The 70,005-nt window shown below is 38.4% G+C and overlaps 6 protein-coding genes and 1 long non-coding RNA gene across 13 annotated transcripts in view; 3 read left to right on the top strand and 4 right to left on the bottom strand.

Moving 5' to 3' along the window:
* The window catches only part of LOC148741391 (uncharacterized), an 8,307-nt gene extending 3,312 nt beyond the window's left edge, over nt 1–4,995 (top strand). The window contains exons 2-3 of one of the 2 annotated variants that reach the window (XM_088740116.1): nt 4,035–4,322; nt 4,438–4,995. In XM_088740116.1, the coding sequence (XP_088596242.1) occupies nt 4,035–4,322; nt 4,438–4,508 (359 nt within the window). In that variant the 3' untranslated portion in view covers nt 4,509–4,995. The remainder of the gene's footprint in view (nt 1–4,034; nt 4,323–4,437) is intronic. The other variant, XM_088740119.1, reaches the window with a different exon arrangement.
* A 148-nt stretch (nt 4,996–5,143) lies between these two features.
* On the top strand, nt 5,144–16,641 carry LOC111324274 (uncharacterized). Of its 2 annotated transcripts, none has more exons than XM_022927792.2 (5): nt 5,144–8,951; nt 11,215–11,501; nt 13,797–14,049; nt 15,124–15,373; nt 15,920–16,641. In XM_022927792.2, exons 1-4 carry the CDS (start codon nt 8,880–8,882, stop codon nt 15,349–15,351), a joined length of 840 nt encoding a protein of 279 aa, XP_022783527.2. In that variant the 5' UTR covers nt 5,144–8,879; the 3' UTR covers nt 15,352–15,373; nt 15,920–16,641. The 2 variants fall into 2 exon arrangements, with proteins under 2 accessions (XP_022783527.2, XP_088596237.1); XM_088740111.1 differs by lacking the exon at nt 5,144–8,951 and adding an exon at nt 10,587–10,704.
* Nucleotides 16,642–20,606: 3,965 nt separating this feature from the next.
* Nucleotides 20,607–24,482, bottom strand: LOC111324340 (uncharacterized). 2 transcript variants are annotated; one of them, XM_022927884.2, is made up of 4 exons: nt 24,317–24,479; nt 22,593–22,876; nt 21,868–22,120; nt 20,607–21,126 (listed from the first exon to the last, which is right to left on the bottom strand). In XM_022927884.2, the coding sequence occupies exons 2-4, from the start codon at nt 22,874–22,876 to the stop codon at nt 20,917–20,919; spliced, it is 747 nt and encodes a 248-aa protein (XP_022783619.2). In that variant the 5' UTR covers nt 24,317–24,479; the 3' UTR covers nt 20,607–20,916. The 2 variants fall into 2 exon arrangements, with proteins under 2 accessions (XP_022783619.2, XP_088596210.1); XM_088740084.1 differs by lacking the exon at nt 20,607–21,126 and adding an exon at nt 21,133–21,496 and having other exon boundaries at nt 24,317–24,482.
* A 2,540-nt stretch (nt 24,483–27,022) lies between these two features.
* LOC111324324 (sushi domain-containing protein 2) lies at nt 27,023–38,996 on the bottom strand. 2 transcript variants are annotated; one of them, XM_022927860.2, is made up of 16 exons: nt 38,580–38,960; nt 37,011–37,304; nt 36,414–36,548; nt 35,561–35,723; nt 35,056–35,307; nt 34,641–34,887; nt 34,058–34,239; nt 33,398–33,554; nt 32,997–33,232; nt 31,524–31,735; nt 30,889–31,105; nt 30,472–30,597; nt 29,762–30,031; nt 29,317–29,490; nt 28,846–29,022; nt 27,023–28,245 (listed from the first exon to the last, which is right to left on the bottom strand). In XM_022927860.2, exons 1-16 carry the CDS (start codon nt 38,781–38,783, stop codon nt 28,076–28,078), a joined length of 3,216 nt encoding a protein of 1,071 aa, XP_022783595.2. In that variant the 5' UTR covers nt 38,784–38,960; the 3' UTR covers nt 27,023–28,075. The 2 variants fall into 2 exon arrangements, with proteins under 2 accessions (XP_022783595.2, XP_088596004.1); XM_088739878.1 differs by lacking the exon at nt 28,846–29,022 and having other exon boundaries at nt 38,580–38,996.
* A 12,056-nt stretch (nt 38,997–51,052) lies between these two features.
* LOC148741390 (uncharacterized) lies at nt 51,053–55,610 on the top strand. The gene is made up of 3 exons (XR_015993627.1): nt 51,053–51,292; nt 54,395–54,505; nt 54,736–55,610. It is a non-coding gene; the product is annotated as an uncharacterized LOC148741390 (long non-coding RNA).
* Nucleotides 52,663–61,107, bottom strand: LOC148741389 (uncharacterized). Its single transcript, XM_088739912.1, has 7 exons — nt 60,948–61,107; nt 59,014–59,312; nt 58,006–58,255; nt 56,844–57,183; nt 56,455–56,567; nt 54,903–55,089; nt 52,663–54,069 (listed from the first exon to the last, which is right to left on the bottom strand). Exons 2-7 carry the CDS (start codon nt 59,310–59,312, stop codon nt 54,008–54,010), a joined length of 1,251 nt encoding a protein of 416 aa, XP_088596038.1. The 5' UTR covers nt 60,948–61,107; the 3' UTR covers nt 52,663–54,007.
* Nucleotides 61,108–62,762: 1,655 nt separating this feature from the next.
* LOC148741388 (uncharacterized) lies at nt 62,763–69,687 on the bottom strand. Of its 3 annotated transcripts, none has more exons than XM_088739994.1 (8): nt 69,539–69,681; nt 67,958–68,198; nt 67,537–67,814; nt 66,888–67,137; nt 66,434–66,755; nt 65,543–65,658; nt 64,772–64,958; nt 62,763–64,514 (listed from the first exon to the last, which is right to left on the bottom strand). In XM_088739994.1, exons 3-8 carry the CDS (start codon nt 67,812–67,814, stop codon nt 64,456–64,458), a joined length of 1,212 nt encoding a protein of 403 aa, XP_088596120.1. In that variant the 5' UTR covers nt 67,958–68,198; nt 69,539–69,681; the 3' UTR covers nt 62,763–64,455. The 3 variants fall into 3 exon arrangements, with proteins under 3 accessions (XP_088596120.1, XP_088596126.1, XP_088596123.1); XM_088740000.1 differs by having other exon boundaries at nt 68,130–68,198; XM_088739997.1 differs by lacking the exon at nt 67,958–68,198 and having other exon boundaries at nt 69,539–69,687.
* Nucleotides 69,688–70,005: the final 318 nt, after the last annotated feature.

Genomic DNA, 70,005 nt, shown 5'->3' with positions numbered 1-70,005 from the left:
CTCTGTTTGGCTGGCAATATAATGAGGGTTCTGTTTTGGTTGTCAACACTTTGCCAAGATCAATATCTGAGCATGCATAAGCTCTTGAATCTGTCATTTTGCAACCTTTTTCCTCAGTGTTTCCTTTTCTGTCAATTTCTTTTCAAGGCGTAATAGGCCTATGGGTAGTATGGGTATGGTTGCTGGAAATGCTAGAGTCCATTTCATAAAAACTACACTGTTCCATACTGTTCTAACACACCTTTTTTGATAAGAATCATGAGACTGTGTGAAGCTGCCATGTTTGTTTTGCATATTGACACTTTTAAAGCTCATGCTATGATTGCATTTAGATCTCCACTGTCAAAAAACCCTGTCAAGCCTCCTTCAAAATTGATGTAGGTTAAAATTTATTCAAATCAGTTTCACTCTACAATACATGTCTTAATCATGAAATTCCTAATTCTTGAGATTGATGATAGGAATTAACTCTTATGTTCTCTGTTGGTAAGGGAGATGTGAGGTTACCCAATAGTTAGTACTAGAGACAGATTGGATGGCATTGGCATTATGGTGGCAAACTGTTAAATTTAAGATATTGTCATTATTTCTCACTACACAAATTGCCTCAAGTAGCTTATGCATTGTGCGAGTTCTGTCAGCACTTTATTAGCAACAGTAAATTAGCAATGGTGATTTTGTAAGTTTTGTCTAGATTTCATTGGAAAAGAATAGGAGGGATCAGCTCAAATATTTTCATGTTCCTTTAGAGTGTTTAAGCCTCTAGGATGAGAACTAACTAATTTCTTTTAAGTGATTGATAGAGATTTATCTGTTGTAAAAAGGCAAAATGGCGCTTGCAACAATCTCCCCAAATAGGCAGCCAAGCTGGTGCCAGCATTAATGCATAATATGGAGGGTCAAAGTTCCCTTTTGATTTAAGCCTCAGTTCTCTTAAATCTTATAAGTGTAAATCATTGATTTTCATGGGGAATCAACAAACATTTTCACGCTATTTTAATCTGACCTTATTCAGTCTTGTTTCCTGGGAATACAGGCTTTGGGGAGATGTTTGATTTGCATCCTTACTGATATTAGTTGTACATTTCAAGTTCTTTGTTGTTTGGCCTGTAATAAGAGTCTTCTCAGATCATCAGATTGTCAGACAATTTATTCAGAAGTTGAGTATGTATAATTATGTTGTAGTTCAATTTTATACTTGGTTCAAATTTTATTTTCCTTTGTTCTCGGTCATGTTAATGTATACTAATGAGTTTGAGTCAAAGGAAATAAAAATTTGAACCAAGGATAAAATAGAACTACAACATATACTTCTGGTCAGATGGTATGCAATTACAGAGAATGTGATTTTATTATAATTGCTGCATGGTCACACTTTTGGGCTCTGTGCTGTCAATGGCTAGTGTAAAATGTTCAGAATTGCATACAGCCCAAAGCTCAGTCAAGAGGCAAGGAACCCAACCTGTGAAGTGTAAGGGGAATGGGATGTGAGCAAACATTCAGCTCAGTGTTTTGTTCTTTGCCTTGACTTCAGGCAGGGATGCCATTAGGCAACAGGGTGGGTGTTTTGTTTTTGACCATAATAGAGTATTGAAATTTTTCATGAAAATTTCCACATCGTAAACTATATCTGATAATAATCCAAGACTAGTGAATGAAAAGAAGTTTTCACTCTGATAACGTCTGTAGTAACGTTATATTACTTTTCTTTACTTGACATTGACCCTTTGTGTGTCAGTAATCATCACTGATAGTTGTGAATCACGTCAAAAAACTTTTAAACGAAAACAAAGTACTGTTTTATTTTCTGCTAAAATTACAAGTACACTGCACTAACAGTTGAGGCTGAAAGTGTTCTTTAACTCTTCAATAATAACCTGAGATAGCAATGACATTCTAAATGACTTTCATTATGCCTGTACTTTTCGAATTGCCTGCAGCATCCTTCACAAAACATAGGCGTTCTATGTATACAAGAGTTATTTTTTGGATGGGTGCGTTGAGATCGGACACTGATGAGTAACTGACTATTTTCAAATTTGTCAAAGAATCAAAGAGACTGTGAGCCACTCAACTCAGATTATTATGAGTGAGAGGCTGGAAATGAACTTTTTGTATCAGTTCATAGCTCAGGGGGTCTGTTGGAAAAGTAAATTAGGCTCACTCAAGGTTCAGTAGGAACATTTAATTTCACAACGCGGACTGTACTTACACCATAATACCAAGGGAGGATTTCCTTCAAGCAAAGCACAAGGTCATCTAGCCCATGACGCTAAGCGCGCTTCCATCAGTGCGTCACGCGTGAGTCACACTCAAACGATTAGTAACGCTACGTCACGCTCACAAAATTATAACTGGGTTCACTTGTAGGAAAATGTTTACAATGCTTACTTGTATACTTTTCTTTAACAACCACTCGAACAGTTTGATAAAAGGTTTACTCAAGTTGCATTTTGACATGTTATTCAATGATTAAGAGTGTTTATCTGACAAAGATTATTAAGGGCTTCTTCCTGGTACTGTAATTAATTTTTTCTTTCTCATCTACGAGGTCTCATAAAAAAATGACATGACCAAAGCGTCACAAATATAATGGTACGCAATGCGTGTACATAAGGAAAGATTTACAAATAAAAACTAAACAAAATGGCAACGTTCAGTCGCGACATTCTCCCGCCAGTGTCCAATTAATAATGACTTGCCTCTATCTCCGCTGTTTCTTACTGGAAATTTTTTTGTCTGCAAAAAGTACACAAGGTAAAACAGGATTTGCACGAGAAATGAGAAAATTATGCTTTGCCACCTCCAGTTGGAGGGATGCATCAGTCATTTCACCTCCTCTATAACCCGGCAAACAATAACAAGTAGGGGAAGTGCGAGGTGGAAATCTCAGTGGTGTACTTTGCGAAATCTCTACCATGTTGTGAAGAAATCAACATGTCGGCTTTTTGAAAAGAGAATTGGGCCTTAAACCAAGCAAATCCATAATTTGAAAACTTTCTGGTGCTATAGCTGTGTTGTATATAGGGTGTCAAGGTCCATCAGCAGGGAAACACAACAAAGTCTCGTGCCACTTCCCTTTTTTTAAAGCAAAACGCTTTAATGATGGGGTGACTTAAAAAAAAACAACTTTTGATTAAGTTCTGAGCATTAATATAATAATAGTTGACAATTATTCAACGAGGTGGGGGTGAATAGTGGTGGAAGCCAGTATTCACCACATTTACCGACTCTGATGTGAATAATTGTTTTGGTATAATTTATACCACACAAAAAGCACAAAAACTAGTTTATTTCTGTCAATATACTAAAAAAAACTGTCGGAAATTAAATTGTTGACGCGCAATTTTGTCTCTTCGGCTGCTCGCGAAGTGAATAGATATATCTTATTAACCAAGCGCAAGGGCCGTACTGGGAGAATATCGGCCCGAGGTCTTGACAGTACGGACCGAGCGCAGCGAGTTCCGTACGAAAAAGACCAAAGGCCGATATTCTTCCAGTACGGTCTCGAGCAAGCTTGGTTAATAAGAGATTTATTATACGACTGAAGTTCGAAGGGACACAAGTGCGGTATCACTCGGGACCATTCGGGACAATGCCCGGTCCAATACTGAGAGAATATTGACCGGCAATAGAGCATTTTGATTGGTTGCTTTTAGTTATTGGCTCTCTGACTGCCCGAGTCGTGTAATAATACTTGTTAATCACTTCCAACCAGCCAATATTATATAGATTATAATGATAAATATCAAACCCTCGTTCGTGTAGTGTTCTTAGCCTTTTGCAAACTCAGAGAAAAGTGTTTTCCACCGTTCCTGTGATTGTTCTTATTAATATTATCATTATAATTGAGATTTTATGTTTCTTTTTAACCCCTAAAAGGATGAAGTGATAAAGTAACTTCTCCTCTAAATAATTTGAATGCGTTATCCAGCGAATAAATGGGTTTATGAGTTGAAAGACGAACAATCTTTAAATTTTATCAACAGACATAGAAACTGACTTGTATTTGCAAATAACTGCTTTGTTAACAGTGGGAACAGAAGGTGTGTTAAAAGAAGGTGTACCCACAGACAGAGAAATTGCTGAGCTTGCCTTGGAAATTGTGGAGATCTGGAAACGTGTCGGCCGAGCTCTGGGCATCCAAGATGCCATCATAAGACAGATACAGAAAAATGAAGATGATGTGTATGAAAGAGCACTCTCATGTTTGAATAAGTGGCGTCAAATGAGGGTAGATCAGGCAAGTTATGAAGCTCTTGCTCAAGCTTTGGGGCGCGTGGAGATAGCAAGAAACGATTTGATTCAAAGATTCTGCTATGGTAAAGTGTTATTTGTTCATAACAGTTTTTCTTTTGAGAATAACAGCCAACATTACTTCTGGACTAAAAGTAATTTCAATTTTGGTGATATGCAAATTATATTTGTCCTGTTTAGTTTCAGGGACCGATGACAACCCACAGAATGGCGCAGCTGCACAAGTCATGTTGTGCAACTCTCACTGCTGAATGGGAATAATTCAGCTCATGAATTTAATTTTGTTTTTCTCTGTTTAGTTAAGACTTCTTACATATAACTCGTGTGAGTCACGGTAGCTGCAGTGAATTTTGTTAATTTGTGCTTAAGAAAAGCCCGCATATCGATAGAAATTAGCTAATTTAGAACGTTTTTTTTTTTTATAAACAAATTTCCTAATAGGTACTAGCCGATCCACGGCTTGGAAGCCCAAACAGGAATCTAAATTTTTCCGTAGCTAAAAGGCCTCAATGGAAACCATTATATCACTTCAAAATGCTATTGTAGGACTCATGAAACGGACACTTTTCAGTGGGTTATAAGGGGTTAGCTGTTGTAGTAATTTTAATAATTTTTTAGCTTTCTCGCTAACACTGCTTTTTAATTGAACTTGATGTAAGTTTTAATTTTATCAGCTGTTTTATCTTGACATATCAGTGGACTTAACATCAACAGAGTGAAACTGCTTTTCTTTTAGTATTCAGATAATGTTCTTGGGTAAGACGCATAACTTCTTTGCTATCTTTTCCAAGCAGTGAAGTTAACTAAAACATCGTGCCCCAAATGTTTTAGCAATACCTGCAAATGTTTTTTCTGAAAAGCTGGCGTCACACCTGTCGATTTCATACGCTGATCGCGGTGATCGGCTTATAAAATTGCCGACATCTGACATGCTAGCTATCTGCAATTAAATACGCCGATCGCGGCGATGAAATTCGCCAATAAAATCGCCAGATGTATCACCGGCTTATAAAATGAGGTGTACACACATTCAATCCCCCACTTACGATTAACTCGTACTTCTTCCTGCGCAGTCGTCGCGCGCTCTCCTCCGTTCGCCTGAAAAGCGCGAAAAAGTTATGAGCATTCCTAAGCCAGTTGGAAATGTTGATATATCAGCTTTAAGTAAACGCATTGAAGTGAATTATAGATAATTCTCCAGACATCAGAGTCTGCTTAAGGGGCAAGTCCTACTTTTCTGTGATGGCTATCTCATTCAGTTTTCTCCTGGTTGGTCTTTCGGCTGGTAGAAAACTTGAATATTGAGCATCGAAAAGCAACAAACCCAGCGCACTAAGAGCAGTGAATCAAAGCAAAGTGCTAATTGAGTTGCAGTTTTTGGTCAAATGAACATTCAATCGTTCAATATTTGCTCCAGTCCTAGTGCTCAATCAACAGCCACAATGTCGTAGAACTGGCTTCTTTTACCAGGACCTAAACGCGCAGCACAGAAAAAATTTAACGTGGAGAAGTGTAAAGACCTGGTACATTTTGGCTCGTTGGTCGAATGAGTTACCATTTGAGACCATTTTACGCAAGGAAGAAAGACAAATTTTCTGAGACCTCTGCGAGACTTGGAACCTAAAGGGGTCCTCTTTCGTTCATTTCAAAGAGCCATTGCCGCGATTTCTTAGAAATCGCCGAATGTAGATATAAGTAATAACTGAGAGAATTAGGGTGCTGGGAATACATACACAAGTTGGTTTGTTATTAGGTTACCAGGCGTTGGTTTTAAGCCGCTAACCACAATCTCACCGCCAATGTTTTGTTACTATTGTGGCCCGCTTAGTTTCCATCCACTTGACTAACGTTAAAAAGCTGGGTAAGATGTCTCCCTTCATTTCTATACCCCCGTCAGGTATGGGTGCTTTTATTTTCCTCCAACACCACCAAGATTAGCTAGTCTCTACCTTCTTACGAACCTCTACGTTTGTTGGAAGTACGTAGATAGGGTGGTGAGCTGGTCGTGATTTACAGACACACTATTTCCCACCTCCCTTTTTGAAGAGTGTTTCTTGGACCTACAAGCTTATTCTCAATTACTTGTAGACTTTTCTGAACGATAATCTGTCTAATTTGTAAACATGTTTACATCCATCTCCGCCTCGTAAAAGCTTCCTGGGGTAACTTTTCACGTCATACTCTGAAAGCACCAGCAAAAATACTTTTTTCCGTCAAAGAGCTTTGTTGACGATGTAAAAAAAAAGTTTTTATCTATACCAAGAAACGCTGGTATAGTATCTTGTGGAACTCATCAAGATCTTATTGGTTAATGTAACCTCAAAAAGTTACCAATATATAGCGGAGAAGACAATTCGAACACACTTTCATAGTAGAAATCACGGTTGAATTAAATGCGGTACGTAATCAAAATTACAAACGAAAATAAAGAGATCGGTGTGAAATCATAGATGAAAAGGGCGAAGTAGAGATTGAAGATTGCGAAGTTATCATTGACGGTTGTAGCTGAATTTGTGTTGCTGAATGTATGTGGCTGAATTTGTGTGGTTCGAATTATGAGAAAACACAGCAGAAACTAAACTAAGAAAATATCCCTGAGAAATGTGACTTTAGCCTAATTAACAATGAAGCGATTATAAAGTGAACTGAAAGCGAGAAATAACCAATAATACAGAGCAAAAAGGGAAATATCTTAAATGTAAAATAAAGAAAGACTTACTTTGGTCGAGCTCCGAACGATTGTAGGTAACTCGTTGATAGTAGATGATTCGTAAATAGCACACAAAAATTTGGTGGTATGAACAGCAACCTATAGCGATGAAGTGTGGAATGCAATATCTAATACACGCGCACAAATGAAACTGATTGAAATAAGGAACTTATTCAGAAGTAATAATAATCATTAACAGACGTACATAAGAGGAAATGTAGACGAGATACGCTTTTCGAAACTAACAGTTACTCGCTCTCACCAGAACTAATGTTTTGTCTCTATTTTTTGAGGAATGCAGTATACAAAAACAAGTACAAATTAGTTGGAAAAGTTAACAGGGGCATCAAATATTCTTGTTTAAAATTAAAAGATCTGACAAGGCAAACTACTCTTACTTTCAAAGCTCTTTCAGTAAATGATCCTCTCTAATAACGTTCAGCATGTTGAACAGCATATAGTGGGGACACAGACGCTGAAAATATGGAATTGGCCCCGAGCGTTTGTTCCTACTGTTACTGCCATTTGTTTTATGTTTTAATAACTTTTACAGAATCTGATTATGGTTGTCATATGAAAAATACAACCGAAGAAGAGTTTTTCTGTAGGTACAATTGAATATCGCAGCTAATATGATTGACTTTTCAAAAAAGGGTTTTTCAAGAAGTCAGAAAAAAGTGCTAGAGTGCGAAGAACTCTTGTTGAAGTTAAGTTTTTGCGGTCCAGATCTCCGGGCCGAGGTTTTAGTGATAGAACAATACACCATGTCACTCTCACTGACCTGGCTTCCTTCACCAATCAGTATGAATAGGTGCTGGAGAACTGTTAGGAAAACCGAAGGCAGAATGATGGACTAACATCCAGTGAAAGGATGCGTTGCGCCTTAATAGAATTGAACATGCGTTGCGCCTTAGAAATTAAGAAACTGACCAACTTGACGGTTGAATAAGCTGATTTCATGCGTTTGGCTTTATACCTCAGAACAGGTCGTCATTTAATTCTTTGACTGACATCATGATGTTGTGTTTTTCTTTTAACTCTCTAAGAAGGGGACTAGGTACTCTTTAAAAGATGTGACATTATCTTTGTTCAGTTTTATTCCAATTTGGGAAAAGAATAGCTTTCTCCTCCTGAAGTGATCAGTTTTGATAGATCAGTGTGATTATCAGATTGAAATAGCTGCACTGTAAACTACGCTTGGATGCACTACCTCCTGACTTAGTTATTTTCCTTTCAACATAATCAAGTTATTCTCATAAAAAAGGTTCATGATTCTGTCTCTAAGGTCAGACATCTATGATTTCATTTCATTACTATGGTGATCTTGACGTTGTTACTCTTTCGGATGTAGTTCTAATACTTCCTGCAGTTGTAATCCTTTCGGAAGTTGTAAAATGTTTTGGAAGGTTTCACCGCGAACCGTCGTAAACGTATGTCTGCGAATATATCTGTCACACAACCCCCGCGCATTGAGAATAACACCCACCATCATTGGATAATGATTTTTTTCTGTTTCAGTTCTATTCTTGGTTCAGTTGTATTAGCGTTTGTTTTTGCCGGCGTTATAATATCAGATACTTAGCTTGAAACAGTTTAAACAAAGCGTAACAATACCGGTTATTGGTGAAATGAAAGCGCGGTTACGAGCTAAAATGCTGATATGCGAATAATAAAAGTCGATCTGCAATAACGCAATCGCCACGAAAATGATACCAAAGGAGCGATGAAAACTTTATTTTGGTATTTCAAAATCATCTTCATTATCTTGTCAGAATCTTAAATCAGTAGTCGACTTGATTCGAAGGAAACCGAAATAAAGATTGTCAGATGATCATGTGTATATATCCCGTTTATAGCTGTTTTTCTTTTTTTGTTTGTTTCGCATGTTCTGAGCTGATATCATCATTGAGTAATGAGTTTACCCACGATAACCAGAGCTGGAGCCATCCAGAAAAGAACGATTAAATCTTCCTACTTTGAAAAGGTAGGTGTTAAATTTGAACATAATGATCATTGATTTCTGTAAAATGTAACAAAGTTTTTTAAGGAGAGTTAAGCCGTTTCCCTACCTAATTCCTCCTTCAGCTATGGCTGTAACGAGGCGGTACAGAACATTCCACGCCATAAAAAAAAATTTCCTCTTTTGTGACATTTTTTCGGCATTTTCATACGACACACTATAACAAAAGCAGCGATTTACCAGACTCATCTATTCATACACAAAATTCCGCCAATAATCAGTTAAGTTCATATCACTCAGGGGGGAGAATTTTTCTAAATTTTTCTTAATTTACCATTTTTGTTTGGAACGTTTACGGAAAGAGTGGCGAAACAAATTCTAGACATTATCAACTAGACCAGTTTGGCATTCCAATTCCAACTAATGAAATTAACCTTAGGTTTGGCGATATTACTAAAGGCCAGTTAGAGGTCTACCAAATGAACAGAGAACTAATTGTTGAGATAGCTCATATCACACAGGGTAGATTTTTATGCGATTGCTGTTCCATATTCCGTTCTGATCAGCAAAATGGAAGTGGTTGTACGTTACGAAAGACTAAGAATTTCTTTTCCGAGAACTGTCTTAATTTGACCTCACACATCACACATCACACATCACACATCACATACACACATAACTTCGGCTCTACTTCGGCTATTCGGCTACTCAATATTCGGTTCTCTACTTTGGCTCCACTTCGACTACTCAATCTTCGGTTCTCTACTTCGGCTCAGTCTTCGGCTGTTCGGCTACTCGGTACCCATGGACACGACCGTTTTAACAACCATTTAATTCTAATCTATTCTATTGTTAAGTATATTCTATTGTCATGCCAGGCCAGACTACCTACACTACTCGAACCCTTTTTTTGGGTGTGAGGGTTTGAACTTCATCTGCTTCCAGATCAATCGCTCACTGTTGGCCCTATCTTCTGTTTTTTTTTTGTTTTTTTTTTGTTTTATTTTTAATATTTTGTTTCCTTTATCAAAGAAAATGAAAAAGGTGACGTTCCATTTCGATCTATTCCAATTAGATATTCTCGTTGTCCATTACTAAAACTGATATAAAAAAAAACCTTGGAAACTTATTGATACTATAGTTTTCTTTTTGGCCGTGAAAAGCTTACTTTTTATAGAAGAATTGAAACCATGGTTGATTAATCAATCAGAGGGTCTGCTCGAACTAACCGACTACTGTTAAACGTCCCAAACTCTAAATGAATAATGTTGTAAAATTTTGATTGACCATCGACATTTGCAGATTTACTTCCCTATTATCTCCTCGATCCAATCAGGCCCTGGAATCCGATTCATAAGCCGTAGATCCGATCATTTGCCAAGTCATTATGTTCTTGCCTTCTGTAAGACTCCCCCCCCCCCCGCGCCCTTAATGCTTACAAAATGTCTGTCGTTACCCCGAAGTATGACTGGTTCCAAGCAACTGACAAATAAATCCGACAGAATGGTGAAGAAGTAACCTTGTATGAATTCACATCTCATTCAGGAAGAGTAAAAAAGCTCCTTACCGCCTCTTCATGCAGAAATCACGGAACAGTGGCATTCATGCATGGACTATTTGGCTTCTAAAGCTTTTTCACTCCCCTCCCCAGCCCCCTCTCGACAACTAGGCCCTCTATCGACATACATCCCATAATTTCTTTTATCCCGAGATCATGAGCATCGAGGAAGGGCTGCGGTCTAACAAACAACATTTACGGGGCCTGGTCTCGTCTCAGGTGCATATCACATACTAGAGTTTCTTTTAGAGTTTTCATTGGCAATATCAGTGGCAATATTTTATTGTAAATTAGGTATGTTTATGGCTGGGAAAAATTATGAAATTAGAGTCACTTTGGCTCAGTGAACTAGCTCTGACGGTAGATGTTTCGAAATAACGTCCTTTGGTTGTCAGGTGGAGCTCGGGGTAACACCTAATAGGCCATTTTTGATATATTCAAATTCAGTCACACTTGGCTTCGAGGCTTGGGGGAGTAAAACAGAAGAAATCACATCCAGGTTGAGGAATGAATAGCTAATTTCTTTTGTTTTATTCCCCTGAGCTGGAAGCCATCTTAGAATATTATTAATACATCGAAAATGGCCAACTAGTCTCCCTTAAAGATTTTACTGAAAGAGTTCCACAGATCCCGATGATTTTGATATGAAAGTACCCACTATGGGTCTGATCAGGATAATGGTTAATACAGAGTGAGCTGACTATGGATTTACTTTCGATTTGTTTTTAGATCAGGGAGGAGTCACTAAGAAAGTTTGCCGAAGAACATTTCAGCCATAGATGGTTCCCCGCCCTTCACGGTGATATCAAACAAGTAAAACCCCTGGCATTGGTGGTTAAAAAGAATCGGCCACTATGGAAGCGACCTTTCGCAAAATTGGAAGTCATAGTTCTTGCAGAACTGGCGAAATACGTTAAAAGCGAAGAGTCTGAGGAGTTTCGCAAATGCTTGGCATCTAAGATCAAAGAGGAAATTGTTACTTTAAAGCAGCACGAAACCATTGCATTGGAAGCCAGGTATGATAACGCTTTGACCCAATTTTTGTTGCCTGGTGATCAGTATGTTGCATCTTTAACAGCGTTTGTTTAATGATAAGACAAGCTAATGTATTGGTGAGATTATCGTGCAAGTAAACAGCCAAAATTGCAATTTAGCCCTGGCATAGTTATTGCCTTCAAATTATTTTTCACCGGAAGAAGAGTTGAAGTAAATAAGGGAAAGCCTCAGATACTGTTCTGTCATTTAACATTCTAACGAGGTTCCTGAAGGTGCATTCTTTAAACGCCTTTCAGTCACTCTTTCAATGAAGATAACGATAATACAGTCGGCTCCCTACAACTCGAACATTCAAGAGAAACTGAAAAAGGTTGGGGTTATCTAGCGTTAGAGTTATTGGAAGACAGGAACGAAGGAAAAAACGGTGTTCACTGTTTGTTCTATTCATACAGTATATATATTTTAATCAAATTTGACCATAGAGAAGTCGAGTCAAAATGGGACACTAAATTACTTTAGATATCAGAAGGTAACGAAAATTATATTTTTAATGTACCCGAAACCAACGAAACCTGAACTGGACTAGCACGTTGAAATAAAAATTCAAAGACTACAAAGCTGCTTAAAAATAATTTAGTTTTTTGAACTGCATTGCACTTTTTGTCCTGACTTAATGCGTACTGTCAGAAGTGGTTCGACGTGGCTTGAGTTGTAAAGGGTAAAAATATATATTGACAATGAACTGAAGGGAAACGAGGTAAGCAGTAGGTTCGAGTTTTTGAGGGTTCGAGTTACTGCGGATGAAATTGTACTAAATCGTCATCATCATTGTCATTGTCAGTGTTGTCGTCACTGTCATTATCACTGTTTCATTGTTATTGTCGTGGTCATTATCCTTGTCAACGCGTCGTCATTGTCATGGCCATTGTTTTGGTCAATGCCATTATGTTTGTCATTACCATCCTCATTGTCGCTATTATTTTCGTCGTCATTATCATTGTCAAGGTCTTTGTCATCGTCATCGACATCATCGTCCTCATTGTCGTTCTCATTATTTCCGTTGTCGTTGTCATTGCCATTGATTAGGTCAATGCCATTGTATTTGTCATCATCACTCTCATTATCATCCTCATTGTCGTTCTCAGTGTTACTGTCGTTGTCGTTTTCATTACCAGTGATTAGGTCAATGTCATTATATTTGTCACCATCATTGTCATTGTCCTCATCAATGTCGTTGTCATTGTTGTTGTCGTTGCCATTTATTTGGTCAATGTCAGTGTATTTGTCATCATCATTGTCATCGTCTCTGTTATTGTCGTTGTCGTTGTCATTGCCATTGTTTTGTTCATTGTCATTGTATTTCTCATCATCTTTATTATCATTATCGTCATTATCATGTCGTTGTCACTGTTACTGTCGTTGTCGTTGTCATTGTCACTGATTTGGTCAATGTCATTGTATTTGTCATCATCATTGTCATTATCATCCTCGGTGTCGTTCTCATTATTATCGTCATTATCATGTCGTTGTCACTGTTACTGTCGTTGTCGTTGTTATTGCCACTGATTTGGTCAATGTCATTGTATTTGTCGTCATCATTGTCACTATCATCCTCAGTGTCGTTCTCATTATTATCGTCGTTATCGTTGTCATTGTCGTTCTCATTACCATTTATTTGGTCAATGTGATTGTATTTGTCGTCATCATTGTCATTGTCATCATCATTGTCTTTGTCATTGTTATAGTCGTTGTCGGTGTCATTGCCATTGTTTTGTTTAATATCATTGCATTTGTCATCGTCAGTTTCGTTGTCATCCTCGATGTCGCTTTCACTGTCATTGTTGTTTTTGTTTTCATTGTAACTGTTGTGTCTTAGTCACTCTCACAGTCTTTTTCACTAAAGGTGCGGTTGTACCATTTGCTGAACGAAATATTTTATGGCAAAACTATTACGCCGTTCCCAAAACCATCACGCAATTCCCGAAACTTGTGATTATCACTTTCCTGACTTTCTTAAAATGTTTTGGTGACTCTTCTGTTGCTCAATTAAACTTTATAGAACTTCCGCCTTGAAAAAAACTGGTACCCAGTGGTAACTAGGCATTTAAGTTGCTCACTAGACTGTTTCCTCGTGGAATTAAGACGGGCAATCCTGAGCAAGTGGAATCGGCTTATAGAGCCGCCACTCAAACATGCTGTTCTGTATTGCCAGTCGACATAGCTAGCCATATAGCTAAAGTTTTTGTGAAACAACATCCATATATCATATGATTTTGAGTTACATAAAATGTTTTTTTTTATTTTTTTATTTTTAGTGAACGAAACCTTGACGTGGGTGTTGGAGGAATTTTGGAGGGAACCATCCGATTAAGCAATGATCAAGGCGTTATAAAACTGGGAAAACTAAGCCAGAAATACATTGATGATCCAGATCTCCGAGACCTTTTAGCAAGGAGTGAAATGGATCGTAAAATGATGAAGAGTTTCGCTGAAGGATATAAACTGCTTCTCATCACATCTGTGGTTTACAGCGAGAAGTTCGAACTAACTGGGGTGAGAAAACAAGAGGTAATGTCTATATTGTTAAAAATGCGTGCTACTTTTCTTTAGCTCAAAATAAACAACACAAAACAAAACAAAATTAATAACAGGTTTATTTGTAATTTAGTTTACCCTTACCATCCTTACCGCTTGATATACATTGCTTTCTAGTAAGTTCAAGCTTGTTTGTGTGGGTTCCTTACCAAGATTATGAAACCTTTTATAAGCTGGTCTATAAGACATTAGCGAACAAAGCTTTTCCAAAATTCTTCTTTACTTCAAGTGTACCATAGGATTAGTAACGGAACGTTAAATGAATGGATAAATTGCGGACTTTGACTATTCAGAACTGATTAGACAATCAAGCGAATGTAACAGTATTTGAAATCCGAGATATGACCTACCTAGAACCTTTTTGCGTTTCTGCGATTTTGTAATTGGTGTATTCTTTGACTTTAGAAATTAGTACGTAATACTAACCTACAAATTACCCTACATCAAAATTAAAGTGTTACAAAGATTATTTTTTAGTTTATTATCTCCACTCAACAATGTAGAAACGAGGTTCCGGATATGACACTGTTACAACACTGAAGACCAATTTGAATTACGAACAAAAAAATTAAGTTAGACAGGGTTTCTCCCATTTCTGGAAATGCTTTGACGATTTCCTCTCCCTCACTTCTATCTAATTTTAGAACATAACCAAGGTAAAGCGCGCGCTCTGATTGGTCCCTTCAGTGTCCACCATTTGCCCATGAGTGTGCGCTGCTGAAGTAAGCAAATGCAAAGACTATAGTTTCCGCGCGCTTGTTTTTTCTGGTCACGTAAGATTTCAGTGTTAAATAAAAGGAAACTCTTTTGTTACAACATGTCAATGTTATCACTTTGGAGGTTTATTAAGCACTCAAGAAGCCAGAGTCGCTCTCAGCTACCGGCTCGTGCGACTCTTACGCTTCTTTCGCGCATAGCAATTTCCCGCGTGCATCCATAACTGAATAGTGTACGCTGTGGTGTTTACCATTTGTTAATCTGTAAGTAACTAAGTAACACAGGTTTGCCACTTTATTATAAAACTCACTTTTATTTACTTTGCTCCAGACCGCAGCTGAAGTCACGGTAGATGGGCCTTCTGTGTTGAGTCCGTTTTCCCAATTTTTTAAGTCAACCCATCCTTCAGAGCTAGCATCAAGGACTGCAAATGCACCACTCCTCTACAAGTGTTGCAATGTTGATTACATTAAAGGAGAAAATCGACTGGAAATCAGAAAAGGTGAATTTGTTGGTGAGGTCGTTACCTGTGACACAACAACCAAGAATCCCGTTTAGGGAGACGAGACCGATGCACCAGGTGAGATCATCGAATACTTTTGAAGCTCATCCGCACTATGCTACATAATTTGAAAACGGCGTTTACGCTCTGGAAACGCAACAATCATTTTCGATATACAGTGCAAAATGTATCAAATGTTTTCTACCCCCGATCCACTACCTTAGCAAATTGAAAAACGCAGTAATCACAGGCAAAAGGAGCGCTTAGCATTCTTGGGCATGCGCAGTGTATCTATTTATCACAACAAAAACAAGAAAGAGCAATGGTAATGAAGTTTCCGAAAATTTCCAAATCTCTGCATTAAACTAATAAGCCCTTTCAAATTTAAATCATGAGACTGTGTGGAGCGGCTGCCATGTTTGTTTTGCATATTGACACTTATAGCTCATGATATGATCGCATTCAGATCTCCATTGTCAAAAAACACCATCAAGCCTCCTTCAAAGTTGATTTCAGCTTAATGTATTCAAATCAGTTTCACGCTACGATAGATGTCTTAATCATGAAATTCTTAATTCTTGAGATTGATGATAGGAATTAACTCTTATGTTCTCTGTTGGTAAGGGAGATGCAAGGAGGTTACCCAATAGTTAGTACTAGAGACAATCATTGGATGGCGGTGACATTTATGGTGCATGGCAAGCTGTTATTCAAGATATTGTCATTATTTCTCCCTACACAAATTGCCTCAAGTAGCTTATAAATGCATTGTGTGAGTTAAGTCAGTACTTTATTAGCAACAGTAAATTAGCAATGATGATTTTGTAAGTTTTGTCTAGATTTCATTGGAAAAGAATATGAGTGATCTATTTCAGAAAACGTCTAATATTTATTCATACAATACACGATCGCTTACGTCTGGAAAGTCTTATGTCAAAAGTTCGAGACTAGAAATACAAAACAATTCCTTCTCTCGGATCGGGGTAAAGCTGTGGAATAAGATACCAAGCTGTATAATGGATCTCCCAAAGAAAGCTTTCCAAAAAAGTTTTTCACAAATTGCCATCATTTTGATATCTTAGAAAAAGAACATAACTACATTCAAATCCCCATGATCATTAAAAAAGTAGGTACATAGACACACCTTCTAGGTTGAAATGTCTTGATTCTTATCTTTTTCTGTGTGACTGTGTAAATAACGACTCCTTGTCCTAAGATATTAGACGATTTATGTTATTCAGGTACTTGTCTTGCCCCACCATGATTAGCTTTCTAGCTTTTTGAGGGGCAAACAATCCCACTGTTATTTTTATATAAAAATCAAAGAATAAATTGTTGTTGTTGTTGTTGTTGTTGTTGTCGTTGCTGTTCAAATATTTTCATGTTCCTAAAGAGTGTTTGAGCCTCTAGGATAAGAGCTAAGTTATTTCTTTTAAGTGATTGATATAGATTTATCTGCTGCAAAAAGGCAAAATGGCCCTTGTAACAATCTCCTCAAATAGGCAGCGTATAATATGGAGGGTCAAAGTTCCCTTTTGACTTAACCCTTACACACCCAAGATCTCAATAGTAACTCTCCTTACTGTCTGCCATACAATTCTTATAATATTAGATGAGAGAATTTGGTATTGGATCAGCTAATAATCCCCCAATTGACATAGACCACTTTCATAAATGGCGGCCGGATTAATATTCTTTTGTTTAAATTTAAATTAGCCTTTATGGCCCCGTTCTCCAGTACAAAATTCAAAAGAAGACATTATCTCAAGCGAGGCCAGAAGGGCTAATCTAAATTTAAACAAAAGAATATTAATCCGGCAGCCATTTATGAAAGTGGTCTATTACAACTTCACGACGGTTTAAGTGTGTCTTTCTGAAATGGAGGTAGCCGCTGCCATTTTTACCACAAGGGCTCACAAACATTTTCGAGAGCCGTTCGCACGCGTTCGGCCTTTGTCCGATGAGAGTATAAAGGCTGTTGATGGAAGAACTTGCGACTTTTGGGCGGAGAAGCTATTATTCTTTTTCGAAAGGCTTTAACAAGGCGGGCTAATTGCGTGGCATTAAATTAGTATCCTTTTGTTTATATTTAATTCGCGTTTACCAAAAATATCACCTTGTGTTTTTCTGCAACTGAACGCCTTGCGCTAAATTAACGATTTCACTTTCGGTTTAGTCTTGAGAAGCGTTTTAAAAGCTTTAAAAAGAGCCCTTAAACGAAAGTTTTGGTTGAGATAAAGAAGAGAAACGAATTTCTGATGAAAATTATAACTCTTTGCCGCCATTTGATTAGCCTTTGAAAACCTGAAAGCGAAATTTAAATTAAAGGCTGTGTTAAAGTATTGGATAATAGTGGATTTTGGATGGAATTTGTTTACAAGAGGCGGCTGGTCAAGTTCCTACGCTTTATTCAATTCATAAGTGCGTCGCCGATGTTAGCTCAGTGTTTGATTTCTTTCACAAGCCTTAACCCTTTGTGTGTCAGTAATCGTCACTGACAGTTATTATGAAGCTATATGGAATACCGAGTAAACTCATCAGAATAATCCAACTCCTTTACCAAGATTCCAAATCTGCAGTCCTTGATGGAGGTCAAACATCCGAATGATTCCAAGTAAAAACTGGCGTCAAGCAAGGTTGTGTAATGTCAGGCTTATTATTCCTCCTCGCCATCGACTGGATAATGCAAGAGACAACCAATCTAGCAAAGACAGGCATCAGATGGAAATTCACCGGTCAGCTAGAAGACCTAGACTACGCGAATGATATCGCTCTGATCTCAACCAATCACGGACAGATGCAAAAGAAGACAGATAAGCTAACAGAGGCAGCTCAGAGAGTGAGACTCAACATTAGCAAATCGAAAACACGCATACTGAAAATTAATAGCAAGAACAACAACTCGATCAAATTCCAAAGTGGTCAAGACATCCAGGAAACAAACGACTTCACTTATCTTGGAGCATGTATAAGTGCGGATGGAGGAGCAGATAAGGACATAGAAAGCAGACTTTGTAAGGCCAAGACAGCATTCAGAAAGTTGAGAAAAGTGTGGAGCTCCAAGCAATATAGTAAGAAGACCAAGATTAAGCTATTCAACACCCTCGTGAAACCGGTCCTTTTGTATGGAAGTGAAACATGGAAGACAAATGCTAAAGATTACGAGAGACTTGATTCCTTTCAATACCAGTGCCTGAAAAGAATTTAAGGTATATTTTGGCCGTCCATCATTTCAAAGGAGAAATTACAAAAAGAAACCGGATCCGCGCCGATGAGCATAGAAGTCAGGAGAAGGAGGTGGAAGTTTCTTGGACATGTCTTGAGGATACCGCAAGACCACCACTGCGTAATAGCCCTCACATGGTCACCAGACGGTAAGAGAAAGGTGGCCACGCCCAAAACAACTTGGAGGCGATCGATTGAAAAGGAAAGAAGTGAGGCAAGTTGGAAGTCGTGGGAAGAAGCGAGGATTATTGCAAGAGACTGGGACCGATGGAAGAGAAGTATCAAGGCCTTATGCGCAACAGAGCACGAAGAAGACTGATGATGATGAATCGTCACTGACAGTTGTGAATCGTGTAAAAAAAACTTTTGAACAAAAACAAAGTACTGTTAACTTTTATTTCTGCCAAAATTGCAAGTACACTGCACTAACAGTTGAAGCTGAAAGTGTTCTTTAACTGTCCAGTGATAACCTGAGATAGCAAGGACATTTTAAATGACTTTCCATTATATCTGTACTTTTCGAATTGCCTCCAGTATCCTTCACAAAACATAGGCGCTCTATGTATACAAGAGTTATTTTTTGGATGGGTGCCGTTGAGATCGGGCACTGTTAAGTAATTGACTATTTTCAATTATGTCAAAGAATCAAAGTAGCTGTGAGCCACTGTACTCAGATTATGGTGAATGAAAGGCTGGAAATGAACTTTTTGTATCAGTTCATAGCTCTGGGGGTCTGTTGGAAAAGTAAATTAGGTTCAATATGAACATTTAATTTCACAACGCGGACTGTACTTACAGCATAATACCAAGCGAGGATTTCCTTCAAGCAAAAAACAAGGTCATTTAGCCCCGACGCTAAGCGCGCGTGCGTCAGTGCGTCACGCGTGAGTCACACTCACACGCTTAGTAGCGCCAGATCACGTTCACAAAATTCTAACAGGGTCCACTTCCAGGAAAATCTTTTACATTGCTTTCTTGTATATTTTTCTTTAACAAGCACTCGAACAGTTTTATAAAAAGTTTATAAAGTTGTATTTTGACATCTTATTCAGTGATGAAGAATTTTTATGTGACAAAGATTATTAAGGGCTTCATCCTGGTTCTGTAATCAATTTTTTTTTTCAGCTACGAGGTCTCGTAAAAAAGTGACATGACCAAAGCGTCACAAATGTAGTGGCACGCAATGCGTGCAAATAAGGAAAGATATACAAATAGAAACTAAACAAAATGGGCACGTGCAGTCGCGACATTCTCCCGCCAGTGTCCGATTAATAATGACTTGATTAATAATTGCCGGTGTACTTGGGTGAAGGCTAAAATGCTATGAAATGGACGACAGAAATTAGCTGGATGGATAATAGTTTGATGCAGTCAGCACAAATTTCTTATCATGGGTATCTATAGCGGAGTTTATTCAAAAGCTTTGCAAGCTCAGTGAGGCTTTTAGACCAAACGTTGGTATTCCTCTTTGTATATCGCCTAAATGTCCTGCTTGATGACGTATATCCATGCGAATTCCTCTTCTTTAAGATGTTTCAGTATAAGTTACACCCGGTCTTAGGTAAGGTCGAGAAACGTTTTATCCCTTTCTAACCTTGCGAATTTCATTCCTGATGTAATATTCTATCTTTGTCAATATGTAGAAAGTCGAAGTTAAAATTTAAGTCAGGAACTTACACAGCTATACTGGTGGACCGGAAGACTTTTTCCCTTCGCGTTTGGTAATTTTTTTTTTTAAGTGTAAGGCAGCAGCCGTGCACCGGCTGTTGCTCTCGTAATGCAGCCTGAGTCCTTTTTTTTTTGCATTATGAATTTGCTCGGACCAATCGATGTCATTTTTATGTGCTGAACATTTTACTCCCACAAACTGAAGGTTTCGGGTTTAAGCCCTCCCGCACGGCTACTTTCTGGATTTCTTCTCTGTTCCCCCAAGTTCAACTCCTTAACTGCCCCTTGTTTAGAGCCAATTAGTGTGCCTCCTGCAATTGAAATTCTTAAACGTTATGTTTGTTTACATTTTTTTAACAGTCTTCTTTGTATTGTCCCTAAAAAGCCCCTCTGAGGTAGGGGTAAAGTAATGTTATCATTTTCTTCTTTTATCTATTTTGTTTATTAGGCCATAATTGTACATCCTTCCATTGGTTTAGCATTCATCTTTAAAACTGACCACAGAAACTGTAAAACTCAGGCACTGAAAACGGAGGTTCGTGCTTGACTTAATGATAATTTACCCTTTGAAGACTGCAGTTTAGGCACTTGTCAGGTACCTCCGTCTTTCAAAGACATCGCGTGAAAAATACATGTTAAAAGCACGCAGACTGATAATTTTGCTTCCTTTACATCAAAAGCCAGGGCATATCTCAGTCTCCCTTGTGAAACCCGTCGCCTGACCTTTCTTAACGCACTGATTTACCGACAAATTCTCCTTTCGATATTTCCAGTCGGTTTTCTTCTTTGATGTAATTGACATAGCAGCACCTAAATAAAATCGGTGCCTTTGAGTCCCTGCGCGGTATTTCTTCAAAATACTTTGTGACCCTGTTGCGTCGTGTTGCCCAATGGTTTCGAGTCACTGACGATTCCGGCGGTTTAAGTGCAGCCTGGAACTGGTAAATAAAATAGAAATTCGCAAATTAGGTGACCTAGACTGACCAAGACTTTCTCACTGAAATACTGATTTTTCTTCGGGGTTCCGGTTACGGATCTAGTGACCCATCTTATCAGAGAGCATCCCCCAGCGGTTTACGGATTATGAAGAGCACCAGGAGTATTGCCTGGCTTCTCTTAGTCGTAGTTTATCCTCCTGCATTTCCTGATGTGGGTTCGCCGGTTTCCATTAAAGCTGGGAGGAGAGAGGCCTGTAAGAGTCTAATGCCATCCTAGCCAAGCTTAGGTCCAGGACTTTTAACCCAACCAAGCCTCACTTATAGGCCACCTTCCTAATTAAGAGATTGCTTCTCTCTTGCATACAAGTTACTAAGTGAAAACGAAAAACAAGTTAAGGAACAGAGACAACGAATAAACTGATCGTTAAATTAGCGCAGTTACTTGTGAAACTTTTTTCCAGGTTTAAAAGAAGCTAAGATACAATTAAAGCTTTGGATGTGAGAGCGATCTTGAGTTCGCAACGATCATCACTACATAAACACAAGAAAATACAGTTCATATTTTCTCGCTAAAAGTAGTGAAATACGCCTGAATATTTTTTTGAGGCCTTATTTTCACTACTACTTGGGTAGTGTTCTTTGCTGGGAAGATCACTCTCGTATTTATTTCTTCATACGCAGTTGACCTATATGACTTACAAATATTTGAAGGCATTTTATTGAAACTTTGTTAATTCATACCTCACTTTTTTTGCCTCCTGTCAGTTCGAATTTCCCGCTATAAATCACCTCTGTTATGAGAAGAAGCTTATCGCCTTCTTCAAATCTACTCATTTTGTCGGCATCTAAGGATATTTTCGTCAGAATTTCACGAAGATCTGGATCGTCAATATATTTCTGACTCAGTTTACCCAGCTGTAGAACTCCTTGGTCATAACTTAACCGTATAGTTCCCTCGAGATGTCCTACGAAGCTGGCGTCCAGTTCCTTAGTTCTACAATTTACAGAACAAAAATGAAAATAGCTATGATAATAATAATAATAAAAATAATAATAATAATAATAATAATAATTATTATTATTATTATTATAAAAATGATAATAGATGGTAGAAAGAAGGATAAAAGAATGTTAACAGTAATATTATTAATTATTATGGTGACAATAAGAAGAATAGTCATTATAACCGTAATGGTAACCATAACTATGAAATGATGTATGCAAAACCGGAATTTTAACTATAACGTGATTGGTATCATTTGAGACTTAGTCATGACTACTACAGTGGAAATGCTGAGGAGGCAGTCCTATCTCAATCCTTTTGCCATAAAAAGGCCAAATGTGGATGAAACACAAAGTCGTATTTCTGTTTAGATGCTCTTTTCAGGGAGTTTTCTTTTCTTTTTTACCTTGATTTTTCACGTACACTGACGGTATAAAAAGAACAATTAACTGCATTCTCATACCTGGCTCCTGCGTCAATTTTTTGTTTCGATTGAAACATTTCTTCCTTGACCTTAGATTTGAAGTATTCACGCGACTCAAAAGCCTCCTCTTCACTGTCAGAAAACTTTTCTAGTCCTTCCTGGACTATGATTTTCGATTTTTTAAAACGTCGCTTCCACAGTGGAGGATCCTTTTTTATCACCAGTGCCAGGGGTTGTACTTTCTCAATTTCGCCAGGAACGGCAGTGTAATATCCATGGCCAAAATTCTCATGCGCAAACCTTCGTAATAGCTCGTCAACCATCTGAAAAGAAATCGGGATGAATGACAATCTTGTGTATCTATAGGACAGTTAACGAAAACATCATATTACCAACGCTACCGGGTCCTCTCTTTTTCTAAAAGCGGAAATTTAATTACTGCTATACCAACCGCCCTTCATGGTGGGGGAAGAGGTTCGAGAAAACTGACGTTGAAGAAACCATACTTCTAGCACAATAAAATCCCTTGTCATAGAAAGCGAGGACAAGATCGGCATCAAAACTGTACTAGATATTCAAAAATAAGTATAACCTAATCGTACATAGGGCCGTACAGGACAGTTAAAGACTGTCAGGTAAGTTGGAGTTCCATACGTACGATTGGTAGCATTCTAAAACGATCCACTCCATCAGGAGCTTGAAAAAGGTCCCTTATGCGTAATCAACAGCATCTTGCGATGCTTAACACAAACGAAACAGCAAGGATGGCGTTACAACCGCTCTTGTAGTGAATGATAGGTAAACCAGCGGCAAATGAATGGGAACGCCAGCAATTAACTCATTTGCTGGTACAAATTCATACTCAAGATAAGATCAGGGCCAGCCGGGTTGTTCAAAGGTGGATCAAGACAACCCAGGTTTAGTGTGGAAATTGATTTCACATCTGAAAACGTTTAAAGAAAATTCAGTTTAATTCCGTATGTCTAGAATTTGATGATTGAATGCTCTAGAAAGAATTGGGAAAATTATTCCAAAGCGGCTTATGAACAGAGAACTATAGGAACCTGGATTAAAATTTATCCCTGCTGGTTAGCGCTAGTCGGCCTTCGAACAACTGGGTCCCAAGCGACAACTGACGTAACACACAGTTCATACAAATCTCGGCTTGGGTCGAAACTTTCGCATTTATCCATTCTTTAAACATTACATGTCCTGAACTAGCATTCCCATCATTGGAAGATCGCCGAGGTTTTTTTAATATTTTTTTCTTGTTCGCAGCGCGCACTTGGGGGAGGGTGACGATACTACTTTGACAAAATATGATATAATAGAAACGCATGTCAAGAATCGTGAAACATGCACTCATTGTATTTAAACAATAAAAAATTCACAGTGTGAAACATTTAGTGGTGACTGAATTTCCAGAAATATTTCCTAGGACCCAAAATTTAGCAGATTTTTTAGTACAAAAAATGAAATAGCGCTGATTAGTTCATTTGTTTCGAACCTTAAGACGATATGAACCACAGATCGTATGATCTCCGACAATGAACTGAGTCGTGGTGAGATCGGCATTCATCATTTATATTGTCTTTTTGGGGGAGTGGTGATATGCGAATGAATGATATTATGATACAGAATGAGGAAAAGAATGTCCACAGGCTGTCTGCAATGAAAATTCTGTCATGGGTTTGAACTCGGTTATTTGATAGCCATGGTTTGGTGAAAATATAAATAAACAAAAAATATATGCAAATACCTACCGTTGAATTGGGCCGCCCGTCTCTACTCTTAACTTATAGTTTCCTAATCACTTGGCCAAATTCAAGTAAATCACCGTCGAGTCAACTCAGTCTTCCGTCTGCAGTTTGCATTTACCCAAATAAATCTTAGTAAGGTCACAAACGAAGTAAAATTACCATACATGAGACAATGTGAGTTTTTTCGGTTTCTTCCAGTGACGTGCAGCTAGCTTGCAATGATGCTAATATCAAGTTGATTATGGTGTACAAAAATAAGGCTTTCGTCAACACTATGCTTTCAATTTCGGATCAAATTCGATCATCTAGCTCATAGATAAAGGGGAAATCTTTTGCTAATTCAAATTGCTGAGAAGTATTGACTAATAATTTTAATCAACATCTATCGGAATAGGGTACTCAGGGACATCATCATCAAAAAAAGTAGTTCCTGCCCTTGGGTGTCTCTGTGTTTAGACCATCTTGATGGGAAGCAAATGTGTTTTTAACGGGGTGATGATGTGATGAAGTGTAAAGAGGTTGTTCAGCGATACCAAGGTAAAAGGTTCGCAAGGTTTCAATGTGATATGTCACTATTACGTCACTAGAAATCGTTTATTGATTCTATAAGACTCACATCTCTCACTCAGAATAAAAACCTTATCTGTAAATGGTTCGATCATTTTTTAAGCCATCAGTTCAGTTTGAAAAGGCTAAAAAAAAATTATTTAGAGCAGACTCGTACGTTTCGGCCAAGTTCCCATTAAACGTGTGTGAAGGACCTAAAGATATTCCACCAGTGATGAAAATGACAACACGAGGATTGTTTTCATGAGAATACAAAACACTTACGAATTTTCTTACGTTTTAGATCAGCGATCAAGCTCGATCAGATCGATTAGGCAAAAATGACGAAATGCTGTGTGAAGATATCTTCGTACCATGAGACATTAAATTTTTGCGGATTTTTGTGGTTTGTTTTTCATCCAAAATAAGTTACCGAAAATTACAATTATCCATTTTCTGTGTAGTAGAACTTCAGAAGACAAGGCTTGGCTACGTGTTGCCTAATCATTTGATTTTGGGATCTAAATTACGTAATTAATGAAAACTCCAACAACCAACGTGTATTGTTCTCTTGCTTTGGAAAAATGCTAAATACCAGCTGACAGCTAAAAAATTACCAACTCATGACTGTCCCAGAAATCTTGCGAACATGTTTGCGGATTATTTCGACAGTAAGGTCTAGCGTATTCGTGCTAGTTTTCCAACTACTACCGCTGACCCATGAATGCTGATCAAAGATTTCATGGACCTGAACTTTGTAAATTTTCTCCAATATCATCCACTGAACTAAGCTCACTTATAAAGTTTATGGCGAAAAAGTCGTGCTCCTTGGACCCCATCCCTAGATCTCTGATGACGGATTGTTTTTCTGTCCTCTTGCCTGTCTTTGTTAGTAGGATCAATCTCTCTTTTAAGGACGGCTTAGTACCTGCCCTTTTTAAGATGGCGGTTTTAGATCCTTTTATCAAAAAAGACTCTTTGGATCATGAAATTTATCAGAACTACAGACCTATTTCAAATCTGCGCTTTGTGTCCAAGGCAACTGAGAAAGTAGTAGCTTTGCACCTCACTGACCTTCTGGACGATAATAACTTGCTTGAATCTTTTCAATCAGCATACAAGAAGGGACACAGTACTGAAACAGCTATTACACGAATTAATGATGATCTGCTTAGGGCGATTGATGAGAATGCTTGTGTCATTCTTGTTCTTGTTCCCGGTTGGCTCAATGGATAGAGCGCTGGACTGTTGTGTGGAAGGTCGAGGGTTCGAGCCCCGGCCGGACCAACACTCAGGGTCTTAAAATAATTGAGAAGAATTTGCTGCCTTTCTATAACATCATGAAATGGTTAGATATTCTAGTCGTCTCGGATATGGACGAATAAATGGAGGTCCGTCTCCTGCAGGGTTGGGGTAGGAGACGTCAATTTCCCACACACGAGATTACTGTGTGATGGATGTCCTCCCCTGGGGTGGGATGGGTGGGTTTATTGGGCCCGCAGTATTTGGCGCAAGCTGTTGCGGTGTCCCTGCCGGTTGGCGAAGCTAAATAAATCTAAAATCTAAATCTTTCAGCGGCTTTTGACACCGTCGACCATCAAATATTACTCACACGACTTAAGTGTCGCTACGGGTGCGCTCTTATCTCTCAAATCGGTTCCAATATGTCAGAGTGGAGAATGATTGTTCATCTAAGCACAAGCTTTCCTGTGGTGTTCCACAGGGCTCTGTGTTAGGACCGATTTTGTACTTTATGTAGACGGCCCCGATTGCAGATGTCATCAAACGTCACGGTATGAGGTATCATTTCTATGCTGATGACACGCAGATATACACGACATTCAACCCTTCAGATACTTTACAGTCCAAATCACTAATTGAAGAATGGATTCAAGATGTCCAACTATTGATGGTTGCGAACAAACTTAAGCTCAACGGAGATAAGAAAGAGCTCCTTGTCCTGACTGCTCGCCATCGTCCTCAACCTCTACTAGATTCGATCAAGATCGGAGCTGACATTATTAAAGCTAGTAAATCTGCCAAGAATATTGGTGTTTGGCTTGACAGTACGCTTTCTATGGATGAACAAATAAATAAAATCTGTAAAACTGCCTTTTTCCACCTTCGTAACATAGCTAAAATTAAAAAGTTCCTTTCGCACCGTCAGTGTGAAATACTTATTCATACCTTTATTTCGTCGAAATTGGACTATTGTGACGTTCTCCTATCTGGCCTACAGCAGTCACAAATTAATAGACTACAAAATGTACAAAATTCAGCTGCCCGCCTGCTTACAGCCAACATCAGATATGATCACGTTACGCTTGTACTTAGAAGCCTACATTGGCTGCCTGTGTCCGTCCGTATTGACTTTAAGATACTTCTACTCGTTTTTAAAGTATTAAATGATCTGAGTCCTCTGTATCTTAGTGAACCGTTAAGACCGTACATTCCTAATAGAAACCTATGATCTTCTAAGAAAAAACTCAGTTAATGGTACCTAAATGCAATCTTAAAACATTCGGATACAGAACGTTCTCTCATAGAGCTCCTACTTTGTGGAACGCCCTGCCGGATGATATTAGGCAAGTGGACCTTTTATTAACATTTAAGTCTAAACTTAAAACCCATTTATTTAGGAAGTTATAGCTTTTGTTTTTACCGATTTTTCACTAGTTTTTTAATTCACTTTAATTCTTAATTGATTATATTTTTCTATCACTATCATGTAAAGCGCCGCTGGATCTTTGAGAAGCTTTGCGCTATGTAAGCTATGTATTATTATTATTATTATTAAGTTACCTGGGGCAGTAGTATTGATAAGAATACAGAGGAATGTAATAAATTACATGAGCAGAATGTGTTGAACTCTACCAATAACCATATTACGTTAATGGTTTTCTGCTGCAGCAGAAAATCTTACAGTCAAAGCGTAGTTCACTGTTGAAATGTCGCTCATATCGTACCGCAAGACTTTGAAACTGCGAGGCACAAACAAGTCGAAATCTACAGTATAGAACCCGTTGCCAAAATTCTCTTGCTTTTAAACCAAGAGAGAGTCATTTTTCTAGTTGTAAACCAGGTACGTTTACCGCGATATCTTGTCTCATTCACGAACGGAATACTCAACAGAGATGTTAATAAAACTGAATTAAAACATTTTGCCAAATCACAAAGCCAAGAAAACAGATGGTTTTTCTGAGGTTTCTTAGTGCTTCACGCATATGCTGGATTACTGAAGGTGACACCTTTCATACAATTCTCTCCTGGATCAGCATTCCTTTGGTTATGCTTCGCTTTGGTGAAGTAAATGATCGCAATGATCGCTGTGAAAATAACCGCTCCAACGATAGGAACAACGATGACATACCATGGTGTACCATTATCTGCAGAGGAAAACAGCAGTTTCATTACAGGAAAGCTTAAGAGTAAGCTAACTTGAACTTATATGTCAAACGATGCTAACCACAAAATGACAAAATTCCCGCGTTATCATATGTCTCTCAACTGAAAAAAAGGATTACTTGCTTTAAAAAAAAAAAAAAAAACACAAGTCTAAATCATTAGTCGCAAATATGCACAATAGTTAAATTTCAGGGATGATATTGAGAAACAGAACAATTGAGATACAGAACGATGGAGATGCAAAACTATTTCAAGGCCATCGCAGCCAAATCCCATTTCACTGGCCGTTGATAACACCACGAATACTACTTGAGCCAATCAATGTGAGCTTGAGTGCGCTGAAGGTACTGAATGCCGTTTTTTACAAAGACCAAGCAATTTTTTATATTCCAGGGTCGAGTAAGTTACCAAAATGTAAGAGAATATCTTTCGAAAATAGATAGAAAGGAAATTTTAGAAATAGGGAGAACAAACATATATTATAAAAGGTAACCTATGTTCGTAACGAACTACTGTCGTAGATGGATAGGACGGAAATTTAAAATAAGAGAGGAAAAACGTGAAAAATGAGAAATCCTGACCTGTCTCGTAGCATCTCGGCTTAGAGCCATTCAACTCCCCGTGTAAACAAGATAGAACAGACGAGCCTTTTAATGAGAAGCCTGGGTTACAATCAAATTGGTAGACTACTTCCCCGTCTTGCATGTAATTTTTCCGCACGGTACCGTCTCCAAATGAGTCTGTTATCGAGGTACAATCTGCAGCCACATTTTCAAACATTTGTAAACTATCGTAGCTCATACAAGATGTAAGACCGTGAATTGAAGCATAACTGCATATGCAATATTCTATGCTCAAGCATACAATTGCATGAAAAGGAGGCAATAAATTTTTGAAAGAGCAAAGGCAGATATCGATAAAAATGATATTAAGTAAGAACATTCCGAATGTTAGAATTCAATTGTTTGAGGTTTAGACAATGTGCCGTGTTGTTCACTCTCTTTGTTTGATGTAGCATTTACTATCATTGGTCATGACTGTACATCTCTTACCAGGTAGACAGCTCGGAGTTGAACCATTCCATTGTGCCCGCACACAAGATATGACAGACGAGCCGTTCAGGAAGAAACCAGAGTTACAATGGAATCGGTAGATGATTTCGCCATTATTAGTTTCATTTCTTTGTAAGGTGCCATTTCTGATTGTGTTCTCTAATGGAATGCAACCTGCACAGAAACAATGAGTATATATGTTATCAAAATTGGCTAAACCGAAATCTTTCAAATAACGAAAAAAATCCATCAAATCAACCAAATGGGTGAGCAACTGGGAATGATGACGAGGCCTAAGGCTTCAAAAAAGCATGGCATTTGGCAGAGTGAAGAAAGGAATGGTAAGGTTGTTGTTTCCCCCCCCCCTCCCCTCTTAAGAAAGTGTCATATATAAATTACACTGCTTCATCCCCATACGAGTTCATTGTTCACACCAGCCACTCACCTGGTGTCTCAGTTTCATCGATAACTGCAGCAAATAATTCCACAGCCTGTTTGGTCGCCACCCCAATGCTGACTCTTCCAGTGGTGTGAATATCAAAAAGACATTGCATGTTATCACCACACACTTCCCGAGCCTGCTGGCCCAATGTTGCGTTCTCAAACATCAAGTCACCTTGATCCAAAAATAACGGCACGAATTCCATATTGATATAAGACGAATGGTTCTTTCCCACTTCGTAATAGAAAAGAGATTCATTTGGGGTTGTCATCCCTAGGACAAAAACAATATGTAATGTCTTGAACGTCCTCAGCGAACCACTAAGGGCCATGTCACATTCCACTAGATGCCAGCACATGCTCTTTTCGAACAGACTATGTTATAAAAATGAATAAAAATAAGTAGATAGATGCTTCTTCATTTTATTAACTGTACAGGTCGGACGATATTACGGTATGAGTGATTCCTCTGACGTTCCTCGACCACGAGATGCAGCTGATGGTGTCACCTAGACAATTGCTGTGCTTACTGCATATTGAGGCGTACGTCGTCTGTGACCTATTGCTGAACAGACAAGTGAAAACGTGAAATACTATTGTTCTTTTTTTTTTATATAATCAAGAAGCATAATTTTGTTTATGGTGACGTCTGCTCTCCTATGAATCATTCGTAAAATAGAAATGGGAATGATTCCGTATACTGCATAAACTTACACAGCTGTCCAAACTCATGATGAATTCTTGACTGGGAAGAGTTATAGCTTAAGGTGGTTCCATTAGGTAACAAATAGTCGTTCTGTTGATCACCGTCCCAGAATCCTAGAAGACCACTTGTATTTCCTAAATAGGGAAAAAGAAAAGGTTACAGACAATGGATGCTTGATAAAAAAGTAATGGTCAGAAAGCAGCTCAGTTTTCCTAACAATACATGTAAATATTGTATACATTAATACTGAAATTAAGGTAAACCAATTTCCCCCAAAACGCCTTTCTTAGACATTTTTCCGTGACAATATCATCCCTTTGCAATAAATGTCTCAACAGAACCACGCAGTCTTCGAACAACTTAACAGAACGGTCCCTAATGAGAAATCGGTAATAATCAAACCAAAAAAAACGGTGTAAAAATACCCTTAAACAGTGGTGGTACCAGAAGCATAAACTGTAAAAGATCCTCCACTCTCTCGATTGTGACGGATATTCCAGAGTGAAATATGGTGGAATATTTAGATGTGTTGTTGTACTTTATTATTGTGACACCATGAAAGTCCAACATAAACTGTTCATCGAACTCCACCAAATCCCTATTAACCAAAATTTCCATCTCTTGGCGGCCATTGATGTGGACCTACAAAAGCAATAATGAGTAATAATGAATCCTCAAGGCAATCATAAGGTACGCTGCCTTCTGAAAAATCGTTGAAATCAGCCTATTTTTACTTTACCAGCACACGACCCTTATCTAGCACGTTGTATGCTTAGCTATTTGATGTTTCATCTCATTACTTTTTCCATTCTATCAACATGTGCTATTTTAGTCAATCAAACTAAACTTATTAAATATTTGTCTCAAGTGAAAAGAAAAAAAACCACTATTAAATGTCCACAGCTATGCAAATTTGAAATTCTTCAGTAACAGATTGGCCTGTAAACCTCGCCTGTAGGTAAATGATCCCATCGCAGCAACCTGTCCAACAACGAGATGTATATTTTCTTATTACTTGAAGTTTCACTGTAAGCGTCTAAACTCCGACAGCATGAACTACCTGTACAACATCCGAGGCATTTTCCTTCATCGCAAACGCTTTAAAGACTGTAGCACGAGTGCGGTTACCATCGTCTTTGATTAAAGGTTGCATTCGTCCCTGAAGCTCGAAGTCAGTAGGAGCTATCTGGAGGACATGATACTCGCCATAACCATTGAAAGAGTATGTAACACCGTCGAGCGTAATCATGTGGGGATCTCCGTTCCCAGTAGCTTTGTAAGAAATAGCAATAAAAAGTAAACAAACAAAACAAACAAACATATAAACATACGACCATCTATAAAAGTGAATCACTATATAGTTAATCTATTTCCCATGTTCTGAAGATTTTATGAAGCTGTTGTGTTGAAGCATAAAACATTTAAAAATCTCCAAAGAAATAGAGAATAACACTTGTACGCGCCTAGGTGTGGAATCTCTTTGAGTGTTTAACTTGATAGTTCACCAGTGACATATCAAGTTGGACACGATAAGGGAAACTCCATATCTACAAGCAATCATGTATTGTTTATAATTTAGACAAACTGGCCCTTCACTGAAAAAAGAAGTCTATTATAGTTTAATAAAAAAAAAGGATCCACGATTCCCGAAAAAAAGTCGAAAAGTGCGGTGGCGGTAAGGCTCGATATGAAAAATGAGTTGAATCACTATAAAACAAACAATGGTGAAAAGAAATTTTTGATGTTTTAGCAGCCATAATCCGAGAAAACCTTGGGTTGAGATTGCCCTACATTTTATTATGACAAGATGAGTGGCGCGAAAGGCGAGTGACGTGTCAGCAGTTGATTGGCGATATCAATCACACGTGAATAACTATCGCATTTTTTTTTCACATGTGTTGTTACGGCTTTTCTCAGGGTTGGAAATCCTTGTATAACACCGAGGTTTATATGATAAAGATCTTTCTCTGATTATCTTTCATCTCCCAGAGGTACGTCATAAAGATTTGAACTAAAGATTATGAAGCAGAAAGCTGCATCTGCTACATTAATAGAGACATGTAGATAGGCGAATAGACTTAAAGAACTCTGGCAGTATATGTCAGTTTAGAAATAATTTTTTTAAATCTTTTAATCTATGGCTTACTCTTGTACTTTTTAATATCTGTAATTTGTGTACTTACTTTTAACAATTTAATGTTATTTTGGATAAGGACCTCTCTGTAGATCACCTACGGGTGAGAGAGCTTCCTGTTTAAATATTATTATTATTATTATTATTATTATTATTATTATTATCATTATTATTATTATTATTATTATAAAGAGACGAGTTATCGAATAATTGTCGAAACTATATCCGCCCTGCCGATTGAATTAAGATGTAAAAACCAAGCGTCGATCTAATCACTCTGAATGAATCTTGTAGATTCAAGAACTTGAAGAGCCACTTTATATTTATTGTGTCTCCCTTGACGAGCACTAAATACCCAAGAGTACATTTATTTGAAACTTTTACCTTTATTTTATTTACCTGGTCTTGGTGGTTCGTAGCGAGAACCGTCATCTGAAGGCCTTTTATCAAAGTAACGTTCACAATTGTCAGAGAGCAGGCAGCAATCCACATAAGGAACAAGGTCTTGAAAGAAATGTGACAAGCCTGGCACTCCAGCCTCGATATGAAACCGATCCATGGATCCTCCATTAGGCTGACCAGCCATCAAGTTTCCAGGTTCAGTGTAACAACACTGCTGTCCAGCACCTTGAGCGCTGGAAAGTGAATTTATTGAAAACAAACTAAGGTGGCGAAGCAAATGCATAGCTTGAATGATGTTTTTGTATTACACGATATTAATGATTGATTAATTACTAATTCTCATCAATTACAATTTAATTCTTTTTCTAAAGGGTTTGATGATACGAATGTCCACTTACCTTGCGATGTTTGTCCTGAAGCAGTGATTGGCACCAAAATGATAAACAACGCAATGATTCTCTGTTCTTGGATTGCAATATTCGTCCGTCGTGAATCGACCGCGGTCCGCCATTGCTTGAAGAAACGTTTGAGGGCAAGGCAGTAGGGAAGCATCATCTGCCATGGCACAGAATAACCCAAAAAAAAGAAAAAAGGATGTTTATCTGTTACAAAGGAACTTGAACGTTTATCATCGCCTTTCTTGTGTTGATGGTTGTTAATAATCAAAAAATTGTAACTATTTAGCCATTTAATGATTAACTCGTTGCCCCGGTGATTTTGACGAATTTACCGCTTTGTTGTTTCGCGGGCGCACTTTTGACACGTATGAGACGAAGGAAGAAAAAGATTGTTTGAGACTTCGTAGTTCATTCCAACGTGAGATTAAAAGGTAAAATCAATTGCTGTGTGACGACTCCTTTGGATATTGACCATTCTATCGATTGGGAACAATGGTAAATAAGAGTAGTGTTCCATGTCTATAAGTTGCTCTTTGTGCTTAGGGTTAAGTGTGCAATCACGTCTATTCTCCTATAAAATATCTGGGTCACCCAATATCGCTCGTTTATTATCTAGGGCACCGATTCTGTCGATTCTCTCCCCCCTCCCCCCTCTTTTACCTGTAAATATTTTTGGATTCGGCTGTTTTTTATACCAGAACATGCATCTTTGCTCGGCCAGCCCGTAGTTTAACCAGTAAAACAGATCGCTCCAGATCCACTCGGATGGAGAATTGTTAGAATTGCCGGAAATCTTTTTCACTTGCACTAGTGTAACAAAGTGACCATCCCCAACTGCGACTCTGAGGATTTGTGAGAACGAAACGTTACGATAAAATCATTCATAAGCCTTACGTTGAAGTCAATACCGCCTGTGTATGGGGTCTACTATTTCAACTGTGCTCAAGTGCAGCGCTCACTGGGGCTCATGCCTTTTCGAGGTCAACCCTTCTATCTGCTCTGCTGGTTAAAAAAATATAATTCTGACAAAAATATAAAAACAAACAATTCAAACGCAACAAATGTTATCCTATCAAGGTTAGGAATCTTGGTGCAGTCTGTGGAGTTTTTTTTTTTCGTTTGGATGATGTTGAGTATATGATATAAAATATTGTTATTATGATTAAACATTATCATTTATTATTTTCATCATTATCATTATTATTTGATCTAACCGCCACTCGCACGCTTCTTTTCTGCTTACCCCTGTCCCTCGCCTTTTGGCACAGTGAATTGACTTTCTCCGATATTTTTCTGTTTTGCTTTTAACGAGAACGTGCTATGAAAGTAAACATCATCATCCTTCATGGAGAAACGAGCCAGAAGTATAGCCACGGTGAGGGTGTCATCTCCGAGGAGACCTGGATCCCATGAGATCTTAACAGGAGAGTTTTCAACCCATGTCTCCGGAATCAGGCGAACAACGCGAGGTGTGAGCCTATTGATGTTCACTGCGGGAAAAATAAACTTTACAAATAGTAATAGTTTGATTCGTAATCGAACGTTTTTCAGAGGTTGTTTGAAACTGATTGGTCGCATTTTCTCAAGTTTGTACTTTACCGAAGAAGTAAAATACGTGTAATTGTAATGTCACAGAAAGTAATGAAATTCAACCTAACCTGATGTTAATATCCCTTTAAAATCGAAACTTTTTCCACCATTAACAGACATTGTGATCTGCAACCTGCCAGTTACATCTAGCATAGGCACGGTGCAAGATGCCTGTATGCTGTTTATGTAGCTTCCATTGACCAGTTTTCCTCCTGGGAATTCACAAACGATCAGATCCGATGGTTCATAGCAAGGTCCAGCGATGAAGATTTTATCACCTCCCAGCATCATTACAGAGAGAGGTGACACGACAAGAGATCCTATGAGAAATTCGATTTAAGCCACCTACCATGAATAGTATCACTAGAAATACTTACATAGAAATGCTCATAATATGGTGTACTTGATTTAATTCTGAACCCATGAGGAGTAATTCTTCGCCCCCCTCAAGGACGACATGGCGATTTCTTAGTTTTGAAGTAATGGGTGAGGATAGCTTAAGGTAGATTAAGAACTAGGGAAACCTGACTCAGGTCACCCAGTAATAGATCGCATCAGCGGGGTTTCTGTTACCTCGCGTGTTGCAGCCACCTGCCTCGATCTTAGCACTGTCAATACGGAATATCCATCGTCCAGGCTTTTTCACATTAGACTTGGAACCAATATGGATAACTTGGGCTGTGGAAGACCCCGGTATGTTAAAATGCCTTATGCCATCACCAGCATTAAAGCCTGCCTGATAAAAGGATAGAAATAAAGTGGCCAACTTTAAAGCTTACGGAAAATTATACTAAAATACATATTACAAAACTTTATACAAAAAAAAAAAAAAAAAAAACCGTCGCTATTTACGATAGGGATGGACACTCCCTCTTGAGCAAGAAAATAACTTTATGGCCAATTCTGGATTTCGCTTCCAGTGATCTCAGTGGAGGTGTTTCTAATTATGGAAAAAAATTGTGAGCTTTCTGTTGTTGCTCTTTGCCTTTCTAGTTTAAAAATAGATAGGAACAGATAGTACAAAAAAAAAAAAAAAGAAACTCTTTGAAGCTAATTTTGATAGACAGGCATAGAATTAGTTTCAAAACTATAACAAAAGTCTTTCTTTCCTTCCTTACGCCCCGACTACTTATTTTATGTCCCTCTTTTACTTTCGTCAACAAATTGCCAAAATTATCTCGAGAACGAAATACTGCCCTCTGTGTAAAACTGGTAAAAGCGAGATTATTCGTATTAAAGGTCTACGGATGAAAAGCCCTAACCAGTCTTCTCCTCGCTGTTGAATCAGATTGCTCTATGGTTAAAAAGAAATATAGAGGGTTTGCAGTATACATTTAAGTCTGAAACCTTTTCCCTTTGCGGGAAAAGGAATTCTAGTTCTACTAATTCTAGAGTAATATTTCGGTTATGTACTAGTTCCATATACCTGCGCTGGTCTTCCTCCACGCCCAGTTTCGTTTCCGCCACTGGCTTTACCCGTGGTCCAAGTGATTTTGTTGTAGTTCAAAATTACAAAGGAATGTTTACCATTAGTTATTAGAACAGCCTGGAAAGTGTTTCTCTGAAAAGTAGGTAACAAACTATAATCAAAATACTCGAAGCGCTACGCAGCACCGTAGAACTGTACCCAGCAAAACGTTGACACTCAAACATAGTTTGCATCTGGGATTTTTGACAGAGATAGGGGAAGGATCACAGTTACGAATTTCCGCACACTTGACGTCATTGCCTTTTGCAACTGCTTTTCGTTGTGGGTCAGCGGGCTTATTTTCATGCGTTGAGGAGGACCAGAAGAATGGGAGGATCTAGGACTGGAAATATAAATACCTTGAACATTCTTCGGATAATTTTATTCGAAAGATAAATCACTGTTCTGGATGGCATTTTCTTCAGGAAATAGGGATATCTACCCTTTGAACTAGGGCAATTTGGGCCATACTGATCAAAAAGATAATTTATCTTGTGTTCATTATTTAAAGCAAGAGAAGTCTAAGGCATTTTCTTTTATTTATGTTTTCCTTACTTTATTTCTGTTATCCCCGTCTGCACCATAGAAAGCCACCTCGTACCACGTTGCAATTAATAACCACGAAGCCCGAAATTTTCTGTGATCCACATAGGCGCTTCTGATGTCATTAGTAGCTTGTTGAAGCTGATTAGGATCTGTGGTCTCTCGGTAGAATACTTCTCCTCCATTTCTTGTATCAACATCAGCCCAAAATGGTGCCACAAGTCGACGATCATCTCCCAGAGGAAATGGGACCGGTGTGTATTGTGAAACTTGGACCAGAAAAGAAATTACGCCATTGGTGTTGACCTAGGGTCACCAATTTTCGGTCAGCGGTGCTAAAAATTAAACAGTTAACCTTCCTCTAACTTAAATAATCGATAAAATGGAAGACGGAAAACTGAAGGAACTACATATTCCCTGATATCATAGTTGCGTTCGACAGAGGAGAACACATAACAATTATGTGACTTTCGAAATCCGTTTAAAGCCTTCATATTTGCATTGCATATACTCATAGTAGAGGTAAGAACCGTTTTACTTCCACGCGCGACGAAGAACTAAGAAAACAGACAAGTTAAAACAATGGAGCTTGTGATAAAATTGCAGTGACAAAAAACCAAAAAGCTTCGCAGGTTTATACTCCGACGTAAACCCTAAAGAACTTGAAGAAAAATTTATAATGTTGAACAGGCCGCGTTTTCAAGTGCAAAAACGGGTTAAAGCTAAAACTTCGAGTTGTTTTAGTGACCCAAATGTTCACCTTTGGATAGAAGTTGATTAAAAGCATTCGAGTACAAAGTCCTAAAATAAATAAGATAAGATTAGAGTAGGCTCAAAATAGATCTCATTCTTAATGGATTTTTTATTCCGGTGTACAGGGATTCACTTCATTGCTATTTTCCATCCTTTGATGTCACCCCACTGACACAAGGGATTGCCTGTGCTAAGATATGGGAAACCTTACAGTTATACATGTATCGTACTCTTGTTTATGAATATCAAAACATATGCAAAATAAGACCAAGCAGTTCACGGTCGGTTTACCTCCTATATAATCAAATATTCACCAGAAGCCGTAACCCCTCCACTTCCTGTGAGTTAATTTAGAAAGTGACAATTCGTCAATCGAAAGTGAAAATTAAATTCCCGCATACAGGGCTGCTGCGGACAATATGATGGCTTGACCTCTCTTGCCTCTATTGATTCATTTTTTTGTTCACCATGTCTGGCATAAAAGATTTATTATGAATAAATAGATGGCACCGAACTACGAACGGTTAGAACCGGAAACTGAATTCAAATTTCTTTTTCTTTGAAACGATATCTGTTTGCTTGTTCTTGTCTGTTCCTGTTTTTCTTTTTCTGCTTCAAGGTTTTCCTTGTTTTTCCAATTGATCGAGATGAAACTACAAAGTTAACTTGAGGCTTTTAACTGATTGAAACGTATTCATGCAGATGGCAGAAGCCACAAAAGGGAAGTCATTCCAGTTCGCCTTCGGATTGCCGCACAGGCTCAACATGAGTTTTTCCGTGAGCTTATCCATCAGTTGGCGTGATCAGTGACAAAAATGTTATACTTACAAATAAAGAATTGTGATTCCAGTCGAAGAAAGGAAATGGAATCGATATCGGTATCGTTCCAGAGCTCCCATCGTCATTTGTAGGAACCAGCTGATCGCTCTCATCCTGACCAAAGGGATAAAAATTCGGAAGCACAAGGGCGTCAATGATGAAAAAATGACCGAAAACAAACAGCAAAATTAGTCCAAACTTCATCCTCCACATATCTGCTGCGGAGACTAAAAGATGCTGTAATCTAAGTGTTATGAATAAGTCAGTTTGACGACACGATTTATATTTAGACGTGATCTTCTTTGGCCAGAAAAGGTGCTGATTGGTTGTTAATTACTACAAAGAAAGTATTGAGGCTCAAAGCCCTCCTACTCAATCGCTTCCAGTTGTTTTAAAACAAATAGGAATTCGTTAGATAACCGCATGGGTTTTTAAGGTAATCCAACCGTTCGTAAATTGTCTTCGAATTAAGGCGCCAAATGGTCGACCACGGTTCTGTCAAGCCATGTTAACTAGCTTCCTGAATTATTATTCGACCATGATAATGTTTTTTAGAAAATTTATTGGTATTTCGTGCTTTGTTGTATGCGGGGGAATCCCCTCGATATGCTCCTGAAGCATTAGTTGACCCTTCTCATTAAATACGATCTGCTCAGGATCCCAGCAGATCAAAGAAGAAATAAATCTCTTTGATTACCAAACTGATGATTTTAACTCATTACAATTTTTCGGGCGCAAATTCCACACACTGTTCGGAGTTGAATAGCAAGCCCTCGTTACGAGCCCCTCAATACGAGCGTTTCTTCACCCACGAATAAGTTTTGGGCCTTGAGTAACACTAGGTGAAGAGAGGTTTGCAGGGAGTCACGCCCGTGGGAATTTCACATGGCGTGAAAAGACAAAAGAAATTTAGCAAAAGAAAGCCGTCAAGAAGAATTTGAAGAATTTCTCGACGGCTCTCACGCTAGTCAAAGTTGGGAGCTGGGGCTGAACGTTGTTATATTTTGAGACGCCTGAAAACGTACCTGTAATGTTTTCACATCTACAGGCGTTTGAGATATTTTTGTTTCATTAAATCAACGCAGACGTCACCAGCAAACGTATGTTACAATCGTTTATTGTAATGTGGTATGTCAAGTTAGTTTGCACATGCTGTGTGACCGTTTTATTCCGCGACTACTCAAGGCAAATTTAGCATAAGAAAAGATAACTAAACAGGTTTACAACGCGAAAACGCAGCTATCTTTCATTTATAATAGTTCATTATTAGTCATACCACTCAGCAAAAGAAAAAAAAATTGATAACACTTAATTTTAGTCACGCGCGTTATCATCGTGGGGATTGAGCCAAGCGCTTGAGTGTCTATGTACAAAATTCGCGCAACATGCCCTGACATCCGTTCCATGTTTTAGGATTTGGGGCCATTTTCTGCTGCTCCATGTTTTAGGAGTTGGGATCATTTTCCGCCAATCTACCGTTCCACCGTTCCACCTCTCCTGCTATAAGGGTCGTATTCTTTTTCCTCGCCTTTCTTCCCAATACGCAGGCGTGGCCGGGCTAGTTTCCGGGTGACGACGAAGGACAGCGTGTTTGCGTTGAAGGTTTGAATGTTTGAATTGAAGGATTACGTGTTGGAAATGACGAGTATCATGTTCGCATTGAATAATTGAATGTTTGGAAAAGGAGTTCGAATATTTGAAGTGATGAATAGGGTTACGAAATTAAACAACTGGATGTCTCCATAGTCGAACAGTAGATCTAACCTAAGAGATTAAGCGTTGGAATGGAAGAATTGCCGGTTTAAATTTGAAGAGTAGAGTGTTTGAATTGCAGAACGATTGTTTCAAAATGAAGGATTGCGTGTTTCTGTCGACAAAAAGCCTGTTTGAACGGGCGAATAGTGTATTTGAATTGACGACTGGAGTAGAAGGTTTGCGGTAAAGAATTTCATATTGGAATAGAAAGATAGCATTTTTACTTGCGGAACTGACTATTTTGAATTGCGAGATTGAAAATTTAAAATGCTCAATAGCATGTTTGAATTAGACGACTGAATGTTTGGGTTGTAGAAAAACATTTTTCAAACGAAGGATTGCACGTTTGAATAGAAACACAGCATGATTGAATCGAAGAAATATTTCTTTGAATTGAAACAGTGGATGTTTCAGTAAACAAACAGCGTATCTGAATTGTCAAACAAGAAGTTTGAATAGGAAAATAGCAAGTCTGACACGAGGATTTGAATTTTGACACTAAAAACGCGCCATAATGGGGGCCTCCACCGATGTATCGGTCGATATATCGACCGATATATCGGTCGATACATCGGTCGCTGCTCGGCCGAGTATCGGTCGATACTCGATGGATCGATACTCGATCGAGTACAGGTCGATATATCGGTTGAGTATCGACCGATGTATCGACCGGTACTCCTATCGGTCGATATACTTGGCGGTTCACCGATCCCTGACCGATGCTTGACCGACACTTCACCGATACTTGACCAACACTTCACCGATACTTGACCGACACTTCACCGATACTTCACCGATATTTCACCAATGCTTCACCGATACTTTACATCAGTCGATACTCTACCGACACGCGACCGATAGGTAAATGCTCTAGTATCGGTCGATATATCTATCGATAGTTTGGTCGATACTACGGTCGATAGTATTTAGTATCGGTCGACAGTATCTGGTATGGGTCGATATGTCGGTCGATAGTATCGGTAGATAGTATCTAGTATCGGTCAATATATCGGTAGATAGTATCTAGTATCGGTCGATATATCGGTAGATAGTATCTAGTATCGGTCAATATATCGGTAGATAGTATCTAGTATCGGTCGATATATCGGTAGATAGTATCTAGTATCGGTCGATATATCGGTAGATAGTATCTAGTATCGGTCAATATATCGGTAGATAGTTTCTAGTATCGGTCGATATATCGGTAGATAGTATCTTGTATCGGTCGATATATCGGTAGATAGTATCTAGTATCGGTCGATATATCGGTAGATAGTATCTAGTATCGGTCGATATATCGGTAGATAGTATCTAGTATCGGTCGATATATCGGTAGATAGTATCTAGTATCGGTCAATATATCGGTAGATAGTATCTAGTATCGGTCGATATATCGGTAGATAGTATCTAGTATCGGTCGATATATCGGTAGATAGTATCTAGTATCGGTCGATATATCGGTAGATAGTATCTAGTATCGGTCGATACATCGGCCGATACATCAAACAATATATCGACCGATATTTCGGTCAGCAGACAGATGTTTCGGTGGATATGTATAGGTTCATACAATTCAGCGAATACACACCAACACCATCGACCGATATTTCGATTGGCAGGCAGATGTTTCGGTGGATATGTATAGGTTCATACTATTCGGCGAGTACACGCCAACACCATACAAGGTTGACAGTATATCTCTAAATCTGCCAACATGCCGATATAGTAGTGCACATCAGAGATACCTCACCGAGTATCGGTTGTTTATGGGGAAGGAAAACGCGAGAAACCCCAATAGCCCACAGCAATTGATTTACGCTATTGTGGATGGATCCCGCTTTTAATTTTTTTTTTTGTGTGGAAAATTAACAAAATAAAATATAAAAAACAATCCCTCATTTTCGTTTATTTTTGACTCTTTAGCAAACTTAATTAACAATGGACAATTAACAAAATGAAAAAGAAAAAACAAAATCTGACTTTGTTTTATTTTTTACTCTTCAGCAAACTTAATTAACACACAAACAATGAGTTAATGTACTATCAATCTTAGTGCATACTTATTGCTTATAATTTTTCGTAGCAATCTGATGGTCATCATGGTTAGGAAAGGCATAATTAAACAATAAGATTATGCTGATTTTGTTGTACGTTTTGCTGTTGTTTTGACCCATGGCACCCTCTCAACGCAATAAAAGAAATAGAAAGGATAAATTCATTTTTACTAGACAATAATGTATGACAATTGCAACTGATTCGGGCAAGTGAATCAGTGATCTGGTGAATTACTTCATAACCTAGAACTGCTCTTTGAAAACTGAACATCCTGTTTCTTGAAAGTTACAATAACAATAACAATAACATTTATTATTTGTATTGCGCCTTTTCTATAAAATATTCGAAAGTTGAAAGGTGCCTGGTCCTTTAATTTGAAATTTAGAACTGGGCCATAAATCCTATTACTTTTTTAGCTGGAAATTTAGATATACGAAAAAAGAAGTTTTTTACTTATTGTCCATCTGATCACGTTGGTTTGTAACGACTCCAAGGAAATGAGCGGCTCATTTCCTTGAACTTGTTACAAATCAACTTGATCAGATGGACAACTGAATAATGACACTTTTCAGTTGGGCTACATATGAACAGAAATTAACGGTGCTAGGTCATGCTAAGAAGTTGTTTTCCAATGTAAACAATATTTGAAATTTGCCAGAAACCGATTATGCCACTGGATGGGACAGTTAATTTGTTAGTAAATAGGATCTAAGAAAAGATAAGGAAAAAAAATTTTTTCCAAGGAAAGATTTACGTATTTCCCGTCTAAACATAGGTTAATGTTAAGCTGACGTCTAGGGTAAGAGACAAACAACAGGCATGACCACGTGACAATTTTGAGAGGATTAGGTTTCACGATGATGGAAAACGTGACTGGGATTTTTTGTTGTGATGCATCAGTCGTGTGCTATCATATTATTTTCTTTTCAACTTTTAACATTTGCCTCGTGTTAACTATTTACGGAAAATATTGGGAAAAAATGTCAGCAAAAGTTCTTTTTAAACTAACATCGTAACGCAAATTATCACAATAGTGGACATATGTACGCGAAGCAGCTAAGCAGCCTTTTTTCGTTTGACGTAAACATCCAACTCAGCCAGTCTAACATTAACGAAACCAAAAGTAAATGTTACAGCTTATTTGATCTAAACTGATAGGTGGTAAAGAACGCAAGAAACTACCGGTTTTAAGCTCATCTCAACTAGTCATTTGTATTGTAAAAATCCTCTTCGTGGTAGAAAGGCAGTAGTTTGCCTTCTCCTTTTATCTTCAGTAGCTTGAGCCCGATACTCTTTCAATGCTAATTACCGACAACTCTTTTCAATGCATTTAACCGACGCTTTGCCACTTTTTCCCGATTCCTGCTGTACAACTGTTTTGTACTTGTCGAGGTCAATTATCTTTAACTCAGATATTCCTATGTAGTCTCTTAAAGTGTTCCTAGGCACACCATATTCCCTCATTGCCTTGGCAAGGGAGCACTTCTTCTTTGCCAAGAAGTCCAGGACACCCTCATACCTTTCGTGGACACCACTAAGGTTGAGACCTGTAATTAGTCCTTAGAAACAGAATGACATTAAATTAGTGGTGGTGGCTTGCTACAGTCTTGAGGGGTTACGGACCTAAGAAGCGCCCGACTTTTAAACTCTTTGGTACACTTCAAATACGATATTCTACGGCCAAAACCTCACGGATATGCGACATTTGCGACAATACAGAGGTTAATAAATAGCCAAACTAAACTGCTGAGTGTTTAAGGGGACTGGGCCCTGACAGTCCCAACGGTTTCAACAGCTTTTAACTCAAAATCTGCAGTATGACCCAACTTTTGTTCCGATTGAACATCTGTTGGAAAATTTTTTTCTTTTTCAAAAATACCCGCCGTCTTACATTCTTTTAAAAATATTTGGCCGTGGATGTGTTTCTCCCCTATAAATTACATGGGATTTTGAAACCGCTGACGGGAGCAAGATGCATGCCCTTTATTTGAGCGCAATACTCTTACGTGAAGCCATGCCAATTTTCGCGCGATGAAAAGCGGAAAAATTAACACTCTTTTGCCTGTTGTTTATCTTTCCGCACGTACACTTTAACGATACCTTGCCTCCTTGCTTTTAGTGCTTTTAGTGCACCGATAAAGTGTCGATATCGGCAGGTATTTAATATGCGTAAAAAAATTAAGGTTTGAACCCTATCAGAAACTAGCCCATTTTTTCACCATTTCAGACAACTGTCCCGCGCTTGTCACGCACTATCGTAAACTGCCGCTTATAAGCTTTGTAAAGGGTTTTTGATGGGCTTATAAATGGGAGGGGGAGGGGCGTATATAATAAAAAAAAGTTTCGAATTGAGCTACGGCAGTGTTGCTCAAAATGTGTTTTTATTTTCTAGTTTTAATTAAGGACGTTCGCCCAAAATGTTCCCACGTTCGGATTGTTTTAAAACTTGTCATGCAGTAAGGTAAAGATCAATTCAACTTTTGGCGAGAAGGAAAAACAAGGAGTGTCATCTTGCTCGTTTCCGAGAAAAGACGCATTGAAGCCCATGCGTTGTTAGAAGCTTTCGTTATTTTGAGACGATGTTAGCTTACAACTATCAGCAATTAAAAAACTACAGTAGTGGAATTTAGATCAGGTTAACGTTCTCAGTTCAACAGAACTAAGTCTATTAACTAAACTTTTGCAGCTGATGTCGTTCCTTCGAGGTAAAATACTCCTGGAAAAAGAATACATAATAGCCTTGCCCGTCCACAATCGGAGAAAACGTAGGTCGCACGAGAGTAGAAAAGGGGAAATATTTGTAACTTCTCACGTACAGATTTCTACGGTTTTTGTTTTGTTTTTACTTTGGGTTTTTTTTTTATACTGGAAAACATCAAGATAAGATAAGAAAATATGAAGTTACCGACCATTTAAGAGAGTGACCTGTAGGTGACGTTAATGCAAGCGGTAACAAGCCCTATGCTCCGTAGTATTTCTTTCTTAGCGCGCGCGCTTGATGTATGGTGTGGTGAGAAGTTGTGACATGAATTACGTGCTCAGTGAGGATGCGCGGAAACAATGGGCGCGAACTTCCTTAACATAATTAAAACTAGGAACAGTAATGACCTTATTTTAGAAAAAGTTAACTTAGAATGCTCTAAGCGTGCTATTTTTTATTTTTTACAAAGGTTCATTTATTTTTTAGAATTCCTTTTACTACAGAACAGAGCACAGTCAAGGATTTTCTATTTGTTTTATAATAAAGGATCTGTTAAATTCCTCACACATTACTTGCAATTTCCAAACAAACTTTATTTTCAAAGCGAACAACAGTGTCGTCAGCATGCTCTATACTCTGACAGAGCACGCTTACATTAAGCCAATCAGAATCCTTGTTAGAGTGGGCAACCTAACTTGATTGGATGAACAAGACCAAAGCTGCCAAAACGTCAAACCATCAAAAGCCATCACGAAGAATCGCAAATCTTGCTTAATAATTCGAATGCATAAAAGTGTATTTTTTGCGTACAAAAACCAGTATCTGTAGTAACATGATTAATGAAATCCGGCCGAATTTTGGCCCATGAAAACCTGGACGTTATCAACGTGACAATTTGAAAACAACTGCTTAAAGCTTGTGGTTGGAACTTAACAAACTGCTGCGCTCTGTTGTTCTGTGTATAAACAACAGTCGAATTTACAGCAGCGTGAGGATTTACTGAACTGGTGGTTACATCAGAGGAACTTGGCTGCGATGGTCTTCCATTCTATGCACCAGAGAGGATATCTGAACAAGCCCTTAGATGTTCACTGGATGGACGAGTGTTGTAATACCTCAGGCTAGCTTCACTGCGATGACGAGAGATAGCCATTATGTGCCGCGATGGAACTTTCGCGTTGGACCACAGCGTGATTGCAGTGGCTCTGACACTGGTTAGTGTAGATTCTCGAAAGAGACGCTAGTTTAGAAATTTCTTTCATTATTCCTTCAATAATGTTGACCCCCAGAGGTTAGTTGTCGTACCAAACTTTAACTTAAGCTTCACGGCTCGCTTTGGGTACTGAAAAGGTGCTTCGCAGGCAGGATTTAACTTTTGGATAGGTCAGACTCTTTGTTGCTCATTTCGTGGAGATTCTTGGCAACTTTTCTTTCTTTACACCAAGCTATTAAAAAACGGCAACGGAAAAAAAAAAGATTTTTATTTGCATTTTGGTGTTCATTTTCTAGAGAAAGTTATAGTTGTTGGTTAGAAACGTGTGTGTGCTAGCCATTTTTTAAATCGTCCACTTTCCTTGATTGTTTTGTTTTTGTTTTGGCAAGAAGGTTTAGCAAATGTACGTCCACTCTATTCGAGGTTTTCATATGGTATTTATTATATTTTTGCAACGAAAAAACTCACCTTCAAAAACTCGGATAGCCCATTTGGTGGATTGTTTGCTTTTATTTGTTTCTGCTCTTACAATTATCTCGTCTTGCGGCACTTGACATGTTTTCAAATCTTTGCCTGTTTAAATTGCCGCCGCGCTCATTGTTTTCGTAATTAACTTTGTTGGAAACCTCACTTTCAGTTAAAGGGTAGGTTGCATTGTCATTGACAGTATCCTCTAAATCGATCGGCGCTAACAGCTCGTTTTCTCTTTCGTCTTCTAGGTCGTAGAGGACTTCTGGGTCGAATAAAAACCCAAGAAAAAAATTCGGTATTTGGTCCGCCATGTTACAAATTGGCAGACGGTGTGACAGCTTCAACTCCATGTTCTTACTCTGATAGAGCACGCCCTTTCAACCAATGACAGCACGCGTTATATCTGAACTTTATTATAATGTAATATAACCTAATTTTCGTGTAACTTGCAATTTTTTGAATAATTCTTTCAATACAACTTTTTACTAGCCTTTTACAATTTATATTTTACAAAGGACCTGCATCGATAGCAGTGTTTTCTTTAAAACTGATGCAGCAATCATGCATAATAACTAATTCCTTTAAATTCTTTCTGTTTGAACTGAGTAGTACCGTGTTCTTCGAGAGTGCTTATTATTTAGGAAACAAGGAAAACTAGAGAGGGGCTTACATCCGGGGAGGGGCGTTGTAATCGAATGAATTTTTCTGCTTACAAGCAGGTGGGTCTATAACCGGGGAGGGGTTGTAAGCGGGGAAGGGGTTCTTATAAACAATATGTATGGTTTAAATCACAGTTTCATACAATACAGGGGAGGATTCAGGAGATCTTTAAAGGGGGTTGTCGGATACGGGGCCAAGGCCCCCCCGGAAAATTATCCGGATTTTACACTCTACAACGTAACTTGACAATCAGTCGATTGGTGGAAGTGAGCCAACTACGTATAGAACATCATATATTATTTTTATGAAGAGTTAAACAAATAACAAGAAAATACTGTTCAAAGAGGGGGTTGCAACGCTGTCAACCCCTCGCCTGGATTCGCCTCTGTAATATCTTCTCATTATAACCCATGTAGACTTATTCTGACCATCAAGGAACTCTTTAGCTTTTGCGTAACGCTTGCTGTTATTGTTGTTGTTGAAAACGTTTTATTTTCTATGAAAAGGAAACATTAAAGTACCGGCAAAAATACGAGTTAACGTCAGAAAATTTTTGACCTAACTCAATATTTCACCTGCTTCAATTAAACTGGTGAAATGTACATCAATTAATTCTTAAGGGTTAAAAAGACAATCGCTATTGAGTGGTCTGTTATGTTGGTCGATACTCAACCGTTACTCCACCGAATATATAGAGAACTTAAAAGAGCAAATGGGACTGGCACTAGTCCGAGAATGATGCATTGGATGGCGACAAAACGGTACCAATGAGCATTCAGATATTTGTTAACTAACGTTCCCTACTGGACGTTTAAGCTAACTAGATATTGATCGAGTATCGACCGATAATCGATCGAGTATCGACCGATACTTGACCGACAGTCGACCGATTTATAACCGATAGTTGACCGATATACCACTGACAGTATCGCGGTCGATATGTCGACCGACACCATGCCGGAGTATCATTAAGTGGATTATCGGTCGATACATCGGTCGATACTCGATACTCGATTCTCCTCCTGATTGGAATTTTCTCCATGAATTTATCCGGTCTAAATTACCTATTGACAAATCTTTTGTTTTTCCACCTGTTACGTCTTCTTTTGTACTTGACAGTCTGTCTCATCTCTCTACTGGAAAGGCTGTTGGTCTTGATGGATCTTAGTGGCTATTGTTTAAAGACGACGGCGCCGTCCATTGCTCCTTCTCTTACTGCCATTTTCATTCTCAGCATTTCGCTGAACACATTTCCAGATATCTGGAAAATGGCCAAAGTTTCTCCTCCTTTTAAAAACGGTTCAGTCTTTGATTGTTCAAACTATCGTTCGATCTCAATTCTTCCCATTCTTTCTATAATTCTTGAGCGCCATGTTCACACTTCTCTTTACAAATTTCTCTTTTCGCATGATCTGCTCTCTGATTCTCAGTTTGGTTTCAAGAAGTCTCGCTCTTGTGAATTGGCTCTTACCAACTTAATTGATCGCATCCTCACTAATATGGACCACCGTCTTTTGAGTGGCCTCTTACTTGTTGACCTAAAAAAGGCCTTTGATCTAGTTGATCATTCTTTGCTTCTTTTAAACTCAACTCCTATGGTTGTTCTCCATCCTCTGTTGAGTGGTTCACCTCGTACCTGTCAAATCGCTCACAACGTACAACCTTCAAGGGAGTCCTATCTGAGTCTTGTCCTATGTCTCTTGGTGTCCCGCAAGGTAGCATCTTGGGTCTTTTGTTCTTTTTGCTCTTCATAAGTGATCTATCTCTCTATGTGTCTTCGGATGTTGATCTTACCATGTTCGCTGATGATACCTCTGCTCTAGTGAAAGGTCCTTCTTTCCCTTGCTTAAATAACTGTCTTACCTCCGTTACTACTCAAATTTTTGCTTGGGCTGTCTTTAATAGGATGGCACTTAATTTTACCAAAACTAAAGCTCTTCTCTTGACTACATCTCAGAAATATGCCCATTTATCTGAACCTCTTTTTGATATTGTTGTTAATGGTAACCTTATTGAGCAAGTCTCGCATGCTAAATTGCTTGGCATAACAATTGATTCCTTTCTTTCCTGGGAAAGCCACATCAGCAATATGTGCTCTCTCATTAGGAGCAGACTTTCGCTTCTGAAACGTATCAAACCATTTCTTACTCATAACTGCTCTTTGAATTACTATAACTCTTGTATCCCCTCTTCTTTGTTGTACTGTTCCACTGTTTGGGGTACTTGCTCTAAAACTCTTCTTCTCCGTCTACTTCGTCTTCAAAAGCAATCAGCTTGCCTTATTCTTGACGCCGACTGGCATCAGTCCTCAGTCAGTCTCTTTACCAAACTCAAATGGCTCCCCATTTTTCTCTTAGTTAACCTTAGAAAGTTTGTCCTCCTCTTTAATATTCTTAATAATCCTGAAGCCCCAAGCTGTCTCAAACAATCTTTCCATTTCTTGTATTCTGGACGAATAACTGGTGCTATTACTAGAGCTTGTAACCTTGACCTTCAACTTCCTTATCCCCGCTCAAACTGTGGTAAACGCACTTTCGCTTTCAGTATAGCCTCGCTCTTCAATTGTCGTGACTCCGACCTTAAAGAACTTCTACGCTTCCCAAACCCCTGTACCTCTTTTTCGACTAATCTGTCTGCCTTCAAAAATAAAGTTCTCTCTCTTTTTCTAACCTTTACCTCTCGTGCTTCTCACCTAGAAACGTTGCTTTGTCCCAATTGTCGCTACAAACTTCGTTACAGTTGTACATCATGGTCTTTTGTTTTTAGTTTTTTCCAGTTAATCTTAATCAACAATGCTCCATGATGCTCTGTAAGTTTTTTTTTTCTATTTTCATTCATATTTATATACATGTTCATTTATTATTTATACTTTGTCATTATGTATTTTTTCATATTTTATGTCAATGTTTCAGTAATGTGAGGGTCTCATGTTGGATAACTCCTTGGGTTAATGAGCGTCCCTCCATAAAGAAAGTTTATTGTTGTTGTTGTTGTTATTGTTGTTGTTGTTGTTATTGTTGTTGTTGTTGTTGTTGTTGTCGCTCAACAAGCGTCGACGCCGCAGTCGACCTGTAGAATCATGGTTTGAAATCGTAACTTCCCTGGAGCCTTCTTCCATTGACATTTGAGAATGGGGAGAGAGTCATTCGACAACTTACTAACGCAACGTTCAATTACGAAATTTGATGACCAGTCAGGAAGGGTATCTGTCAAGGGACAATAGATTTTCTCGCCAAACAAAAAATTGTAGGCCTCAAAAAACCAAGTTGACGGCATCTTTGAAGTTTGGTGGCTCTTGCGAAAATTTTGGTGGGTTAAAAAAATCGTTCGCACTGAAAATAGTTTCGCGTTGACAGATTTTTTTGCAAAACAAACAAAACTTCGCGTAGTGCGAACACGCCCTTATATATTAATATTATTTAGATTATCTTTTGAAAAAAAAATTGACCGTTTTTAGCTCATTTATTCTAGACCACAGTGTATTGTAGTGAAGCAGATGTTGACGGAAGTTGTAGACCCCAGACGGAGGTTGTATTCCGTAGACGGAAGTGAACCGAACCGAAAGTGAACCGAACAGGAAGTGATTTGTAGTGTCCCACACCACCCCTCCCCGCTTCGCAGTGCAGATAAACTTCTGTGTTGCTATTAGCAAGTGCAAAGAATGAAATAATGTTTGTATGGTGCAATAAATGAAATAACATCAAGTCATAATTCCGCAACTTCTTAAAATCGTCAAATGGATCGAGAAGCCAAATATTTCGCAACTAGGAGGACCTCGATCGGGTTTTTTGCACGCGCCACTACGTTCACCAGACAGACCAAGGAAGCCATATTGGAAAGTGGCTGAGCTTTCTTCAGTTCGTGTTGGTAAGTACGTGAATCATCGCTTTATTGTTGTGCTTTTTCTTTGGAGCCCTTCAACACACAACGCACACATTAAGTGGCCAAGATCGTCACATTTTTTGAGCTCCTGATTCGATCAAGACTCGAGGCTCGCTCGTACAGATCGATACAAACCTGTTCTACAATCTGCTTTACAAATTTCTTTACAATGTGCTTTACTAAAACAAACCACGTAACAATCTTTTCGAGATTTCAATATAACGTAAGGTGAAGAAGGAGTAGAGCAGTGTCAAGAATTCTAACAACCCAAATAAAGCGTGTTCTCAAATAGATCAAAGCTTCATGAAGCGAAGCTTCATGCATACTAAAACAGGAAAAGCAGTGCGAACTATAGGTTAAATAATGAACTTTTGCAATTTCTGATCATAATGTCAAGTCTTCATAAGCTCTAAGTGTGGATCGGCGGTGGATTCTTTGACGGAACTCAAAATTGTCACGCAGTCTCGTTCATGTAACATAAGTCTTTCTTTTACGTTTATAGGTTACGAAATTCACAATATTGTCGCGTGAGAGCCCGAGCCGAAGAACGTGAAGTTAAGTTTTTCTTTTTCCCTTGCTTTTTTTACCAACTGCTCACTTTTTCTTTGGATTTTGTTTTAATCCATCGTAAATTAGATTTTCCCGTTTCGCGAAATAACTTTCCCGCGAATTGCAAAGGAGTTCTCTGTCACGAGACTTGCCAAGAAGTTCGTTACATAGACACGCGCTTGAGTTGCGAAAATTATGAATTTCATTGGAGACCGAAGGCTCCAGGTTTGTTTTTACGCGAGTTACCTCTACTTCAACGGTTAATAGGGTATGTAGAATATTTTGATTTTGATGAAAATTGGCTTGAATGTTCGTCAGATTTTAACGCACTAAAGAGAGTGAGGCTTTTTCGAAATTCGAAGTATTTATTTCATGACGTCCGTAAGCGTGACAACAACCGCAATATTTTATATTGTCCAACTTTAAAATAGATTTTCTCAGGAACCAGGAAGCATGCGTAGGATTTTCCACAAGGCACTCTATTTTGTTGAGAGAAACCTTAAGCGGTCACCCACAGGGAATGGCGACTGTTCTAAAAAAAGAAAGATATCTGTGACATCATAGTTAGTACTAACTATGGTGACATGCATTTACGAGATTGCATCACAGTTTGAATTTGGTGACATAACGCCGCGTGAATGAAAGATTTATGTGACGTTACGCGATTGTGTGACAGTTTTGACGTCTCTCGTCTCTCGTCTATCGTCTATGGTCTCGCGTCTCGCGTCAATAATCTATGGTATATCGTCTACTGTCTATGGTCTCGTTTTCAGTACATGTCATGGTGAACTGCTTGTTCAAAAAGATGAGATGAAACAATAGAGTACTTCTTTATTAGTTTTAACATACACAGATGACTCGAGTAAACATATTTGCACCGGAGACTACCGCGGTTTGCAACTACAGTCCGACCTCTATTAAGCGGCCACCTATTAAGCTGCCACCCTCCATTGTGCGGCCACTTTTCTAAAGTCCCGCCTCATTTGTCAGTTAACTGCTGTATTTGATACCTCTTTTCAATGGCCACCTCTATTAAGCGGCCGTGGCCACCTTTTTGCTGTTGCAAGTGTACTATTTACATGGTTTTTTACCTCCATTAAGCGGACCTGCAAATTATCTTTCCAAGCGAAATGGGGACAGGCGATATGAGGTGATAACTGATAACAACAAGAAAACAAGAACTGCAATTTAACCACCACCATAACAAGTCACAAGCCACATACACGTGCAAACTTTTCACATCCGGCGCTATACAAACATGACAATAGCTAACAATAGATAGAGCTGAACCACTGTTTTGTTACAACCAAAATCTGTACAGGAAAACTTTATCACTACTGTACTGGAAATCTACAAAAATCCATGCTCCTCAAGTTTTGATTTTAACCATTGAATTGAAAACTCGTCCCCTGTTTACGCCTTTGCCTTTCACAACAGCTCTTCCTTTGTTTGTTGACCTCTTGAGAAAGCTTGTAAGCTATAGGGCCATAAGCCCTACGTGCCATCTGTTTTAGAGCTAGAACTATGCATGGGCTGGAAATGTACTTGATGTTTTGTTACAAAGAATTTTAGATTTATCTTCATATATGTTCACTTTTTAAAAGCATTTTGCTATATAGAGTCAATAAAATCATGTTTTCTGCCATTCCTATCCAATTTAAATTGTACCTCTATTAAGCGGCCACCTCTTATCAAGCGTCCACTTTTCAAAGTCCCGGAGGTGGCCACTTAATAGAGGTTGGACTGTAAAAAAATGTCAATTCTCTTGCACCAGGGAATTTAATCTCATTTTTCATAACCAGGTTATAACAATTCGGTAAGAGAACATCAGGTAGCTATGTTGATTTTGGCGACTCGGAGAACAAATTTTGCAAATCGCATTATAATTCCTTTAGCTCCAAGTCATATTCAGCCCCATCTCACTCTTCGGTTGATCGAGATCTATAACGTCGTACTACAGACTTTGTTTGGAACAAAATTTATTTCCTCTGGTAAATATTTTGAGTTTATCAACGATAGCAAGTAGTGTAGCGAATATTTCCCTAAAATTAGACTGAATAACCACGGTTATGTTAAAGAGGATGATTGCAAGAGTTTACTTGGGGTTCTTTTTTTTTCCTTTTTTTTTACCCTGTCATGTCAAAAAACAGTTTATTTCTTTGTATTCGACTTGTGCTGTTCTTCAATTTCTTTCCACTGTTCGTCAGGTAGATCTGTTGAAAAAGTTTAGTGAAATTATTAGTCAATGTTTACTGGAGTCAGATTATTTCCATGATATTTTATTTAGCCAAGTAATGTATATTTTCAACTGGAATCGGAAAGACAAAAACAAAAAAAATAATTAAATTTTTTAAAGAAAAAATTTGCGGTTGCTTAAAGAGGATTAATTACTTTTTCAGGCAACGGGAACAATGGGATTTCGTATTTTCTGGGAACAAAAATGATTACTATGGACTGCAATGAAAAAAAAAAGTTAAGAGGCAACCTGTTCAAGGAAACTTTTCCAGTAGTTAAAAGAAGAATTAACTACTTTTTCAGGCTGGGCGAACCATGTGATGGCAGAGGATATTTTGAACTGGCCTCCTTTTCCTATGGCCACATAAAGCATATTAATGTTGCATCTCTAAGATTCATGAGTCATTAAACAAGGTAAGGAAAGTTTATTTGCAGTGTGGCTTTTTGGGAAATTTCCGTCTTCGGCGGCTCGATCATATTTGGTCCAATATGACCTATTCTCAGTGACTTTCTCTAGGACTGGAAATCACATTATTAACTCTCTTGACTATAATCTGCTGCTTTTTTCTTTAATTTCATTTAGTTCAACAAATGTGTGGTCAAAATTTTGAATATAATATTTCATTTTTTTATCTTTCTGTTAGGTATTCTGGTTACATTATAAGGAGAAATGACTGATTAGCCATTCATGGGAGCGAAATTTTGAAATACATAAAAACGGTTGAAGAGAGAGCCGTTAAAAACTTAGAAAATAATATTTTTAAAGTTTACTAGCAGGTACAAGCCTAGAAAAGTAGGGATGCGTTTTTACCGTGCAGAACTTTAAAGATAATTCCATATCCATGGACTTGCTTCTTTTTGAGAACTGTCAGGTCCAGTATGGTTGATCCCTCACTATATGGTAGGGAGACAACACCTGAGAGGAAAACAGAGTCATCTGAGGTGATTGGCTCCTTGATCTGGATTATTTTCTCCTCTGTTGTCAATGCCGTTTCAAACTGTCAAAAGAGACAAAATGTAGACGTTAGAAAAGATTTTTCAAAATTAAGAGGGAATACACTTTAGATGCGTATCTATTGCTATTTGCTGATTTCCTTTTAAGTCTGTTCAACATAGCACAACTCAGTTACAGCGAAAATGAACCATGTGTGGGGTGTATATGGTGTTAATAAACTTGACATATCAAGATCTTCAACTTTATTAAATGAATAATTTGGATATATCAACAAAGTTGAAATGGTAAATTGGCCACCGTAACAGAATTGTGGGTTGTGTGTGCTTTTAAAGCAGAAAATGGAACTACGTTATTGGTGGGAACATGGCAACTAGAAAACACGAATAAATTAGTGGAACGGAAAAGCGTTCGTTGATCCCTGTGGGATTTAGACTGCCGGTTTGAAAGATGAGCTTTTGTTTAAGAGTTTTACGGCTTCCCGTGCTACCTAAGCGTAAGGAAAGACCGCAGATTGCCATATGTTGCTTAGAATGATTAGGTAAATTAAAATGTCTAGCGACTGGTTTCGATGTGTCCTTGTCATTCCTTTCCACGTCTCGAAGGTGTTCTCGGAATCGGTCACCTATTCTTCTGCCTGTTTCACCCGGTGATGTATAGCTTTTTGCAATAAGTGCAAGTTATGCAATAGATTACATTGGTGGAGGTGCTCGTGAAGTCATTGGTGATCTTAATGGTTCGTTTAGGTCCCGATATTTTATCAGTGTTGTGAATGAAAGGACACGTTTTGCAACGTGCACGAGCGCATTTAAAAGTGCCTGGTTGGTCATTAGTCTGAAAAGAACTTCTGACCAAAACATCGCCTATGTTTTTGTCGCGTTTGAATGAAATGAGCGGAGGCTGCGAAAAGATAGTGCTTGTCTCTGGATCGTTTTGAAGTAAGTTAAAGTTTTTAAGAATGATGGATTTAACTGAGTGGTTGTGAGGGTGAAACATGAGAGTGAATGGAATGCCGTCGGAATCTTCCTTATGCGACGTTTGTAGTGCTGAATGTCGATCAGTAAGTTGGACGCGTTGGTAACCCTCTTGAACGACAGAAACAGGGTAACCACGTTTGTCGAAAAACTGGCACATTGACTCTGATTTGTGGTGGCAATAAGAGTCATCACTACATAAACGACGAAGTCTTAGAAACTGAGAAAAAGGAATGGAATTCGACCAGGACCTCAGAAGCACCGAAGCGTTATTAAATCAGAAGCATCATTAAATTAATGCAAGCAAGGGGAGATAGAGAGAAACAGATAAAACCACACTAGAATTCAAGCAAACATATAGAAAATTATTTCAATGAACAGGATGGACAAGTCTAACCAACTAACATGTATGTTTTATTTCGACTTGCATATCTTACCCAGGAGAGATACTTTTTGACGAGTGCCTTACGCTGTTTTCTACTCTTGCAGGGTAAAAGGACATCCTGGAGTATTTTGTCCAAATTCTGGAAGTCTTCTTTTGTGAAATAATCTGCGTAGGGGGAATAACATTTAAAAAAAATGATAATAGTAAGAGTGTCGCTTTTACCGCATAGAATTCTGGAGGAAAATACTTTTATCAAAGGGAAAAAAAGAAGGAAAGGAAAAGGGTTTTATGGAACTGAAGCTGGTTAGTTTTTAATTCAGACACAAGAGCTGCATTATTGGAGATATTGACTTAAAGAACGAGAAGCATGAGGTTAGAATTTTGAATAAGGTCCCTTTTTTCAACTTGTTTTAAAAGTCTTGAAGAAACTGTGGTTCTAACCAATCAAATCAGCCTCGTCCGTTTGCCCATAGAGATCCACGAATGAATGGTCACCCTTATCTTCCTCTTCATCAGAGTCCACCTGATTGTAATCTTCTTTTAACTCGTCCTTGACTACAATTTTTTTGATAAACTCTCCTTCGCGGATCTTCAGTCGATTAGTTTCTTTGTCAAATTCGACGTGACAGCACTTGAAGAGAAACGGGGCTTCTGAGGTCCTGGTCGCAAGCTCTGGAGGACGATAGGTCTCGTCTAATTGCGTTAGTTGATTTTGAGGCGAAATAAACTTGATAAGTGGACACAGATGTTCAATTTCAGCCAGTTCAACTTGACGTTCAGTCTAAAATAAGGCGAGTAGAATCACAATTACCATAAGTTATCGATGTTAATTAAAAAATCTGTAACTAACAAAGAGGCACCATACTAGTCAACTTACAGCCTGAGAATATATAAACAAATACGTGATGAGATGAAGTTAAAGAGTAAATGAGTGGATGAAACAAGAGAAATAAATTAATGATTTGATAAATATATTCCCGTAATCCAGGTTGACTATGAGTTTGAGAGATTTCGCTCAACAGTTCACTGGCGTCCCAGGTTGATTCGACGACGTTTTGCTCACTTGTTACAAGACAAATATTGATTCTGTTGGCAGAACTTAATCGACTTCTAATCGACTGAAAGGAGCAAGAAAGTTAGATCGTCTCATTACAAAACGAAATGATGCCTAACTATACTGAAAGGTGGTTATTGACAATGAATGCTGCTTTATGACAATAAATAGATGCCTTTACACGTATGTTTAAGGTGCAGCAATTCATTTGTCGGTACTTTAAAGAAAACAAAACTTAAAAGAGATGAACGACTACAATTCGGAACGTGGAGACCCTCGTAACGAACATATTCTGTTAAAAAAACTAGATCTAGACCTGCATGCAAAGCCTGGTCCTGAAATTAATGTTCACAATGGTGGAAGGCGATCGCTGTCTCCACTGCATCATCCCTGTGATTTGTTTACTTCAGCAATGAATGAGCCTTTTTAGGGTCTAATTTTGCACTTTAATCAATTGAAAGTGTGTTTATTTGGCATATGCTTCTACAGAACCCGTCATAAGTCTTGATAGGATAAAATTTCAATTACGACATGCGTTTAAGTTGATACCTTCACCAATCTTCTCCCTTTCAGTTCAAATTTCTCGCTGTAAATCACGGAGGTTATGAGAAGCAATACATGCTTGTCAAAATTTTTCATCTTGCTAGGTTCAAGGTTAGTCTCTCCCAGTATTTTGCGGAGGTCTACATCTTCAATATAGCGCTGGCGAAGTTTTCCAAGTTTCAGATCTCCCTGTCCATCTCCTAACTCAATGGTTCCCTCCAAGCATCCCTCGACACCTTCATGGAACTCTTCAGCTCTGGATAAAGAGAAAACAAAAAGAATGCAAAAACAGGATTTAGACTCATTTTGAAGACAGGAGCACCAACTGCTCAAGGAAACGGAGACGGTTTTGAGAGTTTTTTCTTATTTTCATTAGATACATTGTAGTTCTTTTTTTTTTTTTTTCACTTTAAGTCGATTTTAATCAGGCATTAATACATGCAGCCCAAATAATGTTTTTCTTTCATATTACACTGTTAAAGGAATTGATGATAGCAATGACCATTCAGTTCATTAAAGTGCCCCTAACCCCTCATTTTTTAAATTTATTTTCCAAAAGAAATCTTAATTATTGAAGATTGAAAAAGCGAATAGACTTATCCATTACATCCTCGCGGATCTATGAAGGCTTACAGTTACGGTGCATCTGGGACCTAGTGTGCATATGACGTCGGCAGGGAATCCAATTTTTCAGCATTCGAGACGATCGTGCGATCAGCTAAGTTTCATCTGACATTTCTGAACCTAAAGCTGCTTATCTTGAACCTCAGACACCGATTTCATTCCAGATCATCAAAAAAATGGTAGGAGACCGCATGGATTCCAATTAATCTATCGAGTCTGAGGACTCTTGTGTCTGTTTTCCCCCAGAGTATTACATTTGAGTTGAAGTTGGCGATTTGGAAGTTATGACGCAGATATTTCATCAGTGTGATCAGAAACAGAAGAACTTTCCATACGGCTAAGAAGAGAATTAGGAGTTAGGGGCACTTTAATTTGAACCGAGATTCATACCTGGCCGCCATGACAATCTTGTCCTTGTCGATTTCTTGTTTCAATACAAATACCTCTTCTTTTATGTTAGACTCGAAAGATTCGGCAAAGACGTTCATTTCTTCTACACGTTTGACATATTTTCCTAGTTCTGCAAGGATTACCATTTCAAGTTTTGCATAGGGTCGCTTCCATACTGACCGATGTTTTTTTACAGCTAGTGTCCCAGGCTGTATTTTCGCCGTTTCGCCGTGAAGCACTGGAAACGTTTTTTCGCTAAAAGTTTGCTTAGAAAACTTCCGTAGAGCGTCTGCTATCATCTAGAAAAAAAAAAAATGACAACAATTTCACAAAGTGTTAGCCTTCTTTACGCAAAGCAGCATTTCATTATACAGATGATTAGGGACTGAAAGCATTTTCTATAGGTCTGGAAGCAATCCCTATCGGCAAAGTCGTTTGCATTAGGTAGCAGACTAAACTACAGCAAACAGCTCTGAACAACTTTAACGGTGTGACAAAATAAATAAAACACAACAAAGCAGCATTTTTTCAATCAGTGAGGAACTCTCTTCCTGAAAAAATGGGATTTAAGACTCTTTCGCCTCAAGAACTCTGCTATTTCCAAGCAGAAGCAACCAGCTAACTTTTATTTCCATTTTTCGAGAGCGATCGAAGGCAAAAAATACCTTCAAGAATAAACGTGTTGACGGGCGCTTCCACGCTCGGAAAAGCACTTTCCAACATCTGAATGTTTCGATTGAGAGGATGGAAATGAAATAAATAAAGTTATGTTTTGTTAGAAGAATCGGTGTTCAAGCAGACTTTAAAAAACGTGAATACACTATCACGAGATATAGGGTTCAAGACTCACAAAAATAACTGCAATTTGCGCCTTTACTGTAACCGAAACAAACACAAGACATTTGCAATAACTCACTTCTAGCCTTAATCTTCGAAAACGAGCTCGAGCATATCTAAAACGTGCTCCAAACTAGTGTGCTAATGCTTTCTGGATAATAAGAGACTTGATTATCCGTACTTTTAGTAATAAATATGCGAAAAGTATTTGCATAGTAAAGCATTTTTCTTCTTTCAATTTTGTTTCTTAGGATAATGCACAATGGCTTTTCATCGAGGGAAAGACTTCCTTTGAAAACTGAAACATCCCTTCCCTTTTCAGTTGTTTTTCTCCGCATGTAATAATCACCCGGTGATTCGTCTAGAAATATTCTCAGAGTTTCATCATCTCAGCGTCGGTGTACAATTAATTATCATGTCAAGATTCTAATGGCCAACCAACTTAACTTTCTATCGAATGCAGGTGTGCAAACATCTAGAATCTTGGTAAGAGCATGAGTTTGTTGTGAAACGTTTGCAACAGTCTGCTTCTATTTTAGATATTCGTGCGTCATGACTTTTACCACCGCAAAACTAACTGCAGAATCCTGATATTGAACAATAAATAAGAGTAAAAACATAGGAACGATCACCGGTACAGCCCAAGGGTGATCGAAGCCATTTCTTAAGTTAAAGAACTACGTTGTCAATTTGAATCTTTTTTAACCGTAGCTTAAAAGTTAAGCTCAAAGTTGAGCCATACCCTTAGTCATCTGTCGATTCTTAGCAACACATCCTAAGAGCTATGATAAATCGCCACACGGAGTAATCACAACAAGGCACCTTTCTTTAGAATACAGTGAGGCGCTGATAATCGGTGAGACTTCATCTCAAATTCCTATTAAATTGCAAATAAAAAGTGCTAATATGTGTGTATTTTAAGAAACGGGGTTATCTTTGAGAATTTGGAGACTATTTTACTGAGTCTCCGCTTGTTTCTCAAATTTATAAGTTCATATGGTCAGGTCGCTGCTTATGTTCCCTTAGTTTCAACTGTAGACGTAGTTGAAGATGGATGGGTTAACAACAATAAAGTGTAAAAACACAGCTTATCATACCTTAGAATCGAAGGTCACAGGAATTGTGAAAATTTCCTTGGCAGAGAACTAAAGTTAAGTTAGATCAGCTCGGTCCAATGCAGATTTTACCTTGCGAAACAGCCAACCGTATATAAATGCAAACAGAATTAAAAAAACTAGGGCAAATAACTCTCTTTCAGTTTCTATGAATTACGTCTGTTGCTAGTTTGGGCCGATTACATAGTTAGAATCACGCTATTCACGGTAGAATAACGAAATAGTATTTTTGTTGACTAAGACGTCATTTTCATGCTGGATATGACATGTGCGCTTATCTTTATTAATATCCCATGACATTCCCGCCCGTCTGACGTGAGTGCACCGAGGTTCGAAACCAAATCCTATGTTTCGGTATTTTACTCAGATGTTTTTATTACCTAAATAAATTTTTCTGAGGCATCTGGAAAAGACGCGAGCACATTATTTCTTTTAAAATGTTTTCTTTTATGACTTTGGGGTTATTTCTGTCATTATTAAGATTCTTCCGTTCGAAATTAAGATAACTTTCATAGTGTATATTGGAGGATTATTATAAGGGAAAACCTTTTGTTTTGAAATTCTCGTCGCTTTAGAAGGAAAACAGATGTTGACAAAGTATATATTTTTGCCGAGAGAGGTTGCTGCATTTTCCAGTTAAAAATCTACACCTGATAATTAGTTTTGCATTTAATGCTTCTTCAAAGGTGCACCCTTCGACGTCAAACAAATATTTCATTAAAATTCTCATCATGCGAAGGCGAGTTTTTCCTCCAGAAACACTCTTCATGTTGTAGCCACTATCACTGAGAGCACGAGAATAAGATGCTGGTTCATAACTGTCAGCCTCCTCCCCCCCCCCCTCCCCCTCGCCTCCGGCTTGCGCAAACTTGCATCGTGTTCGTAACAGTTGAAAGGTTAAGCACACTCAAGCACTTACCCCCACACACACAGCCATACTTCCAGGTCTTGCTCAGTTGCTGCTTAAATTTCTTCTTCGTCCTCCACTAGCAAAAGATCTCAACATCCCCCGTTACCCCTACTTTGTTTTCCTGATTGCACTGGCTAGGTAATGAAATTACAAAAGCGAATCTATGAAGCATTTGGCGCTACCACCCACTGAAATCATGATAAGTGCATTCCCCTCCAGCTTTGATCATCGCCACTCATCCGAATCTGTCGTAGGAAACGATTGGACTCCGAAAATGTCAATACTTCACGCATGTCTCTCCATCACAGTGAGATGTAAATCAATTCGAGAAGGAATAGGCAAATAGTCTACCGGTACTAAAAACTATGAGTGATATTTTCTTCATGGTTTCTCTCGTACTCATGGCAAATTGTGTGAGCTACTTTCACTATGGTTATTTCATATCACTATTTCGATTGGTTATTTAACTGAACCAGCTATTCAAAAATGCTACTTTAAACTGCATCTAGAGCCTTCTCAAATTCTTTAGGCTTCAATGCCTATGGAATGAACACTAATCTTGTGGTCGATGTGGTGTGCTAGCTGGCTTCTCCCTTTTTAGATCGATTATTCAAGGGGCAGACTAGACTAAGAACAGCACCTGCCCCTCTACAAGATGTGAGGGTTGGGAAAAAAGAGTTCGTAATTCAACCAAATAACGATTGTGAGTTGATCAACCAGAAATTCAGCGAAGTGACAATGCAGGGCCGAGGATAACGCGGAGAACATGACGCCCGGCGAGGTCTACATTTTAATGCCGGAATGGTTCGTCTTTCAGGAATGTGGAGGTTTTATGTATCTTGTAGCGAAAACAGAATGGTTTGTGAGTCTATGAAAGATAGCATAAATACGTGAAAATACTCTTTTATTAAGTTGAAATAACAATATTTTTTACTCCTGAGAATAAATCCGGTAGAATTGATGAAGTAAAGGTTAAAGATTTATAATTAAAAATATAATCACTTATAAGGCCTCAATCTCTAACTTACCGGCACCCGATACATTCCTACATTCACCAGTGTAAAATTTACCTAGCATTAATATTTGGTTATTTTGGTTTTATCAACTTAGTTGATATTGTAAATGGCCTCCATAAAGAGCCTTTAAGCTGATGCTTCGAGCGTTAGCCCTTCGACTGAAGAAGGGCATACACTCAAAACTCGGTGGTGAACTTATCATCACAGTTTCTTCAGAAACTCACCCCCTTTATTCATCAACATTTGGCCAATTTCTTTTAAAGTAACATGATCCTGAGTGCCTGGGCTGCAAAGTTAGGGTTTTAACAATTTAGAGGATTGAAGGGAACGATTTTCAGATTTAGTGATCTAAACAAGTTTGACCTCGACTATTTTTAGTCATGTAGTGATTTCCAGATAATGTCCTGCAAATTTCATTGCAAAATTTTCCTGTAGAGCCTCTGAATGAAAAGCAATTCTTTTAGACCTAGCCCTACAGACTAAATGAGATACGTTTTACTCGTGAGCAATTATCTTAGTTAACTTTGGAGAATATCCGATTATTATATCATACCACATTTCCTCCTTAGTAGTGTTCAAACCCATTGATGTCTTCCTGTAAAAGTTGATTTGAGTTTAGACTGCGTTTGCCAGTAATACAGAGGAAAATACAAACTGTTTTGTTCGCAAAGTCCCTCTGAAAAGTTGTCAACGGTGAACTGTTTACAGACGTGATGTTCCGCGCGCTTCAGAATAGCTGCTAGGAGGATTATATGCAAAGTTACCTCCATTTGGCTTGAACATATGTCAACAATAGACTCTTTTCGGCACGAAAATGAATAGAAAATACCTTTCATTTGGTGCAAAAATGTGTTCGAAATCTGTTCGCGAACATCAATCGCTCAGAGGGCGAAACACGAGAAAACAGCGAGCTTAGAAGATCGAAGCCATAATTCGGATCGACTCACCCATCCACAAACCTATTCACTTCCCTCAATGTGGATATAAAACTGAATATCTACAGATGCAAACGTCTAAAGCTTTTGATGATTAGCAATTCATTTAACCTTATTCAGCATTTAATTCAAAACCGAAAGTTATTACAACGGAAATTCAGAACGCAGCAAAGGAAAAGATCACAAGCAGTTAGTGAGTACTCAATACAAATGCAAGGAAACTACCCAGACGTGAAAAAGCGCGACTGACCAGGTCGTTAGTGGTTTTAATTTTAAATCTGAGTTATGCGAGTTTTCTGCTCCAATCACAAAGCGAAGTAGAACAAAACCAAAGCAAGCCCGGATCAGTTACTTTCGACATTAAATTGAGAACTGCTCTTCAAGAGTTTATTCCACAGTTCGATTGGCCAGCCTGAAGGTTCTGGTCTTAAATCCTCGCCACTCTCAACCATACTCGCTGTTTTCTAGTTTATTTTTAAATATCTGGTGCCTGTTTATATAAGCAAACTACTCTCTATTCTATTTAAAGTTGATCTCCTTTAAACTTAATGAGTTAAAACATTGTAAATTATCTCCTTTTACAAGCTTGTGATTCCGTGTGAACGCAACATTTCTTAATTTTAATTTAATCATGATATAAGGTTCGCGCCATCTTTCTCAATTGCTTCCCACTCTTCGTCAGATAAATCTGTGGAAAAAGTTTGTGTACATGATCATTTTTGAAAACCCTACATTTGTTGATTACATGGCGCACCGTGCTTGTCAAGTAACAAGCGCAGTGAATTATGGTGTCCACTTCCGCTCAATAAAGGCATCCTTTAAAGACAGACTCTTTTCACCGTAAACATGGGAGAAATTTCTGGAGACATGATTGAGCATCTGTATAATACAGGGCACGATGATTTTGCATTATTGCTGATGATTCATATACAACTGTTATCTTACCGGAAAGATTCCTGAAGACGACAGCATATCCATGAATGTCATCTTTAGTGAGGGCGCTGAGATCCAACGTACTCGATCCCACAGAGCAGGAAAGGTAGGCAGTAATTCTGAGAAACTCACAGTCAGCTGATGTTATTGGACTCTCAACCAAAATTCTCGTCTCGTCTGTTTTCAACGCTTTTTCGAACTATTGACAAAAAGTCAAAATGTTAGCAAAGATGAGGCCGTTTGTTACAAGGGTACAGGTATAACGCTAACCCCAAAGTAAATATCTATCCGATTGATTACGCTCATCAGTTGGATAGCAATTTATCAGTTGGATAGTGTTATCCGCTCTTTGAACAACTGGGCCCAGATCAATAATCAACTTAGGAGAGTGACCGAAAGAACAACTAGCTTTTGAGCGACTTAATGTATAAAAGCTCATTTAGAGCATCGTCTTAACAAAACCACCAACAGAAAACCATGATACCTACTCGGTAGTCTGCTATGTAGCTACAACATAATGCAGTCTATTTGGTGATGCCAGCATCGATCGGGTACCAAAGAGCAGTTACCAATGATCGATAAACAGACGAAAGCAGCCAGCTAAGCTGGTTTGCAGACAGAGAATTCTAGGCATCAGAAACGCGGAAAAAAAAGAATCATACGCATAGTGCAAACAAACAGACCGACATAAGGACAAACCATTTCATAGGATCCCACATTCAGTGTGATGGGTATTCGTAAGGCAATTCAGTACATTGAACTGAATATCTAATATCAACTTACCCAGGACAGATACTTCTGTACAAGCGCCTTACACTCTCCTCTATTCTTTGTTGGTAGAAGGACTTTGGTGAGAATGGGGTCAAGTATCTTGAGATCATCTGGAATAAGGGCAGCATCTGGTTGAAGAAAAAACAATTCATGAAATTCGGTTACACTCCACCGTGCTCTGCTAGGATTATCTCGCTCAATGATAAAAATGATGGTAGAAAGAAAGCGGAGACCTATAGTTTCTCAGACGGGTACGATTTATGGGTAATTTGGTTTTATCAACTAAGTTGATAATGTAAACTGGCCACCGTAAAGAGTTTCAAGCTGACCTTTCCAGCGTTAGCCCTTCGCCAGAGCAATATTGGTGGGAACATGGTTACGAGAAAAACAAGAATAACTTGCACTTATTTCAAAAAATATATAGATGGGTGAAACAGGAAGACGACTAAGTGATCGATTTCAAGAATATCTCGAAACGTCAGCTTTGAAAGCCTTGACGGTGATTAATTTACATCATCAGATCAGTTGATGATGTCAATTGGTCATAACCCCCTTTATTCATTTGAGCAGCAATTATAGTTCCGAATCTTCCAATGAAGCAGTGGGGGTACGGAAACTTAACTTATTTTTTTCGGAAAAATGCATTATTCCTTAGCATCATAGATCAAGCCGTTTTGCAAAGAGAGGCCTTTTGGCGAAAAAAAAAAAGAAAGAAAACAGTTGGACTGAGTAAGGGCTCACTTTCGTCCGAGTACAAAAATGCTTTTCTAATATACATGTCCATGGTACTTCGCTAAATAATTAACCTCAAATCTCGCTCTCGATTTCGAACTCGCCTAATAGTCATAAGGTCCCTGATCTACTTGTAAAAAGGGCAGAGGTCCTTGTGTCAACCACACTTACCAGGCAGGTCAGTCTCATCTGAATATGTTTCTACGTAGGTGATATCATAATACGGATCCTCTTCGGCAGGATTGCCGCCAAACACGTCCCTGTTAACTGTTTTACCAACATACTCTCCCTTCCGGATTTCCAATCTATTTTCATCCTTTAGGTAATTAACATGGCAACACTTGAAGAGGATCGGCGCAGTGGAGTTTCTGGATGCCACCTCTGGAGGAGAACACGAACTGCTGTAGCGAGCATGCCATTTTTCAGGTTGAAAAAAATGTTTGAAGAAGGGACTCACTTTTGACGGTACTTTGCCACTGAATTCTGCCTCGGTCTGAAATAAGATCAATACAAATGTAGTTTTCAATGAGTTGACAAATTTGCTAAACACTCCGTTGGAAACTCAGTAGCTGGGGTGTGAAGAAAGGGGACATTTCTTCAAAACTGATACCTCTCGATACTATACCTCTTGCTTTCTCTCTCCTTCAAGTTGAAATTGCTCGCTTGAAATCACGGACGTTATCAGAAACAGCTCATCCCCCTTAAAGCCTTCCATTTTTTTCTTGTCTAAAGGAGTCTTTGCAAGTATTCCACGGAGATCTGGATCGTCAATGTATTTTTGGCTGAGTTTACCCAGTTTTAGAACTCCTTCATCACCGCTGATCTTGATAGTTCCCTCCAGATATCCTGAGACACCTATGCTGTACTCCTTAGCACTGACGGGATAAACAAAAAGCAAGATCGTGAACTAGTAGATACTTCAATATTCAATCAGTAATCAACATCTGCCTTTGGAGGTTATACCGTGCGAATGTTCGGGAACGCTTAGCTTTATTTGTATGCTTTTCAATTATTTCGAACAAACACCAACAAATGACTAAGTAGCTATATCGGAGGAACGAAGAGAAAAACAAGTGTTAGGCTCACAAAATGTCTCAATGGAGAAATGACTTTTACGGCTAACGGTTTAAATCTTGGCGTTTTTGCGTCTAACGGCCGATAAATTTTTGGGCCGCTTTACGGCAAACGGGTAACTCCATTGAGACACTCAAACTGGTACGGATTAAAATTGACTTTTGAGTTATGACCTTTAAACTTCTTTATCAAGGAAATACCTGTTACCCATATCAATGGTCGGTTTGGACTGAAACATTTCCTCTTTGACTTGAGATTTCAAGAAATCACGGAAATTCGTAGCTTCTTCGTCAACATATTTCGCCATTTCTGCAAGGACTATGATTTCATATTTTCCTCGTGGTCGTTTCCATATTGACCGAGGCCTTCTCACAGCAAGCGCCAGTGGCTGTATTTTCTCAGATTCTCCATGAAGAATGGGATAGTATCTATGGCTGAAGTTCTCCTGAGCAAATTTGCGAAGTCCTTCTTCTAACATCTGAAAACAAATCAAATGAAATCATGTCTCACTTGCGAGTTCTCTTTCTACGAACCGTCTCTTCTTACTTGTCTAGTATTATAATTATATTACTGCATCAACAACAAACAGACTAGTCTTACGAATGACAAAGTCCTATATACCTCGACATTAGTTAAGTTTTCTGTGCAGAGTTATCCTTCAAAAAGAAAAGAGCGAAATTTATTTCTTTTGTTTCTTGTTTCGGGCGCCGAATCTCTAAAAACCCAGAGTCATTACATTATTAATAGATTTGCAACTTGAAGGTATAGAAAACAAAAGATCGTCATCTCCTACTCCACTTCCAGGTGACGAATCAGCTGCCAGATTTGCCAACGACCATAAACTTGTCAGAGGCCAAATTTTCTAAAATGACATAAAAATGGAGAAACCATCACAATAACTGCGTTACTATCTGAGACTGAGAGTGCTATTAAAAGTTTTCATAGCATTATTGTTCCGTTTTTGCGAATAGTGTATTTTATGTGATATATTAACTCTACGAAAGCAAATTTAGATAATTACCAATGAGGTACCAATTAATGTTGGTGGTCAATAATGCAGCGCATGCGCTTTAGAAGTAAATGATGTTTATGTAGTCAGAGTCTTATTACATCCGTCGAAACCAAAATGTATTGCCTCTTTTTATCGTTTTATGTAGTTTAGACATGTTTACGCGTAGCGGAGGCATTCCAGAAATATCCCAGGTGCACTGCAACGCCGGTGCTGATATTCATACTTCCGTAACAGGGACCGTAGGGCAGTCAGGGCGGCAACGCTAAGGAAGACATCGATGAAAAAAATTCATTTCTACCTTTGATTAAAATTTCAAAAATGGCTGCATGTGTTTACCGTCCCTTGTGGCGCCACACCCGGCAACTTCAGCATGACGTATATAAGCCGTGTTGAATTCCGAATGGAAATTATGACAAGTAGTCATTGCATTGTTGTTTTTCAAAGGACATATAGGAAATGTATAAATTTTTAAAACGCACGTGCTGGCTATTGTTTATTAGATCTTTTGCTTTGCCAATTCGTCGTTGCCGTCGTGGTTTGCTTGAGTTCTCTGATAACATAATCCCGGCAACGAAAAAAACATCTGTATTGGTATTGCTCATTCCTCATTTTGACGATCTACCATCTGGATAAATGCAAATACATCTTAATCTCCATTTACTTTAAGCACATACCAAGAACGGCACGTTGTATTGAATTAAATTGAAATCAAAACACAACTTTATCATTTTCATCCTGTAGCTTCGTAGCTCAGTTGGTAGTGGCGCACCACTGGTGTCTAGGGGGCACGGGTTTGAATTAATCGAACCCCTTCCAAAAAAATGAAGACAAACACAAATAAAATAAAAGGTTAACAGCTTCACTGAAGGGAAAAAGACTACTTTGGTATTTCAGGAACGAAAGGAAAGTTTTGCCAAGAGTCAGTGTAAATGGAGTCCTTGTGGTCACAATTCCAGCGCCCTTACCAGAATTTCAGCGCCGTTAGATTCCTCGCTACTTCCCTACTTTTGTAAGCACTAAAGCTATGACTTCACTAGATCAACCAAGAACTTTAACACATCAGTTTCGTTGTTGAAAATATTGCGCATGATATAATAAATGGAAATTATAAAAATTTCACGTAAGAAAAATAGTTGCATGGCTAAATCAATGTTTAATAAAAAATGGAAAAAGGAGGAAAAACGACCTACCGTTTGGAACAAAATAACAGTGTTGAATGTAGTTTTGATAACAATTACACCAACTCAGGTTATGAAGCGTTGATTCATTCTTAAATGGGCTCCCGATTCGCGTATGTATTTTCGATAAGCTGTTTTGATCTTGCAGTATGATTAATTTCGGTTTCTTCGATGACGTTTGCTATGACAGGCCTCCTGATCGTAGTATTTGAAGGGCATTTTTCTTATTTTCTTTCTGGTTATGCTGACATTGTTTGGCTTTGTTTTGTTTTGTTTTGTTTTGTTTTTTTTTATTCGAGATCTAACATATTTGACGTTGGGGAATTCATCAACTTTTCCGTCTGATCAAGGCTCTCTTTTGAGAGGTTTTTGATAGAGAATCGATTTTCTCCTAACCAATTGAGGCAACTCCGCTTTTTCGGTGCGAGCGGGTAACTTCATTCGTACACGGACTCAAAATACTTTCAAGCTTAGCGACT

Source organism: Stylophora pistillata, chromosome 1, assembly GCF_964205215.1.
Source record: "Stylophora pistillata chromosome 1, jaStyPist1.2, whole genome shotgun sequence".
Classification (NCBI taxonomy): domain Eukaryota; kingdom Metazoa; phylum Cnidaria; class Anthozoa; order Scleractinia; family Pocilloporidae; genus Stylophora; species Stylophora pistillata.
This window is presented reverse-complemented; position numbering and strand designations above follow the sequence as displayed.

Excerpts from the sequence above, each read along its gene's own strand:
- LOC111324274 (XM_022927792.2), top strand. The coding sequence starts at position 8,880 with ATGAGTTTACCCACGATAACCAGAGCTGGAGCCATCCAGAAAAGAACG. Across the intron at positions 8,952-11,214 it reads AATCTTCCTACTTTGAAAAG|ATCAGGGAGGAGTCACTAAG; the intron begins GTAGGTGTTAAA and ends ATTTGTTTTTAG. Across the intron at positions 11,502-13,796 it reads ACCATTGCATTGGAAGCCAG|TGAACGAAACCTTGACGTGG; the intron begins GTATGATAACGC and ends TTTTATTTTTAG.
- LOC148741389 (XM_088739912.1), bottom strand. The coding sequence starts at position 59,312 with ATGATAGCAGACGCTCTACGGAAGTTTTCTAAGCAAACTTTTAGCGAA. Across the intron at positions 58,256-59,013 it reads AAGATTGTCATGGCGGCCAG|AGCTGAAGAGTTCCATGAAG; the intron begins GTATGAATCTCG and ends CTCTTTATCCAG. Across the intron at positions 54,070-54,902 it reads TATCTTTAAAGTTCTGCACG|ATCTACCTGACGAACAGTGG; the intron begins GTAAAAACGCAT and ends CTTTTTCAACAG.
- LOC148741388 (XM_088739997.1), bottom strand. The coding sequence starts at position 67,814 with ATGTTAGAAGAAGGACTTCGCAAATTTGCTCAGGAGAACTTCAGCCAT. Across the intron at positions 67,138-67,536 it reads ACCATTGATATGGGTAACAG|TGCTAAGGAGTACAGCATAG; the intron begins GTATTTCCTTGA and ends TTATCCCGTCAG. Across the intron at positions 64,959-65,542 it reads TACAGAAGTATCTGTCCTGG|TTCGAAAAAGCGTTGAAAAC; the intron begins GTAAGTTGATAT and ends TTTTGTCAATAG.
- LOC111324324 (XM_022927860.2), bottom strand. The coding sequence starts at position 38,783 with ATGTGGAGGATGAAGTTTGGACTAATTTTGCTGTTTGTTTTCGGTCAT. Across the intron at positions 31,736-32,996 it reads CTACGAACCACCAAGACCAG|CTACTGGGAACGGAGATCCC; the intron begins GTAAATAAAATA and ends TTTCTTACAAAG. Across the intron at positions 29,023-29,316 it reads AACTCCGAGCTGTCTACCTG|ATTGTACCTCGATAACAGAC; the intron begins GTAAGAGATGTA and ends ATGTGGCTGCAG.
- LOC111324340 (XM_022927884.2), bottom strand. The coding sequence starts at position 22,876 with ATGGTTGACGAGCTATTACGAAGGTTTGCGCATGAGAATTTTGGCCAT. Across the intron at positions 22,121-22,592 it reads AAAATTGACGCAGGAGCCAG|AACTAAGGAACTGGACGCCA; the intron begins GTATGAGAATGC and ends TGTAAATTGTAG. Across the intron at positions 21,127-21,867 it reads CAGGAGGCAAAAAAAGTGAG|TTCCAGGCTGCACTTAAACC; the intron begins GTATGAATTAAC and ends TTTATTTACCAG.